Here is a 71,086-nt window from a genome sequence, read left to right as displayed (position 1 = left end):
AGCACCTTAGCAGCCTGCTCATACATCTGCTAATCTGTTTCCAAATGCTCTTTGCCAGGCTGTCCCTGCTAATGAGTTGCAGCTCCAGTGAGAAGAACAGCCCTGGAGATTTTTGTGGTTCTGTAGGAAACAGGTGTTTCTGTTTGAAAATGTCCTTTCTTTGTTGTTGTTGTTTGCATTTTATATCCCTGAACACAAAGCACAGCCTTCTGCAGAGCAGCTGACAGGGCCATGTGAGCCCAGGCACCTGGAATATCTGCTCCTGCTGGAATTTTCGCGCTGCTAGAGGGAGGTGTGTCTCTCCAGAAGAAATTCGGATTCCTGCATGCTGCTGCTTTGCTTCTTTTTAGCAAAGGTTGGGATTAAATTTGTGAGATGGTATTTTTTGTTGGGACTCAGATGTTTATTAGTTCCCATCTCTGTCACAGTCTCACAAACCCTGAGTTCTGCAGCACTTCACTCCAACAAACTAAAAATGGAGCCCCATCTCTCTCTCTCCAAGGCCTTTTAAGGATCAACTCTCCAATTAAGAAATGACACCTCAATTATTGTCACTTTTAACCCAATACCCAACCACCCGTGCTCTCAATGGGGACTTTTTTATCCAATTGCACAAAACCACCCAAACCCATGGAGAAGGAGGTGAAGAAGAAGGAGCAGTCTCCACCCTAAAACCTCCATCTTGCTTTATATCTATTGCTGCATCCTAAACCCTTAAACTCTGAGTTTCCCACCCTGTGATATCACACACTTCTAGTCAAGCTCCACACCTATAATCTCAGTTTTATTATTGAATTTTGGAAGCTTTCTCCAGGGCCTCAGCTCACTGCAGTGTTCTCCTGGGGGTCAGTGCCTGGCAGAACAGAAAGTCTCAAATTCTCAGCAGCCAGGGCCCAACACCTGCACACTTGTTGTGATTAGCTACAGCCCTGTCTGCCTGAAAAAGGCAGCAAGTCCAAGCTGTGTGAGCAAGCATTTCTTCTTCTCCTCTTGCTATTCTTCCCTCAGGATCTCATCCCTGCGATGGAGGAGCTCTTTTGGTTGGCATTTCTGTCTCCTCCCTGCGTGCCAAAAGCAAGCTGAGCTCATGGGTGGTGTAAGCACCACACAGTCTGCCCTGAGAGGAACTTCTGGGGAGACTGGGGTGGGAAGTGCAGATTATACCCAAAAAAGGATGAGGAAAGTGCCTCTCTGGCCATCAGGAACTGCTTGATGAGCAACTCTGACTCAGCTGGAGCCCCACAGGAGATCCTGAAGAAATCACCCATCCAACCCACATCTTGGACTGCTTGTGGCATAAACCCACATTTTCCATAGCAACACTGGGGGAAGCCCTCTCTGATCACCACATTAAACAGGATTTTTGGTGATGTCTGCAATGGGACTGTGCTGTCACAGCAAAAGGCTGCTGTTCACTGTGATGCCTCACATGAAACCCCCTCTCTACTCAATGAAGAGAGGCAGAATCTTCCAGAGTGATTCCCAGCCCATGGTAGGGGGATTGGAACTAGATTTTTTTCCAGGTCCTTCCAACCCAGCCCATTTTATTATTCTGAATTCCTAACAGCAAGGAAGCTATGGCATTAATTGTGCTGAAACCCAAAATGACTTACCCACGTGTAAGGCCTTGTGGGAGAGAAATAATTCTTTACTTTTGTGTGTCTGAGATGAACTTGATTTAATAGTGAGCAGATTATGGACAGGAGGAAACCAGCACATGATCTATTGTAATATCCAAATAAAAATACAAATACTGTGTTCTTCATTTATCAGGGGAGGTCAAAATAGCACATCTCTGGATGTATTTCTGTTCCAGGACCTCTTAAAGGAAGAAACAATTGATGGGAAACAAGACCTAAAACTTCACAGATGCAGAAATACTTTGGGAATTCCAGGGCATTTGGGGTCACAGTTGCTGCTGCAGCCGAGGTCTGCTGAGGCGGGGGTTGCCAGGAAGCCAATTAGGATGGATTTTTGTCTGGTTGCAGCAGCCTGGGGATTGCTTTAACCTGAGCTCAGCTGGCTCTGCTTCCCCAGGGAGAGCATTCCCGCTCTGGATAGTGCCAGCACACTGTACTGCCCATCCTCCTCCTCACCTGGCTGTTCACAGCTGGCTGCAGCGGCTTGAAGAGGCTCAGGGAGGGAGAGGGAATGGGCTTGCTAGAACAGGGAATTTTCTGGCTCTTTTTGTCACACAGAATCAGACTGATCTCTGATGTGTGTCCTGGTTTTACCAAATCCTCCAAAACTGTTGGGATAAACCCTCCAAAATCGTCTATTTAGTGTCAATGAGTCTGTCCTGACTTTATTCTTGGCCAGGGTTTGTGCCTGGCCTCCACAAAACTTTTAAATTTATCAATTTATAGCAAACAAGGAAATGAATGCTCCTGCTTCTAAAGAAATGTTATGGTTTTGCAGGGCCTGGTTTTTGATGGTGGGGGCCCCGCAGAGGAGGCTGCTGCGAGAAGCTGCTGGAAGCTTCTGCCATGGCCAGCAGAGCCAATCCCTGGTGGTTCTGAAGATGGACAAGGCGCTGGCCAAGGCTGGGCCATTGAGAGGGGTGGGGAACTCCTCTGTTCTAAGGTATTAAAGAAGAAAATCAAAACAAAGTGGGGCACACACAGTTTTTTCCTAGCCAGGGAAGAGGAGGAGGTGAGAACATGTGAGGGAAAGAACGAGGAGACACCAGGGTCAGTGGAGAAGGAGGGGCAGGAGGTGCTCCAGGTGCTGGAACTGAGATTCCTCTACAGGCCATGGTGACCACCATGGTGAAGCAGCTGAGCCCCCACAGCCCCTGGGGATCCACAGGGGATGCAGAGATCCACAGGGGATGCAGAGATCCACCCATAGCCCCTGGGGATCCACAGGGGATGCAGAGATCCACCCACAGCCCCTGGGGATCCACGGGGGATGCAGAGATCCACCCACAGCCCCTGGGGATCCACAGGGGATGCAGAGATCCACCCACAGCCCCTGGGGATCCATGGAGGATGCAGAAATCCACCCACAGCCCCTGGGGATCCACAGGGGATGCAGAGATCCACCCACAGCCCCTGGGGATCCATGGAGGATACAGGGACCCACCCACAGCCTGTGGGCATCACAGGGGATGCAGAGATCCAGAGGGGATGCAGAGATCCACCTGCAACCCACAAGGGATGCAAAGATCCACCCATAGCCCGTGTGGATCCACAGGGGATGCAACGATCCACAGGGGATGTTGAAATGCAGCTGCAGCCCACAGGGGCTGCTGAGATCCCTTCACAGCCCCTGGGGATCCATGGGGGATGCAGAGATCCACCCACAGCCCCTGGGGATCCACGGGGGATGCAGAGATCCACCCACAGCCCCTGGGGATCCATGGGGGATTGTGAGATCCACCCACAGCCCCTGGGGATTCACGGGGGATGCAGAGATCCACCCACAGCCCCTGGGGATCCATGGGGGATGCAGAGATCCACCCACAGCCCCTGGGCATTCATGGGGGATGCAGAGATCCACCCACAGCCCAAGGGGATGCACAGGCACTGGGGCTGAGCAGTCGCTGCTCCCAGGGCACTCCCTGGGACAGAAGTGGAAAATCCATCAATGGCTCGGAGAGAGGAGAAGAGAAATCTGGAGGCTCTGCTCTTGTGCATCACAAATTTGATTGGAAAATAGAAATTATTTGCTAATTTTTCTTATTTACTAGATTTTATTTTCATTTATGGAATTCTAAATAATTCTTCCTATTCTCACTATTCTGCTTCTTCTTTTCTTCTTCTACATATTTTCACATCCTACTTATTATTACTCTTCTCCTATGCTTTTTGAAATTCTTATTCCTCTCCTTCAATGAATTCTAATATTCTTATTCTTACTACTCTTCTTCTATTGCTTTTAAATTCTTATTCCTCTTCTTCTATGGATTATATAATTCCTATTCCTATTCCTCTTCTTCTCCTATGTATTGCTAAATTCTTATTCCTATCACTAATCTTATTCTGTGTGTCTTTAAATTATTCTTCTTCCTCTTGTCTTCATTGTCTTTGCCATCGTCTTCACCTTCTTCATCTCTGCCTTCTGCATTGTCTTTGTCGACTTCTTTGTCTTCATCGTCTTCATCTTTGTCATTGCCTTTGTCGTCTTCGTCTTCGTGTTTGTCATCATTGTGGCCCTCATCATCTCTGTGCCATCTCTGTCTTCTCCACGCTCCTGATCCCGTTCCTGTCGGTTCCCTGATGCCGTGGTTCAGAGTCGCGTGGGTGCCACAGCCCGCAGGGAGGGCGGCTCAGGAGCAGTGGCTGCTGTCGGTGCCGTGTCCGTGCTACTCCTCGGGCGGTGCCGCCAGGCAGGAACAGCAGAACAGCCGCCGCAGTGCCCACCTGAAGCGGGAGGGACGTTTCTTGGGGGCACACGGCTGCCCATGGAGGGCCTGGGAGGGAGAAGCTGTGTGTCCCACAGGGGCTTGGCCTTCCAGGGGGGCAGGCGAGGCGCAGAGCAGCCCTGGGCTGCGCAGCTCTGGTTCCTGCTCCTCAACCCAGGCCTCACGGGGGACAGGCACTGGGAGCCCACCTGCCGCAAAAACTCCCCATTTCTGCTGCTTGTCTTCTTCTGGGGGCAGCTCCAGGATGCTCACCTCATCCCCTGTGTCTTCCTCCAGGGCCAAGGGCTTCATCCAGATGCCAGAGTCAGACCTGACTTCCCAGGGGTCCTGCACCAGCTCTGGGTCGCTGTCGTCCTCCCAGCTGGAGTGTACGGAGTGTCCGTGGTTGTTCTCTTGGGACGCATCCTGGCCAAGGGACGATTCCTCTTGGGAAGAGCCTTGGCCATTGTGTTCTTCCCAGTTGGAGACTTCTTTCTGGCTCTTGACGTCTCCCTGGGACAGCTCCTGCTCCATGTTTTCCTCCCAGTCTGAGAGTTTCCAGAGCAGCTCTTTCTCCAGGTATTCCTCCCAGTCTGAGTGTTCCTGGGAGCTGTTGACTTCTCCATGGGACATCTCTTCCTCCGTGTGTTCTTCCCAGTCTGACACTTCCTGTGGCGGCTCCTGACCTGCACACTCTTCCCCCTGGGACCCTCCTTGGGAGTTGCTCCTTTCTCCCAGGGACAGCTCTGCCTCCTGCACACCCTCCTGCTGGGAAAGCTCCTCCTCCACGTGGGATTTCCTGGGCAGGGGGCTCTGCTCCCTTTGGGATGGAGCTGCTCCTGCTGCTCCTGCAGCCTCCTCCCGAGCATCCTGTTCCTCCCGCTGCTGCAGCTGGGCCTGGCTCAGAAGCTGCCCAGAGCTGCTCTGCTGCCTGCAGAGCAGGGCAGGGCTGCTGTCCTGGATGTTGTAGGGGACACTGAGTGGGCTTTGTGTCCCCAGGGATGACAGCTCCTCGCTGGGGACAGGAGACTCCGCTGCCTTTTCCTCCAGGGGTCCCTGCGGCTGCCGCCCAGATCCCTGGATGTCCCGCAGGGCCCGGCACACGATCTCACTGCTGATGTGCCAGGCTAAGTCCAGCAGAGCCGGGCTGCGGCCCTGGGGGCTCTGTGGGGCAGGGACCGGGCTCTGTGTCCCTGCTGATGGCAGCTCCTGGCTGGCCTCCACTGAAGCCTCCACTGCCTTTTCCTCCTCCCGGGCAGCGACGGGCTCGGGGCGCTCCTCCTGCCCAGCAGCTGCAGCCGGGGCAGCAGCTGCCGGCTCGGCCTCCGGGGGACTGCCAGGGGCAGGAGAGGCGCTGGGCAGGGCAGGGGCTGCCTCTGATGCCAGCGCTGTGCCCACGGGGCCGGGGGAGCCGGGTCGCTCCGGGGAACCAGGCTGGGGCTCCTCCTCACTCACTGGGCTCAAGGCTTTGTCCCCGGTGCTGGAGGCGACATCCTCCTCCCGCTGGGACAGCTCTTGGGCCCCGGCTTCTGCCCCTCCGGACAGCTCCTTGTCGCTGCTGCCCCTCGCTGGGGACAATTCCGGCTCTCTCTGCTGTTCCCATGGGGAGATGTAGGAGCGCACATCATCTTCCCTTGGCGACAGCTCCTGGTCCCTCTCAGCTTCCCGCTGGGACAGCTCTGAGGCATCTTCCGCCCGGGAATCTTCAGGAACGCTCCAGAGGGACGGCTCCTGGGATCTCTGATCTTCATCCCATCCAGACTCCTGCTGCCCTCCCACAGCTTCTTCCCCCTGGGACATCTCCTGCTCCATCGCAGCTTCCCACTGGGAATGCTCGTGGGCCGTGTCACCAAAGGTCCCTTTGTCCTCCTCGGTGTGTGACAGTGGCAGGCCTGACCTGACCCTGCTCCCGCCACTGCCCGCCGAGGGCCTGGGCGTGCAGCCAGCTGGGCACGGGGCCGGGCCACCGGGACTGGGGGATGGCTCTGGGGCTTTGTCCTCCTCCGTCACGCTGGGCCTGTGGCACAGACGGATCCCGGGAGTTGCTTCCGGATCCTCCCAGAGTGGCTCTCCTGGGTCTGGGCACCCCGGGCCCTGCGTTGCCCCTACAAACCCGCGGCCAGGATGGGGCTGTCTGATGTCACAAGGGTCTCTGGCCACCACCATGCCATAAAGGGCCCTACACAGAGTGCCCATGTCACCAAGGCCCACCCTGGCACCCCAACACCAGCACGAGGGGCTGGGAACGGGCCAGAACAGGCCTGGCCTGGGGGAATGTTTTGGTTTTGCAGGGCCTGGTTTTTGATGGTGGGGGCCCCGCAGAGGAGGCTGCTGCGAGAAGCTGCTGGAAGCTTCTGCCATGGCCAGCAGAGCCAATCCCTGGTGGCTCTGAAGATGGACAAGGCGCTGGCCAAGGCTGGACCATTGAGAGTGGTGGGGAACTCCTCTGTTCTAAGGTATTAAAGAAGAAAATCAAAACAAAGTGGGGCACACACAGTTTTTTCCTAGCCCGGGAAGAGGAGGAGGTGAGAACATGTGAGGGAAAGAACGTGGGGACACCAGGGTCAGTGGAGAAGGAGGGGCTGGAGGTGCTCCAGGTGCTGGAGCTGAGATTCCTCTACAGGCCGTGGTGACCACCATGGTGAAGCAGCTGAGCCCCCACAGCCCCTGGGGATCCATGGGGGATGCAGAGATCCACCCACAGCCCCTGGGGATCCGTGGGGGATGCAGAGATCCACCCACAACCCCTGGGGATTCATGGGGGATGCAGAGATCCACAGGGGATGCAGAGATCCACCCATAGCCCCTGGGGATACATGGGGGATGCAGAGATCCACCCATAGACCCTGGGGATCCATGGACGATGCAGGGATCCACCCAAAGCCCCTGGGGATGCATGGAGGATGCAGAAATCCAACCACAGCCCCTGGGGATCCACAGGGGATGCAGAGATCCACCCACAGCCCCTGGGGATCCATGGAGGATGCAGGGATCCACCCGCTGCCCCTGGGGATCCATGGAGGATGCAGAAATCCACCCACAAACCCTGGGGATCCATGGAGGATGCAGAGATCCACCCAAAGCCCCTGGGGATCCACAGGGGATGCAGAGATCCACCCACAGCCCCTGGAGATCCACAGGGGATGCAGAGATCCACCCACAGCCCCTGGGGATCCATGGAGGATGCAGGGATCCACCCAAAGCCCCTGGGGATCCATGGAGGATGCAGAAATCCACCCACAGCCCCTGGGGATCCATGGAGGATGCAGAAATCCACCCACAGCCCCTGGGGATCCACAGGGGATGCAGAGATCCACCCACAGCCCCTGGGGATCCATGGAGGATGCAGGGATCCACCCGCTGCCCCTGGGGATCCATGGAGGATGCAGAAATCCACCCACAGCCCCTGGGGATCCACAGGGGATGCAGAGATCCACCCACAGCCCCTGGGGATCCATGGAGGATGCAGAAATCCACCCACAGCCTGTGGGCATCACAGGGGATGCAGAGATCCACAGGGGAGGCAGAGTTCCACCTGCAACCCACAAGGGATGCAAAGATCCACCCATAGCCCGTGTGGATCCACAGCGGATGCAACGATCCACAGGGGATGTTGAAATGCAGCAGCAGCCCACAGGGGCTGCTGAGATCCCTTCACAGCCCCTGGGGATCCATGGGGGATGCAGAGATCCAACCACAGCCCCTGGGGATCTACAGAGGATGCAGAGATCCACCCACAGCCCCTGGGGATCTACAGGGGATGCAGAGATCCACCCACAGCCCCCGGGGATCCATGGGGGATGCAGAGATCCACCCACAGCCCCTGGGGATCCACGGGGGATGCAGCGATCCACCCACAACCCAAGGGGATGCACAGGTACTGGGGCTGAGCAGTCGCTGCTCCCAGGGCACTCCCTGGGACAGAAGTGGAAAATCCATCAATGGCTCGGAGAGAGGAGAAGAGAAATCTGGAGGCTCTGCTCTTGTGCATCACAAATTTGATTGGAAAATAGAAATGATTTGCTAATTTTTCTTATTTACTAGATTTTATTATCATTTATGGAATTCTAAATAATTCTTCTTATTCTCAATATTCTGCTTCTTCTTTTCTTCTTCTACATATTTTCACATCCTACTTATTATTATTCTTCTCCTATGCATTTTAAAATTCTTATTACTCTCCTTCAAGGAATTCTAATATTCTTATTCTTACTACTGTTCTTCTATTGCTTTTAAATTCTTATTCCTCTTCTTCTATGGATTATATAATTCCTGTTCCTATTCCTCTTCTTCTCCTATGTATTGCTAAATTCTTATTCCTATCACTAATCTTATTCTGTGTATCTTTAAATTATTCTTCTTCCTCTTGTCTTCATTGTCTTTGCCATCGTCTTCACCTTCTTCATCTCTGCCTTCTGCATTGTCTTTGTCGACTTCTTTGTCTTCATTGTCTTCATCTTTGTCATTGCCTTTGTCGTCTTCGTCTTTGTCATCATTGTGGCCCTCATCATCTCTGTGCCATCTCTGTCTTCTCCACGCTCCTGATCCCGTTCCTGTCGGTTCCCTGATGCCGTGGTTCAGAGTCGCGTGGGTGCCACAGCCCGCAGGGAGGGCGGCTCAGGAGCAGTGGCTGCTGTCGGTGCCGTGTCCGTGCTACTCCTCGGGCGGTGCCGCCAGGCAGGAACAGCAGAACAGCCGCCGCAGTGCCCACCTGAAGCGGGAGGGACGTTTCTTGGGGGCACACGGCTGCCCATGGAGGGCCTGGGAGGGAGAAGCTGTGTGTCCCACAGGGGCTTGGCCTTCCAGGGGGGCAGGCGAGGCACAGAGCAGCCCTGGGCTGCGCAGCTCTGGTTCCTGCTCCTCAACCCAGGCCTCACGGGGGACAGGCACTGGGAGCCCACCTGCCACAAAAACTCCCCATTTCTGCTGCTTGTCTTCTTCTGGGGGCAGCTCCAGGATGCTCACCTCATCCCCTGTGTCTTCCTCCAGGGCCAAGGGCTTCATCCAGATGCCAGAGTCGGACCTGACTTCCCAGGCGTGCTGCGCCAGCTCTGGGTCGCTGTCGTCCTCCCAGCTGGAGTGCACGGAGTGTCTGTGGTTGTTCTCTTGGGACGCATCCTGGCCAAGGGACGATTCCTCTTGGGAAAAGCCTTGGCCATTGTGTTCTTCCCAGATGGTAACTTCTTTCTGGCTCTTGATGTCTCCCTGGGACAGCTCCTGCTCCATGTTTTCCTCCCAGTCTGAGAGTTTCCAGAGCAGCTCTTTCTCCAGGTATTCCTCCCAGTCTGAGTGTTCCTAGGAGCTGTTGACTTCTCCATGGGACATCTCTTCCTCCGTGTGCTCTTCCCAGTCTGATACTTCCTGGGGCGGCTCCTGACCTGCACACTCTTCCCCCTGGGACCCTCCTTGGGAGTTGCTCCTTTCTTCCAGGGACAGCTCTGCCTCCTGCACACCCTCCTGCTGGGAAAGCTCCTCCTCCACGTGGGATTTCCTGGGCAGGGGGCTCTGCTCCCTTTGGGATGGAGCTGCTCCTGCTGCTCCTGCAGCCTCCTCCTGAGCATCCTGTTCCTCCAGCTGCTGCAGCTGGGCCTGGCTCAGAAGCTTCCCAGAGCTGCTCTGCTCCCTGCAGAGCAGGGCAGGGCTGCTGTCCTGGATGTTGTAGGGGACACCGAGTGGGCTTTGTGTCCCCAGGGATGACAGCTCCTCGCTGGGGACAGGAGACTCCGCTGCCTTTTCCTCCAGGGGTCCCTGCGGCTGCCGCCCGGATCCCTGGATGTCCCGCAGGGCCCGGCACACGATCTCACTGCTGATGTGCCAGGCTAAGTCCAGCAGAGCCGGGCTGCGGCCCTGGGGGCTCTGTGGGGCAGGGACCGGGCTCTGTGTCCCTGCTGATGGCAGCTCCTGGCTGGCCTCCACTGAAGCCTCCACTGCCTTTTCCTCCTCCCGGGCAGCGACGGGCTCGGGGCGCTCCTCCTGCCCAGCAGCTGCAGCCGGGGCAGCAGCTGCCGGCTCGGCCTCCGGGGGACTGCCAGGGGCAGGAGAGGCGCTGGGCAGGGCAGGGGCTGCCTCTGCTGCCAGCGCTGTGCCCACGGGGCCGGGGGAGCCGGGTCGCTCCGGGGAACCAGGCTGGGGCTCCTCCTCACTCACTGGGCTCAAGGCTTTGTCCCCGGTGCTGGAGGCGACATCCTCCTCCCGCTGGGACAGCTCTTGGGCCCCGGCTTCTGCCCCTCCGGACAGCTCCTTGTCGCCGCTGTCCCTCGCTGGGGACAATTCCGGCTCTCTCCGCTGTTCCCATGGGGAGATGAAGGAGTGCACATTGTCTTCCCTGGGCGAGAGCTCCTGGTCCCTCTCAGCTTCCCGCTGGGACAGCTCTGAGGCATCTTCCGCCCGGGAATCTTCAGGAACGCTCCAGAGGGACGGCTCCTGGGATCTCTGATCTTCATCCCATCCAGACTCCTGCTGCCCTCCCACAGCTTCTTCCCCCTGGGACATCTCCTGCTCCATCGCAGCTTCCCACTGGGAATGCTCGTGGGCCGTGTCACCAAAGGTCCCTTTGTCCTCCTCGGTGTGTGACAGCGGCAGGCCTGACCTGACCCTGCTCCCGCCACTGCCCGCCGAGGGCCTGGGCGTGCAGCCAGCTGGGCACGGGGCCGGGCCACCGGGACTGGGGGATGGCTCTGGGGCTTTGTCCTCGTCCGTCACGCTGGGCCTGTGGCACAGACGGATCCCGGGAGTTGCTTCCGGATCCTCCCAGAGTGGCTCTCCTGGGTCTGGGCACCCCGGGCCCTGCGTTGCCCCTACAAACCCTCGGCCAGGATGGGGCTCTCTGATGTCACAAGGGTCTCTGGCCACCACCATGCCATAAAGGGCCCTACACAGAGTGCCCATGTCACCAAGGCCCACCCTGGCACCCCAACACCAGCACGAGGGGCTGGGAACGGGCCAGAACAGGCCTGGCCTGGGGGAATGTTTTGGTTTTGCAGGGCCTGGTTTTTGATGGTGGGGGCCCCGCAGAGGAGGCTGCTGTGAGAAGCTGCTGGAAGCTTCTGCCATGGCCAGCAGAGCCAATCCCTGGTGGCTCTGAAGATGGACAAGGCGCTGGCCAAGGCTGGGCCATTGAGAGTGGTGGGGAACTCCTCTGTTCTAAGGTATTAAAGAAGAAAATCAAAACAAAGTGGGGCACACACAGTTTTTTCCTAGCCAGGGAAGAGGAGGAGGTGAGAACATGTGAGGGAAAGAACGTGGGGACACCAGGGTCAGTGGAGAAGGAGGGGCAGGAGGTGCTCCAGGTGCTGGAGCTGAGATTCCTCTACAGGCCATGGTGACCACCATGGTGAAGCAGCTGAGCCCCCACAGCCCCTGGGGATCCATGGAGGATGCAGAAATCCACCCAGAGCCCCTGGGGATCCATGGGGGATGCAGAGATCCACCCACAGCCCATGGGGATCCGTGGGGGATGCAGAGATCCACCCACAACCCCTGGGGATTCATGGGGGATGCAGAGATCCACCCATAGCCCCTGGGGATACATGGGGGATGCAGAGATCCACCCAAAGCCCCTGGGGATCCATGGACGATGCAGGGATCCACCCAAAGCCCCTGGGGATCCATGGAGGATGCAGAAATCCAACCACAGCCCCTGGGGATCCACAGGGGATGCAGAGATCCACCCACAGCCCCTGGGGATCCATGGAGGATGCAGGGATCCACCCAAAGCCCCTGGGGATCCATGGAGGATGCAGAAATCCACCCACAGCCCCTGGGGATCCACAGGGGATGCAGAGATCCACCCACAGCCCCTGGGGATCCATGGAGGATGCAGGGATCCACCCAAAGCCCCTGGGGATCCATGGAGGATGCAGAAATCCAACCACAGCCCCTGGGGATCCACAGGGGATGCAGAGATCCACCCACAGCCCCTGGGGATCCACAGGGGATGCAGAGATCCACCCACAGCCCCTGGGGATCCATGGAGGATGCAGGGATCCACCCGCTGCCCCTGGGGATCCATGGACGATGCAGAAATCCACCCACAGCCCCTGGGGATCCACAGGGGATGCAGAGATCCACCCACAGCCCCTGGGGATCCATGGAGGATGCAGAAATCCACCCACAGCCTGTGGGCATCACAGGGGATGCAGAGATCCACAGGGGATGCAGAGATCCACCTGCAACCCACAAGGGATGCAAAGATCCACCCATAGCCCGTGTGGATCCACAGCGGATGCAACGATCCACAGGGGATGTTGAAATGCAGCAGCAGCCCACAGGGGCTGCTGAGATCCCTTCACAGCCCCTGGGGATCCATGGGGGATGCAGAGATCCACCCACAGCCCCTGGGGATCCATGGAGGATGCAGAGATCCACCCACAGCCCCTGGGGATTCATGGAGGATGCAGAGATCCACCCACACCCCCTGGGGATCTACAGAGGATGCAGAGATCCACCCACAGCCCCTGGGGATCCATGGGGGATGCAGAGATCCACCCACAGCCCCCGGGGATCCATGGGGGATGCAGAGATCCACCCACAGCCCCTGGGGATCCATGGGGGATGCAGAGATCCACCCACAACCCAAGGGGATGCACAGGCACTGGGGCTGAGCAGTAGCTGCTCCCAGGGCACTCCCTGGGACAGAAGTGGAAAATCCATCAATGGCTCGGAGAGAGGAGAAGAGAAATCTGGAGGCTCTGCTCTTGTGCATCACAAATTTGATTGGAAAATAGAAATGATTTGCTAATTTTTCTTATTTACTAGATTTTATTATCATTTATGGAATTCTAAATAATTCTTCTTATTCTCAATATTCTGCTTCTTCTTTTCTTCTTCTACATATTTTCACATCCTACTTATTATTATTCTTCTCCTATGCATTTTAAAATTCTTATTACTCTCCTTCAAGGAATTCTAATATTCTTATTCTTACTACTGTTCTTCTATTGCTTTTAAATTCTTATTCCTCTTCTTCTATGGATTATATAATTCCTGTTCCTATTCCTCTTCTTCTCCTATGTATTGCTAAATTCTTATTCCTATCACTAATCTTATTCTGTGTATCTTTAAATTATTCTTCTTCCTCTTGTCTTCATTGTCTTTGCCATCGTCTTCACCTTCTTCATCTCTGCCTTCTGCATTGTCTTTGTCGACTTCTTTGTCTTCATCGTCTTCATCTTTGTCATTGCCTTTGTCGTATTCGTCTTCGTCTTTGTCATCATTGTGGCCCTCATCATCTCTGTGCCATCTCTGTCTTCTCCACGCTCCTGATTCCGTTCCTGTCGGTTCCCTGATGCCGTGGTTCAGAGTCGCGTGGGTGCCACAGCCCGCAGGGAGGGCGGCTCAGGAGCAGTGGCTGCTGTCGGTGCCGTGTCCGTGCTACTCCTCGGGCGGTGCCGCCAGGCAGGAACAGCAGAACAGCCGCCGCAGTGCCCACCTGAAGCGGGAGGGACGTTTCTTGGGGGCACACGGCTGCCCATGGAGGGCCTGGGAGGGAGAAGCTGTGTGTCCCACAGGGGCTTGGCCTTCCAGGGGGGCAGGCGAGGCACAGAGCAGCCCTGGGCTGCGCAGCTCTTGTTCCTGCTCCTCAACCCAGGCCTCACGGGGGACAGGCACTGGGAGCCCACCTGCCACAAAAACTCCCCATTTCTGCTGCTTGTCTTCTTCTGGGGGCAGCTCCAGGATGCTCACCTCATCCCCTGTGTCTTCCTCCAGGGCCAAGGGCTTCATCCAGATGCCAGAGTCGGACCTGACTTCCCAGGCGTGCTGCGCCAGCTCTGGGTCGCTGTCGTCCTCCCAGCTGGAGTGCACGGAGTGTCTGTGGTTGTTCTCTTGGGACGCATCCTGGCCAAGGGACGATTCCTCTTGGGAAAAGCCTTGGCCATTGTGTTCTTCCCAGATGGTAACTTCTTTCTGGCTCTTGATGTCTCCCTGGGACAGCTCCTGCTCCATGTTTTCCTCCCAGTCTGAGAGTTTCCAGAGCAGCTCTTTCTCCAGGTATTCCTCCCAGTCTGAGTGTTCCTGGGAGTTGTTGACTTCTCCATGGGACATCTCTTCCTCCGTGCGCTCTTCCCAGTCTGACACTTCCTGGGGCGGCTCCTGACCTGCACACTCTTCCCCCTGGGACCCTCCTTGGGAGTTGCTCCTTTCTCCCAGGGACAGCTCTGCCTCCTGCACACCCTCCTGCTGGGAAAGCTCCTCCTCCACGTGGGATTTCCTGGGCAGGGGGCTCTGCTCCCTTTGGGATGGAGCTGCTCCTGCTGCTCCTGCAGCCTCCTCCCGAGCATCCTGTTCCTCCCGCTGCTGCAGCTGGGCCTGGCTCAGAAGCTGCCCAGAGCTGCTCTGCTGCCTGCAGAGCAGGGCAGGGCTGCTGTCCTGGATGTTGTAGGGGACACTGAGTGGGCTTTGTGTCCCCAGGGATGACAGCTCCTCGCTGGGGACAGGAGACTCCGCTGCCTTTTCCTCCAGGGGTCCCTGCGGCTGCCGCCCGGATCCCTGGATGTCCCGCAGGGCCCGGCACACGATCTCACTGCTGATGTGCCAGGCTAAGTCCAGCAGAGCCGGGCTGCGGCCCTGGGGGCTCTGTGGGGCAGGGACCGGGCTCTGTGTCCCTGCTGATGGCAGCTCCTGGCTGGCCTCCACTGAAGCCTCCACTGCCTTTTCCTCCTCCCGGGCAGCGACGGGCTCGGGGCGCTCCTCCTGCCCAGCAGCTGCAGCCGGGGCAGCAGCTGCCGGCTCGGCCTCCGGGGGACTGCCAGGGGCAGGAGAGGCGCTGGGCAGGGCAGGGGCTGCCTCTGCTGCCAGCGCTGTGCCCACGGGGCCGGGGGAGCCGGGTCGCTCCGGGGAACCAGGCTGGGGCTCCTCCTCACTCACTGGGCTCAAGGCTTTGTCCCCGGTGCTGGAGGCGACATCCTCCTCCCGCTGGGACAGCTCTTGGGCCCCGGCTTCTGCCCCTCCGGACAGCTCCTTGTCGCTGCTGTCCCTCGCTGGGGACAATTCCGGCTCTCTCCGCTGTTCCCATGGGGAGATGAAGGAGTGCACATTGTCTTCCCTGGGCGAGAGCTCCTGGTCCCTCTCAGCTTCCCGCTGGGACAGCTCTGAGGCATCTTCCGCCCGGGAATCTTCAGGAACGCTCCAGAGGGACGGCTCCTGGGATCTCTGATCTTCATCCCATCCAGACTCCTGCTGCCCTCCCACAGCTTCTTCCCCCTGGGACATCTCCTGCTCCATCGCAGCTTCCCACTGGGAATGCTCGTGGGCCGTGTCACCAAAGGTCCCTTTGTCCTCCTCGGTGTGTGACAGCGGCAGGCCTGACCTGACCCTGCTCCCGCCACTGCCCGCCGAGGGCCTGGGCGTGCAGCCAGCTGGGCACGGGGCCGGGCCACCGGGACTGGGGGGTGGCTCTGGGGCTTTGTCCTCCTCCGTCACGCTGGGCCTGTGGCGCAGACGGATCCCGGGAGTTGCTTCCGGATCCTCCCAGAGTGGCTCTCCTGGGTCTGGGCACCCCGGGCCCTGCGTTGCCCCTACAAACCCGCGGCCAGGATGGGGCTCTCTGATGTCACAAGGGTCTCTGGCCACCACCATGCCATAAAGGGCCCTACACAGAGTGCCCATGTCACCAAGGCCCACCCTGGCACCCCAACACCAGCACGAGGGGCTGGGAACGGGCCAGAACAGGCCTGGCCTGGGGGAATGTTTTGGTTTTGCAGGGCCTGGTTTTTGATGGTGGGGGCCCCGCAGAGGAGGCTGCTGTGAGAAGCTGCTGGAAGCTTCTGCCATGGCCAGCAGAGCCAATCCCTGGTGGCTCTGAAGATGGACAAGGCGCTGGCCAAGGCTGGGCCATTGAGAGTGGTGGGGAACTCCTCTGTTCTAAGGTATTAAAGAAGAAAATCAAAACAAAGTGGGGCACACACAGTTTTTTCCTAGCCAGAGAAGAGGAGGAGGTGAGGACATGTGAGGGAAAGAATGTGGAGACACCAGGGTCAGTGGAGAAGGAGGGGCAGGAGGTGCTCCAGGTGCTGGAGCTGAGATTCCTCTACAGGCCATGGTGACCACCATGGTGAAGCAGCTGAGCCCCTGCAGCTTTGCATCTCATCCTCCTATGATCTGAAGACTCAAGGCATGGGGAACAACCTATCCTGCATGGACTGACAACAACACAAATAAACGCGACATCTTGGATTTTCCTCAACTACCATGAATTTAATACTGTGTCTGATAATCTCTTGGTTTATCACTGATCATTTTTTTATTACCATTTTTATTATATTTTTTTTTCATTTTTTTATTTATGTATGTGTTACATAAGCTGAAACAACAGCAGGTGCTTCTGCTCAATTTCAGTTATAGATACAATATCTGTTGAATAAACAGTACACTTTAGGAAAACACTGCATGTCAAAGCATCTCCCTGACCCCCTCTGGGATTGCTCCAGCAGCTCCACATCCTGATGTTGATCCAGGTGCTGGATGCAGCTCTGCAGGTGGGGGCTGATGAAATCATGGAATCATTTTGGCTGGAAAAGCCCTTGGAGATCCATCCCAACTGCTCCTGGCACTTTCAGGGCTGCCCCTGATCCAGGTCCCCCTAAATCCACATGGATTTGAAATCCCTCCAGGAATGGGGACTCCACCCTGCCCTGGGCTGGAAAACCCTTTCCTGGCATGGATTGTTCCCAGTTCCTTTGCCTGGCACACCTGGAGGCCTTTCCCTCTCATGCCATCCCTCGTTCCCTGGGAGCAGAGCCCAATCTCAGCTGGCTCCAACCGTCCTGGGTTCCAGCCAGGAACTCTCCCACAGGCGCTGGGGCTGAGCAGTCGCTGCTCCCAGAGCACTCCCTGGGACAGAAGTGGAAAATCCATCAATGGCTTGGAGAGAGGAGAATGGAAATCTGGAGAGTCTGCCCTTGTGCATCACAAATTTGATTGGAAAATAGAAATTGTTTGCTCATTTCACTTATTTACTAGATTTTATCTTCATTGATGGAATTCTAAATAATTCTTCTTATTCTCCTTATTCTCACTATTCTGCTTCTTCTTTTCTTCTTCTACATATTTTCACATTCTACTTGTCATTATTCCTCTTCTCCTATGGATTATAAAATTCTTATTCTTATTACTCTTCTTCCATGGATTCTAAAATTATTATTCTTATTACTATTCTTCTTCTACAGCTTTTTAAATTCTTATTCCTATCACTACTCTTATTCTTCTATGTATCTTTAAGTTAATCTTCTTCCTCTTCATTGTCTTTGTCGCCACCTTCACCTTCTTCATCTACATCTTCTTCATTGTTTTTCTTGACTTCTTTGTCTTCATCGTCTTTATCTTCGTCTTTCCCTTCATCCTCTTTGTTTTCTTCATCTTCATCATCCCTCTGTCAGGGGGGCAGGTGAGGCACAGAGCGTCTCTGTGCATGCATTAGAAAGGTCTGTGATTTCTGTGGCCTGATTTCAGTGGGTCAGATATGAAATGACATTTTGATTCAGTTTCTTGGGACTGGAAGCCTTGTGGTCGTGGCTGCTTTCAGCACATTGTGCTCACACAGAGGGGTGGTACCATCATCTCCTATTTCAGGGACCTGAAGGGAATTAGTCTTGTACCAGGCAGGGCAAGGTGAAGAGGCAGGACCAACTTCATGTATGAAATGATTTGGTTTCACCTGGGATTTGATTAGCCATGACTCCAGGTCATAAATATGTAAAGATGACTCGTTATGAAGTAGCAAAATACTCAGAATACAGCCCAAAGAAACTGGTGCTGAATTTGCACACCTGCCCCCTCAGCAAGTTGAATCTTTCAGGTCTCTCAGGGCTGGTGAAGGTGCAGAAACAGTGTTTTCTCATTCGTGTTCCAGTGGATTTTTCCATGTTCTAGAAGTGAACCAATGATTTGTTATCCCACCTGTCATGCTTAGGGCATCAAAGTATTCCAAATGATGGAAGCAAACGTGGACAGTCAGTTACAGCTCTTGTCAAACCATGGAGATGACACAGAGCTCTGCTGGTTTATACGAGAACCTGATGAAAATACAGTCTGTTGGTCAGGATTTCTCTCATTTTAGGAATCTAAGCTTAAAAATGACTGTGTTTCTGGATGGTAATGATGGTATTGCCAAAAATAATCCAGGTTTGTGACTGAATGCTGACTTGGCGTGGTGGCTGCCTTTTCCCACAGGGAACTCTGGATCCTGGGTTGGATTAGGTCTGAAAGAGCAATGAGTTTTGCAGTCTCATCTGCAGGTCTCTCAGCTGCAGGTGAGGATAGGAGCCTCCAGTCAGAGCTGAGGGGCTGGTGCAGGCAAAAAGGGATTTCAGGGATTTCAGGTGCCCAAAGGGAGAATGTGACGTGAGACCGGACCAGGACCTGCTGGGTCTGTGCTCACTGGGGACTGACTCTCCCTGGCTCATGGGTGGTGGGTTCACAAACATCACAGAGAGAGGGTGACCAGCCACTGGAAGAGGGATCTGTGGTAGGAATCTGCCAGGCTTGGACACTCCTGAGCTGGTTTTGGGTGCTGGCAGTAAAACAAAGGGTAAGTATTGCATTCACCGCCTGTCCAAGGAGAGAAACTTGTCACAGCCTTTTCTCTGACCTGCCACATCACAGACTGTTAAATGCCACCCAGCTGAGGGCTGGAGACTGTAAATATTTTCCCCAAATATGATGTTTTTTCTCTTCTTCTTTCTGCCCGCCTGACTGAACAACCTGCCGCAGTTCATCAGCACTGTTGAAAAGAAGGCGACATGTCACCGAGGTAAAGAAGATTTCTTTATTAAACATTTTATCACACAGCCCTGCTCTCCCGTGGGTGCTGACATGAGAAGAGGGCATGGCCAAAGAGCTGAAATCAAGCCAGAGCCATGGCAGGGGGTCAGGTGACTGCCCCATCGTTTCTTGCTGCATCAGAGGCATCGAAGCGCTGTCTCTTTGTGACTGAACTCTGGGAACATGCAATAGTAGGTACTCTATGCTAACTAAAAACCTCATGTGTTATTCCTGGCTTTTACACACCTGGTTACCCATGGATAAAGCTATAGGATATTTATTACAGCAGGGCAAGACTGCTTTGTAATCTGAATATGCTGTATTCACACCAGTGACTTGAACAAAGTGTTTCTTCATTTCTCCAGCCATTAAAGGTTTTCTCGTAAGAAACCATGAAGTCAGTTTTGTTGTGTTTGTCAGCTGGGTTTTTGACTGTGTGTATTTTGTTCCACAAAGGGGTTATTCAAAACCTCCCCTCCAGTTTTAATTAATTGCAGACCCGGTGGAAGGCGAGCCCAGTGGGGCTGGAGAGGTTCCCGTCTGGTTTCCATTTCGCCCGCGGGCTGTGTGGGAATCTCGGCTGGCTCCTGGCGCTGGGACCTGGGCTGCTCAGCCCTCAGAATGCTGGGATTGACAGGCACTGCTCATTTATTTATTTATTTGTTTGTTTATTTGCTCTGATCAGCCTCCAGCCTGCGCCCACGGTGCTCACTGGGGGCAGAAAGTAGCTTCGTACTGGCAAAAGAGGATGAAGATCCCAAACATCCCCTCTGCTTCCACACTATCTCCTCTGGATAAAGCCTTTGTGCCTCTTTTGGAGACAAACTCACTATTCATAGCACTTAAATCCTGTGCTTTTTAGCTGTGCCTGCTTTCAGCTCTTGGTCTGTTCCAGGATTTTGCCTCTGCCAAGGTCTCCTACCAGGGAACCACTCAAAGCGAGGGGATTCACGGCGGTGCTGCCGCTTTTAAAATGCCACCGTGTATTTTACTACAGCTGTGAAAGTCAGACGTGGAACAGTAACATTCCCTGTGAAAAAAAAACCCAAACCCCATCCTTAATAAATGTACGTAGTGTCTGAGTACCCTGGCTGCCTTCAACTCCTCAGAGCCCCTACCTACCCTTTTAATTTATGCATTTCATCTGCCTGCTGTAAATATACCCAAAGCCTGGAGAATGCTTCTGTTTCCCCAGGGGAATATTTTTCTATTGAGCTTGGCTGTGCCGAGCTCTCTTTGGCAGATGAGTTATGAAGAGCAGACCCATAAAAGCAGGAGGCTCTTCCAAGCATTGCACAAGGGTTGGGATGAAAGGTGGGCCCGCGGTCACGCTGCCCTCACGAAAAACACACCTCACTGCAAAGCAGGATTAAAAAAAATCCTGCTGAAATTCGTCCAAAGAAGAGTTCTATGGAAATGCCATCTCCCCTGCTGGGTTGTACTTCTGATGCCTTTTTGGGCTACCTAAAAACAGATTAAATTAAGGGAATAAAAAGTGGTTCTATTTATTGAAGGGCCTTCAGGTACATTAAGGGCAGATGAAGCCTCCACCCCAGGGGCTACACCCAAAAATGGATGATGGGTCACCGGTTTTCACACTTTTATTTGTTTTCCAATTCCAGCTTCAGGTAATGAAGTCATTGGCCCCAAGTTTGCTGCCCCCCAGCTCACTTTTGTTTACATCTCTGGGGGCCTGAGACTGTGAGGTGTCCTTGATTCTCAGGCCTGGAGAGGAATTGTTGTGTCTGAGCAAAATGGGAAAGAATCAGCTCACACTGTATGTGGAGTTTAGAGCTATACACTGAAGAACTGCAGGATTACAAATACATGAAAAATAGAAAAGCTGAAATCCTAAGGCATCGCTTGTGGGGAGAGCGAGGTATGGAGATCCACACTGCAAAACCAGGTGGGAAATCCAGCTCCCACCACACACAGCCTCTCGTGGATAAAAAGGCCTCGTGCTCTGCTGGGTTCCAGGCTAAGAAACAAGGGAAATCATGCTTTCTGCTTCGAGCAGCTTTCGGTGTAGTAAATTAAAAGTCAGACATAAAAAAATGCCTCAGGAAATGCCAGGGATGGTCCTGGCATGGCACAGCACAACAGTTTCTTATTTGGCATTTTGATGCCTCCTGCACAGACAGACAGGAGGATTTGTGAGCATTGCTGTAAGAAATGCTGCAGCATTTCTGATGCTTTTAAAAGGATGAAATGACAAAAAGGACTAGACATTATCCCAGCAGGTGAGGGGACAGCAGAGACACAGAACAGAGCTGTGCTGGATTTACCGAGTGCTAAATTCAATAATGATGTTGTGACAGGACACTCCAGGTTGAAACACTTATCCCAGCACCTTCTTCTCCCTAGAGGGGAGAAGGACATGGGAAAATTTACACAGGACATGGGAAAATTGCCCATGCTGGGTTGGTTTCACAGCCTCCTATCTCACCCAGTGGGCAGAGGGCTCTGGCACCAGTTACCCCAAGCCAGTGAAAACTGTAAAAAAGCTGTATCACACTGCAAAGGACCTAAAAGGATCGGCTCCTTCTGTGGGAAGGCAAGCAGGAGATTATTCCTGCCACGTGGCTGAGGGAAGCTGAGAGGCTTTTGGAGAGCTGTGCCTGCACGTTCCTGCTGAGCATGAATGGAACACAGCAAAAGGAGCTGAAGAAAGGATGTTGAGTAATGCACTGATGTGTCAGGTGGAGTTCAGCAAGCTGAGCATAAAAGTGATGCTGCAAAAAAAAACTGTGCTGATGCCATGTGTAAAAAAGCATTTCTGTGACCAGGACCTGCAAGACAGCTCAGTCTGCTTGGGCTTGGTCTAAGAGTATTTTTATGCACATCTCTCACTGGCATCCTGACTGCTCTGGGTGAAATTTCAGTGTTGTCACTCATGGAAAACCTCTTTGTGTCAATGCCTGGGCTCTAATAATAGTCCCTGTTTGCTGGTGTTGGCATGTGTGTTTCTGGAAGGAATGGTTCTCAGAGGGGATGGTTATTTCACCCTCTGTGTCGATTTCTTCTCTCTCAGGGTTCCTATAGGCCAGGGTGACCCCAAGAGAGATCCAAAAAGAGTCTTTGCTTTCCTAGCCCGAACGTCGCTGAAGAAGAGGTCTTGGAATGCTTCCAGTTGTTTTTTCAAGGTTGTTTATTATTTCTTATCTACAATATTTTCTCTCTGACCTGCCGAGGTCCTCTTGGCAAGGCAGCCGTGGCATTCTGCCCTGCCCTGTCGGGTGGCGTTTACCTTTAATATCAAAAGTTACGTATACAATGTTTGCAATTTATTACCAATACCTAACATTTATGTTGGACAGTGTGTCCCTACCTTAAACCAACAGAAAAGTGTCACTATCACAGCAAGACATGGAGGACAAGAAGAACAAGAAGAAGGTCAGCACACACCCAGATTCCTCCATCTTGTACCCCCTTGAACCCCATTCTAAAAATCCCAAAATTCTACTCTTCCACCCTGAGTTAGTTCAAATATCACACTGCTAAAATCCTTGTGACTTGTAATTCCTCATCCAGAGTTGACAGTTTTCCACGGGCTAAAATTGAAGCCACAGGTGTTTTTGACTTCATGCCAGGGTCTCTGAGACCCCTGCCAGGGTCTTGAGACAGCCAGGGCAGCCAGAGGGATTCCTGGACTCCGACACCTCTGTAGCTCCTTCTTCTCCTCCTTTTGCTCCATTAGCATTCAAGATAAGGAAATGACAATTGCCTACTTCAACAGTTCAGAGCTCTCTGGTTGCTGTGTCTCAGTGATATTTTCTCTTGTACCCCAGGTGTGCTGCTGAAGGAATTTGGGTGCCATCATGCTGATGCTGCACAAAAAGCTGCTCCCTGATTTGGCTTTTTAGGTGAAAGGGGTTTCCAAGAAAAATGGGCTTTCCATATATTATCTGCTTAAATTACTAAGCAGCTCTAATTAACTATTAAGCAAGGAACTGCACAAACACCTAGTATCATAACCTGGTGAAAAATAAAAAAAAATTCAACTAAAATTAATCTAAAAAGATAAGGGATAAAGTCCTGCAGTACAAAAGGAAAGTGAGGTCCTAGGAAACCATGGCACAAACAAGAAGTACCAAAAATTGAAAAAAACAAGAAGGAAAATTGTCTTCAGCAGAGGAGTGCAGTTTGCCATCTGTAGGTGTTGCAGAAAAATATTGAATATCCAAAGGCAACTACTAAGTCCAGAGGGGAAGAGAAGCCTCCAATCTGCTCCTGTTTTCCATGAGTTCAGGGTTCAAGCATGTGAGATCTGCTGACTCCACCAAATGATTTTGGGATCTGAGGGGTTTGGGGATCACTTAGATGTAAAAATTGTGCCTTGTTCAGCCCTGTGGGTGTGCAGACATGGTGACCAGTACAGGATGCACAAAAGTAAATCCTCTGTGTGCTTGAACAGTTGGTTCTATATTAAGGCTTTTGCTGTCATAAAAATGTTGTAACAACAACAGCAACAAAATCCCATCAGCTATAGCTGACCACAATTATTAGGCAAAAGATTTATGTGGCCATCTAGTTTTAAAAAAAACTTCATGTCTCACAGCCTCAGCATCAATTTTTGGGATGTGCTTGTGAAAGAGTTGTGGCAGTTGGGTTGCAAGTCAGAGCAGCTCTAGGGTTTGATGTGAGAGACTTGAAAAGGGAGAAAAAAGGATGGAATGATGCTTTTTAGTGAAATAAAAGATACCTTTACCATTCCAAGTCTTTAGAAACCTTTCCTCCTATTTTTAGGAGTCTATTTTTGGAGCCCTGGCTGCTGAGAATTCCAGACTTTCTGTTCTGCCAGGCACTGACCCCCAGGAGAACACTGCACTGACCTGAAGCCATGGAGAAGCTTCCAAAATGGAATGACAAAACTGGGATTGTGGGGTGGAGTTTGAACAGAAGTGTGTGATATCACAGGGTGGGAAACTCAGAGTTTAAGGGTTTAGGATGCAGCAATAGATATAAAACAGGATGGAGGTTTTAGGGTGGAGGCTGCTCCTTCTCCTTCACCTCCTTCTCCATGTGTTTGGGTGGTTTTGTGGAATTGGATAAAAAAGTCCCCATTGTGGGCACGGGTGGTTGGGTATTGGGTTAAAAGTGACAATAATTGAGGTGTCATTTCTTAATTGGAGAGTTGATCCTTAAAAGGCCTTGGAGAGAGAAAGATACAGCTCCTGCTTTTAGTTTATTAGAGTGAAGTGCTGTGGAACTCACAGGTTGTGGGACTGTAATATAGATAAAAACTAATAAACAACTAAGTCCAAACAGAAAATAGCATCTTGTGCATTTAATCCCAACCCTAACAAAAATAAGTTAAAACTCCACAGCTTGTTCCATTTGTTATTGGGTATATCTTGTACTGAATCAGAAAGACACAGGCATGGGGGGCCTTTCTCCACCTCTCACTCAGCTGGGCTGGAGTTGTTGGGGCATAATTAACACTGAAACCACACTTCTCATCAGTACCCCCCCTTATTGGTAACAGCTTTGAACAGTTATTGCCACACTTCCACAGAAAAAGAAATACTTTGAGAGGCATTTAATCGGGCTTGGGGCACTGCTCTCATCAGAGCTGTTTAGTCTCTGTTTGCAGAGAAAAAGAGAAGAGTTTAGTCTCTGCAGCTTATAAATTCTTCTAAAGACCAGGTGAAGTTTCTCCCAAGGCCGGCAAAGAAGTGGCTCCAGCCTCAAAGAGATTGTCTGAAGAGAAGAAAATAACTCCAGAATACACCTGAAAACACTTTAAAGTAGATGCTGAAGTGAAAATATTTCAAAATGGATAAAAAGCCTATGTCATGTTAACTTCCAATAGCTATGGGCTAAGCTTTTACTGCAAACCACAACACCCAGCACACAGCTACAAGGAATTCTTACAAAACAGACAGAAAGTGGTCAATTTCAGTTCCACAGAAGAAAAAAGCCCAGCTAGAAAACAGATAAAGCAGAATAGTCCCATGTAAATAGGACACCCCAGGGTATCAAAAACATCCCAAACTTCTGTGATTATGACTGGTGGACATTTGCTCAAGGTGGTAAAAGAGGGAACAGAATCATGCCTTCAGGTGTGTGTTTTAGACCACAGAGCCACTGAGTGTCCAGCTGGAGGAAGAAAAAAAAAAATGATGGAGCTGAGATGCAGAGGAAAAATTCCAGCCTCATCCATCTACTCCTGTGATCAGTGCAGGATTTGGCCTCCTCTAATGCCTGGGAGGTGTCAGCACAAGCTGAACCTGAAGCCTGAGTGATGTTTTCCTTGACAAGCTGTGTTAACATCTCCTCCTTTCAGACAGATTTAGTCATGTTCCCAGGAACTGAGCACTGAAAGCCTGCAGGAGGTTTCTGTACCAGCCCTACCCTTGAACTGGAGCTGCTTTGTGGAAAGGCACCAGGACTTTCTCAGAAGCTGATGGGACATGGAGAACACTCAGCTGCTCACCCAGAGATTTTCATAAAGACAGAGCAGGCACAGAGTTCCCTTTGTGGCTGTCCTGGTCATTGCTGATTTTTTTTTTGCAGGAGTATTTGTGTGTAAACTCTCAGTTTGTCATGCCAGACCTGTCCCCCTACCAGCAGCTTTTGCAGTAGTGTCACCTGCTAAATTGTGCAGCATACCTGGTAGAATCCAGCAGAGGGATAAATCTGGTTAAGAAAATAGGGAAATTTTGTTTGCAAACAAGTCCCTTGGAAAGAAGAAATGATGGATGGGAAAAAAGCCTCAAGCCATCAGCAGGACTTTAGGAAAATACATATTTCAAAGTTTGCCAGAGTGTGGCAGTGTCCTTTAGCAAAGGGAAACACAGTTAAGTTTCAGGCTTCACTGAGGAGTTCAGCTTGGAGGAGGACCCAGACAGCACCTCACAGGGCACACTCAGGATTCAAAACAATCTTTGAGACAGCAATTAAATAAAAACACCTTAAAACCCAAAAAAAGCGCTGCACGATCTACAGTAGCTTGACCCGAGGTGTGACAGAAATGAATTGCTAATAAAACTTTCCAAGGAGGAGCAGTTTAAAGGATGCCTTTGACACTTTTCACAATAAAACAGTTTTCCTAAACACCTCATATATCTCCCAGGCTGCTTTGGATGTGCTGCTGCTGAGTGATTCCGCAGTCATTAATGGTTTGCAAACCCTCCCTGCCCACTGCAGCCACTGTGAAATAATTAACAACTCAGTACCTTCCCAGGACAATCCTCTCCTTTGAAAGATGCCTTGGAATGCACCAAGGTTGGGTAATGGAAGCCCCCGAGGGCTGGGTACCTCACTGCCTTTGGGAGCTGGGGGAATTCCCGTGGAAAATCTGCCTTGTTTTCACCTCCAGCTCAGCTGCAGAGGCACTGCTTTGGCAGGAGCTCTAAAACTGAGAGACAAACACGAGAACAAGATCCATGCAAGGGCTCAGTTTGAAGCTGCAGCCTTGGAAATGTCTGTTCAGCCTCTGGCTCAGCCTGGAGGCTCCTGGTGTGCTCCACTCACGTGGGTATGGGACAGTGGGACAGTGGGACAGTGGGGACAGTGGGACAGTGGGACAGGAGCCACTGCTGCCGCTGCTTGCACCTGGCCTAGGGATCTCTGTGCTGACCCAAGTGGTTCCTCTGGATTTCATCCAGAGGTTGTTGCATGTAAAATGGAGAGATGCTGAGCTCTGGGTGTAGAGGTTCCTTCCTCTGTGTGATTCTCCTAACCCTTGGGACATGGAGAAGGGACAAGAAGTAGTGAGATCAAGGTGTTTGCAAAAATGGCTGGAAATCAAGATAAAGAGGAAAAAGTGGAGCCAAAAGCTGTTCCTGGAGCAGGAGAGTGATGGCTGAGTGGTCCAGTTGCTGCTCCTCCAGGAGGAGCCTGTGTTGAATACCAGCTGTGAAAAGACTCCTCTGTAACAGTGAGCACACAGTTTGGGTTATCCCATTTCTGCTTTTTGTCTCTGCTCTCAAAAACAAACTCATGGGTTGGTAGGGAGGAGGATGTCCTTCCTTGGTCGTACAAAGAGCACCATGTGAGCTCCCAGGAGGTGCTGTCACTGCTCAGGGAGGGTGTGGGGCAAAGGGGAAGAGTGCTGAAGGCCCAGGGTCACAGGCAGAGAGAAAGAATCACTGAGTTCAGAGCCAGGTCCACACCCAGCCTGTTCACCTGAAGGTAAAGTGGTTGTTAGTTCCATTAATGGGATTTACAAGCACTTCTGGCTGTGTGCAGAGCCCTGAGACAAGGGGTTACTCTGCTGAGTGTGTTTGCAAGTGGTTACCTTGGCACTGGATGTGCCTGGGAGAGACTCTGTCCACATTTTAAATGAGGCATTTACAGGTGGCATGACCTGAACCATCTCTTTTTTCAGGGTGAAAACCCGGTGGAGAGCTTTCCTAAGAAGGAAATATGTGAAATGCCTCTGCTGGAACCCCTTGCCTCCCCAGAGGGGAAGGACAGCATGTACCAGTCGGCACCTGAGCCCCACTGGTGAGATCTGGGAGAGAACTGGAAAAGCAAAAGTAAGAACCTTGTGAGTTGAGATGAAGACAGTTTAATAGGTAAAGCAAAAGACATATTAGCAAGCAAAGCAAATCTTGGAATCCATTCCTCTCCTTCCCCAGGGCAGGCAGGTGTTCAACCATCCCCAAGCTGGGATCCATCACATTTAACAGTGACTTGGGCAGACAAATGCCATCACCCCAAACACCCCAACTTCCTTCTTCTTCTCCCATCTCCAGACTCTGATGCCATATGGTGTGGGATGTCCCTTGGATCATTTGGGGTCAGCTGTCCTGGCTGTGTCCCCTCCCAAATCCGTGTCCCAAATCCCCAGCTCACTCATCAGTGGGGTGAGAGGTAGAAAAAGTATAATTTCTTCTCAGCAATAACCAGAACATCCCTGAATTATCAACACTGATTCCAGCACAAATCCAAACCACAGCCCCACAACAGCTACTGCAAAGAAAATCAATTGTTTTCTTCATTATTTTTGGCCAAAAGCAGCACAGGCAATGATTCCTTTATCACACCCTTTTATTGCAGTGATCTGAGTTCAGCTGTGAGGAAGACAGTAAGGAGGAAGTCTGGACTTCCAAAATAGAGACACCTGGCCCTGCAGTGCCTGCCATTTTAGGAAAGAGAACACGAAACCACAGCACTTTAAAAAGCGAGTGGTGAGAAGGGCAGTGGTGTGAGAAAAAAATGCTCCTTGGTTTTGAGGAATGAGAGGCTGATTCTCCTGCCAGCTACAGTTGTTTATTCTGAGCTTTGCCTCCATGGATCAAGGTGTACTTCTTCCCTCTTGCAGGTGGTCAGACACGAGGCCTCATGGATTTTCCCTGATGTTGGTCGAGGCATTGGAATGGCAATCAAAGCATTAATGTGACTTGCAAGCTTGCCAAGCCAAACGTGAGCACAGCTCAAGTGCAAGGAAAGCTGCACCTCAGGGGCTGTGTCCAGTTCTGGTCCTTCAGGAGAGACCTGGAGGGGCTGGAGCGTGTCCAGGGCAGGGAACGGAGCTGGGAAGGGGCTGGAGAATTCCTGAGGGAGCTGGGAAGGGGCTGAGCCTGGAGCAAAGGAGGCTCGGGGGACCTTGTGGCTCTGCACAGCTCCTGCCAGGAGGGGACAGCCGGGGGGGTCGGGTTCTGCTCCAGGGAACAGGGACAGGAGGAGAGGGAACGGCCTCAGGCTGGGCCAGGGCAGGCTCAGCTTGGCCAGCAGCAGGAATTTCCCTATGGAAAATGTTGTTAAGCATTGTCAGGGGCTGCCCAGGGAGCTTTGGAGTGCCCATCCCTGGAGGTGTCACCTGGAGGTGGCACTCAGAGCTCTGGGCTGGGGACAAGGTGGGGATAAAAGTTTGGATGTGATGATCTTGGGAATCTTTTCCAGCATAAATAATTCTGGGATTGTTTGAGTCCGTGAAGGTGCCCCACAAGGGTGTCACCCCCCCCCCCATGCTTCATGGCTGTGCTCAGAGCAGGGACAGCTCTGCTGAGAGCTGAGCTGTGATGGGAAACATCTGCCTGTGCCACCTCGGGGCTGAGCCAGCCCGCTGTGAACACGAGCCTGCCTGAGCATAGATGGCGCAACAGTTTCACTGATCACTGCTAATTCCAGCGCTGGGCAGCCCAAACTCTCCAAGCTGCTCTCCTTGGACTCCGTGTCTGCACAGGCACTGTTGGAGTGCTGGCTGCTGAGAATTCCAGACTTTCTGTGCTGCCAGGCCCTGACCCCCAGGAGAACACTGCAGTGACCTGAGGCCCTGGAGAAGCTTCCAAAATGGAATGACAGAACTGGGATTGTGGGGGTGGAGTTTGAACAGAAGTGTGTGATATCACAGGGTGGAAAACCCTATTGTCTCAAGTGCCTTCAAACCCGACCTTGACAGAGGTAGAAAAAAGAAGCTGAAAACCAGCAAGGCACAAGTCGCCCGGCTTGTGGAGAGGCGAGGTCACCTCTAAACCCATGGCAGGTCCAGCCAGAGCAGCGTGTCTGACCACGCTCTCACCACCAGCCTGCCCATCCATCCCGCTCCTGCAGACATAGGAGTGAGATAAGTGTCCAAATCCAGCGAGAGGTTGTCAGAGCCCTCAAACCTTTCTCATTCCTGATGGCAGTTACGGGATTGTCCCTTCACACTCACCCTGTGACAGGGAAAGCATGCGTTCTCCTTTTCCCCACTGTAAACACGTCCACGGGGTTAAGTGACTGCCACAAGGTCATGCAGGAAGCTGTGGTTGGACTGGGAATTTTGGTGTGGGTCTGGCAGCCCCGGCCTGCCTCCCTGCTCATGGGCAGACTGCCTGCCCCAACAAATAAGCAAATTTGCATCTTCTAAGTGCCTATTGCGTTACTGAGCTCGGGGATTTGCATTGCTGTCTCAAGTTCCTGATTTCTATTGTTAGGTCTATTATATATCTCTGTGTGTTGAATTTGCCATAATAAGAGATAATAAAATATGTAAAGACATCTTTTATTATATCCCCAGACATTATTTTAATGTGATTGTGCAGTAAGGGTATGAAAGCTGTGCTTAAACCAGACTATTATTTTAATATACCTTATTTCAGCAAGCTCTAAAATCCAGAAAGGAGCTATAACTAGACTACATATCTGCACTGAGTCTCACTGCAAATGAATTGGGAGAAAATTGGGTAGGAGCACGGCTGAATGAGCAGGGAGATAACAGTGTTGGGTAATTCCATTCTGATTTCCTTCCACTTGGTGGATGTGTGTTTCTTCAGCTGGTGTGTGTCAACATCGGGTATTTCACAACGCGGCTCTTCGCTGGTGTGTGTGCAGGCCTTTCTCCTTTGATATCACAACACCAGGGCTTTGTTTGCCTGCTCAGGTTGTTTGGAGAGTGTCTCATTGGAAGGAGGAAGAGGATGCCACAAGCTCTCACTTGTTGAGCAGGCAGAAAATGTAACTCTGCCGAGGTGGGGCATGGCAGGAAGGAACGGGCACGCTGATCATCCCAAGGTGTTTATCTGAAGGGCATTCATTCTGAAAGTCACTCCTCTTCCCCTAAGAAAAAGAGATACTTCCTCTATAGAGATGTTTAACTCTTAAGATTCCCCTCCACAGTTTTTTTATAGGGAACATCCAGGAAAACTTGCCCATTTTACCAGGTTAATCAGGATGGTTTCATTCCACACCAGACATCCCTTCTGATACAAAAGCAGAATGGACGGTGAAACACGTTTGCTTTCCTCCTTTTAACAACAGTTTTCTTCCTTTGCAACCTCTGATTTCATTAATGTGGATGCTGTCCCTGTTTTAGAGGGAATTTTCAGCTGAGTCTTTCCCAAATGGTTAAAAAGTTTTGCTAAAAAAAGGTGCGCAAAACAAATCCCGAGGGAAAAGCCAGACCCATCCTAAATAAACTTTGCCGAACAGGAGATTAGATTTCAAGTAGTAACAGAGTTTATAATAGAGTATTTGCTCCAAGGGTTGCCAAGGATAAATCGTGTCAGGAAGGAGAAAAGCTCACTAGGTAGCAGAATGAATAGAGGAGATCTTGAGAATATGGGAAGGAAACCACCATTAAATGAAGCTGAACAAAGAAAGGGAACACAAATATAGGAATACAGGCTAACAGTTGTGATAGAGAATTGAGTAAAGAGTATTAAACCGAAAATCCACTCATATTTGTGCAAATAATTAAGGAAATTTGCTGATCTGTTCTTGCCTTCTATTTGCATGTGCCACTCATGAGTTTGGCCAGCTGAGCTGTAATGGCACCAAAACTGCAGGTGCCAGTGTCTGCAAAAACAAATGGAAAAATCAGTGTTAATATTAGCACTGGGTCTACTTGCCTTTTCCTCCAGCCAGGAAATGGAAACAATGGCACACAACTTTATGTGACCAACAAAACTTTGTTGCCAACAGCAAATAGTCCCAGGGAACATCTTGAGAACAATTGATGGATGCTAACTGGGAGATTGCATCACTTTGAGTCATGAAAGCGTCGATGGAAATAGACCTGTTGTTGGTTACTCCAAGGATAGAAAGTCATGGTGTCACTGTTTAAGCTGACATAAACAGGCAAACACCTTCAGCTGAGGGGAAGTGGGGTTAATGGTGATGTGGAGGGAAGAAAAAATCAGAATTTTAAGGAAACTGTGAAGGCAGAATGATTGGTGGGGGGACAAAACAAGGGAATTTGGAAGTCTGGTAAGAAAACTGGCATCACACTTCTGGCTGTGCTGTTTGTAAGTGTAGGAGTGCTCAGGGATTGGACAGCCTGCTGTTTCACCAGAGTGAGGATAGCTGGCCTGCCCCTTCCTCCCTCATGGATGAACTTTTTATGGTGTTTACTCCTCTCCAGCACTGCTGCCTCACGGCATCATTTTCTCTGCCTCCTCAGATGATGGGTGACTAAAGATAGGAACTCTTTCCTACGCAGTTCCTTGGCAGCTGGCAGTGAATGACCCCTGTCCCTGCAGATATATTTTGGTTCAGTTATTCCATCATTTGTGTTTCATTAATCCTATTATCTCCCAGCCTCTGGCTCCCTCCACCTGTGCAGTGACTGTGACTGCCCAGGGTTTCCCTCATTCCACCAGTTTGCCATGCCCTGAATTCTTAGAGGGATCTTGTGCTTTTTTTCCTCTCTCCTCACTCCACTACTTTAATTTCTGAGTATTTCCATTGGATTTCTAAGGCTTTTGAGAAACCCTTCTTTGTGATCTGCCCTGCAGCACTCCTTGCCAGCCTGGGGGACAGAAATGCTGCTCCTGAGGTGTTTTTTGGACTGATTCTCAATGAAAGCTTCAAGAACACCTGGCAAGTGTAGCCAAAATAGTGCAGTTTATTGGTGGGGCAGTGCATGCCAGCCAAACACGTGTGATACCTCCTGCTGGTGGCTGAAAAAAGGAAAACCACCTTGATGAACTCTTAAAAGGTTGGTTTACTTTTACAGATTCCACAAAAAAGAACCTTGCTGCAGCCAGAATCTAAAATACCACTCTGTCCACAATGGCAGGATTGACTCTGTTTGACTTCAGGTGTGTAACAGAGGCACCCTGGATCACACCACCCTCCTTCTTGGTCTCTCTCTTGACTATATAGGGAATTTGGTCAGCTAATTCTGGCCTTGAATCACACCCACAGCAAATGACTAATGCTGCCCTAAACAGAGATTTCCACTATAAACCCTCACTGAATGGGCCTAGTGCCTTTCTCGTGACAGATGAGGTGCTGGCACTGCCCAGAGTTGTAATTCAGAGGAAATGGCCAGGCAAGGAAAGCTCTCCTGGCCTGGGACAGCACAGCTGCAATCCCAAGCACTCCTCTTCGTGGATGATTTGCTGCTCCCCTCCCTGCTCAGTGGCTTCCCAGGTGGATGGTGCTAGTGGGGGCTGGCTACAGCAGGCTCCTGTGGTTTTTTGGGAAACCGAGTGGTGCAGAGCAGGAGCTCCATCCAGCTGGAGAGACTGGAAAGAGGGAGGAGAAGGGCTTCAGTGCCACCTTAGCTGGGTTTTACCTCAGGTTTCTTCAACATCCTCCTCCTACTTTTTTTTTTTTTTTTTGCATCCAGATCTTTTACTTTTTTGCTCAGTTTTCCATAAATAGCTTTATGCTTGTCAAGTCCCAGCCTTGGAGGGGAAAGGGTGGACAGAGCCCTGCCTGAGCACTCACCACAACAATTCCCAGAGAGGAACCAGGTGGGAAAAGGGATGATGGATGGGCAGCACAGCCGAGGTGCCCACTTGGTGCTGAGGCTGTCCAGGGAGAGGTATTTTAGGTGCCCAATCAGCAAAGATTCCTGAACAGCCAAGGGTGTCTCTCAGTCACTTCTGGCCCATTTGCCCAGTTAATCTCTTTTCCAGCAGTGTTGTCACACCTTCCCATTCCCCTTTCTCCCAGCCACCTGAATTTTCCAGCTCTTTGTGGTGAGGATGTAATTATTTAAATTGCTCTCCGTAGTTACAGGCAGGCTGTGAAACCAATAACTTGAACCAGTGCCCCAGCCTAGATAATGTGCCCTAGAATCTGAAACCCTGAACTCCAGCACAGGTACATTTGATACCTGTGGCATAGATATGCAATCAAATTTCTGCTGATCCACCAGAATTCCTGAAAAACTTTCTAGAGCACTTGGGTGTATTATCCCCTCTTTGGTTTTTATAGGCAGGGCTGCAGCCATGTGTCCAAAACCTGTGTCTGACACCTGGGTGGGAGCTACATGAGAGTGACGTGAGGAAAAGTGGGATTGTTGCTCATTTAAAAAAATAAAAAGTCCCTTGACCATACATTCAAACCAAGCTTTTGAATTGAAAAAGAGTGAAGACAAAAAAAATACCTAGAAAGCCATGGAAGTGTGGTCTGTTCAGAATTTCCAGCTGTAAAGTGCTCGGAATTCTGAGCCTGGCAGGGAAGCCTGGGTGCTGCTGGAGGGCACACCTTGTGCCAGCTGGGCTCTGCTCACCTATGCCAGCCCAGCTGCCAGGGGATTTGGCAGGAATGGGAGCTTAGGTCTTTTTCCAGCTTGTATAAACGCTGTTCCCGACAGAAAAACAATGAAGTTGTTCTGTTTCCCCGCCTGGGAGCCATTAGGGAAAGTCAGAGCAGTCCTTTTACAGTCGGGCTTCCCTTTGATGGCCACCTTCCTTATCAGCACAGCTCTGCCAAGCTGGAGATACTCAGGGTTTGGTGTTTGAGATCACAGAGCTCAGAAATGACTGGAAGTGTGTAAGAAGAGCTGGGACAGCACCTGCAGCTTTCTTCTTTCCTTGAGTCAGCTGGTACTTTATCCTTAGGCAACGTCAATTAGAAATTCAAACGGGCAGTCAACTCAACAAAACCCAATTTATTCTGTGAAAAAGCAAGCAAAGACCTGGCTTTTGGGGCTAGATCCACTTGAAGCAGGGCTGGAGGAGCACAGGTCTGGAGATGGGGAGGTTGTAAATCCCCCCTCCTGCCCCTCATGGCAGCCAAACCCCCCAGGAGCTCTGCGGAGTGCTCTCCCCTTTTTCACACTCGCTGTTTCTAGAGCTGAGCTCCGGCACTTCCAGCCCAGCCAGCGGAGGAGGTCGAGGCTGCTCTCAAAAGCTGGGTGTTTCCACACCATGGCTTGTGAAAAAGGAGCCCTAAACCAAGTCCCAGGCAGGAAACATTTCTTACTCATGCTCTACTCAAAAGTTACTCTACCCTGGCAGCCAAGCTCACGGAGAGCACACACCTCTGCCAGCAGCAGGGATGGGCTCCAGGTGTGAGAGGGTCCCTGGGTTATGAGCAAACACAGCGCTCTCATGAAGCGAAAGGAGGCTCAGGAGCTACCAGGCTCAGTCCTGTGGTCCCAGACAAGCTGCTTTCACTTTGTTTCAGTCTTCCCACCCAAGAAAAGATAATAATATTTGCTCGCCTCCCTCGCCGGGCTGTTGGGAGATGGCAATGAATGTCTGCACAGTGCTGCAAACATAGAAGGTGCTAGAAAAATGTGCAGCCCTTAGGTTCCCAGCAGCATATTTGAACGTTGCAGGAAAGGGAAATAGGGTGCTCAGACACTTGTGGGGCGAGCACGACAGGTTTATTGCAGACAGGAATGTTTAAACTCACAAATACAGGGGGGTGCCAAAATGGGTTTATGAGCAGGTGATGGACTGTAGGCACTCCATAAAGCACAGCCCTGCTGACCAGTGGCACTGGGGGAGAGCTGGATGGCTGACCTGAGCAGGCTGTCACATCTGTCACCCTGCCAGGGGGCTGGGCAAGGGTGAGGGAGTGTGGAAAGGAGGCTGATGTGTCCTAGGAGTCACCTCTGAGCAGAGCCAGAGCAGAAAAGTGGGTGCCACAAGCCCTTGCCTGCAGACACTCATTATCAGGGACCTGGGAGAGGCGTTTGTGTTCCTGCAGGGCTGGTGAGGACTGCCAGTGCCACCACTTCAGCACCCTGCAGAGCTGCCACTGCTCCTGGGGACATGCAGACTGCTGTGCTGAGCCCCCAGCCTGCCCTGAGTGTGAGGAGGGGGACAGGAGCCATTCCTGCTCTGCTTTCCCTGGCTCTGCAGGGTCGCTGTCCCAGCACACTCAGCCTGAGGCTGCGGAATTTGGTCCAGGCTGTTTCCCAAGGTAGGTACCCAGTTGGACATGGCCATGTGCACATTCTTCCACGAGTTCTGGGGTGGTGACAGGGATTTCACGGGGTGGGTGGCACTCTTGGCAAGGGGCAGCCCAACAGCCTCGTCCCCAGGCACCGCAGCTCTCCTGAAAGGGCAGAAAATGCTTTGAGGGAAGGGGAGATGCGCTGATGCCTCTCTGCACCGCGAGGCACCGGGTCAGGCCCTCAGAGGGACAGGGAGAAAGCCAGGCTTGGGGCTGTCACAGAGCCACTTCCCTGGGCTCAGGGACCAGCAGGACGCTGCTCCCCAGCAGGGCCTGGCAGCCAGAGGCTCCCCATAGCAACTGAGACAAACAAACCCCGGGGCTGCAGCGCAGCGATGACTGAAAGGAAAGGGTAAGGGAACAGCCAAACTATTTTTATATTTCCGAACTACGCAGCAGCAGCAGCAGCTATTTTTTCCTTTTCCGTGCTGAGTGGTCATGGTGGTGTGATGGGTGATATCCCCCCTCCTTCCCCTGCTTGCTCTGAGCTGAAGTCTCAGCTCTTTGTCTGAGAAGTTTCACGTTTGTGGGTCTCTGGCTCATGCACAGTATTTGTTTCCCGACATTAATTCATAGTGTGAGTGTGCACACCCAAACGCCTCCCTGGCAGAGCTGGGACATGCGTGCAGTGAGTGTGGACACTCTCTCTGGGTTGCTACATCCCTCCAAGGGCTGGGGACAGCCTGCCAGCCCCCAGGCTGCAGGGGATCCTGGTGGCTCCATGCCACCAGGTGCAACCTCGGACGTTTCTGCTCCTTGGAGGCTTCTCCCAGTCAGTGGCCAAGCGTGGGCATAGGCAGTGGGGGTGGCAGAGGGGCAAGAGCTAGGTAGGAAATCTGTTCACACAACTCCTGGAGGTGTGGGAATGTTCCCTTTGGGAAGTGGAGACCCTCTGCAGCTCTTCATGAAGCGTGAGAAGGGATGAAAACATTCTCCTTTCACAGCCAGTGTGGGGGCAGGGGTTGGAACCAGGCTCTGGTGGCTGAGGGCTCCCAGGTGGGGGTGGATTTGACTCAGCTACCTGGGCTGTCTCCATCACCCAAGGCTCCTTTTACTGGCAGTAGGAGAAATGGGTGTGTTTTGGGCATGAGTCAACTGGCCTAATTTTGCTTTCTGTCTTAGGGTAAGGTGAATTCCTCTGGATTTTCCTTCTCCTTTCTGTTGGCTGCTAAGGGACATTAGCTCAGATAAATTGACGCCTCCAGTGGGCTGATGAATGGCCATCCCAAGTTAGTTACTGAGTGTTAGCTGCCCATGTGCCCTCCCCTAGCCTGGGCAAACGTAACCTCAGTTGGCTTTGCTCATGCTGCAAGAAAGCCTGTAGAGATCCCTGAGTTGTGACAACTTAGTTTTTATTTTAGTGTGAAGAGAGGACAAATCCGTGGCTCAGAAACCAAAGGCCAGCTGTGAGGAAGCCAGTGCTTCCACGCTCCCTCCTATTAATCTGATTTTTCTGTTAAAAGGTGCTTTGAGCGTTTTGGTGGAAAGAGTTTCACAGCAATAACACAGAAGGAAGTGAATGAATTACTTCAGAGGTAGCTGTCTTTTTTTTCTGCCTTCATTTGCTTTTACTTTCCCACCAGACTTACCCACCAGGCTGGAAACCATGGGCAGAGTGCAGAAGTGAGGGTGTCCAGGATTCCTGGAGCTGCAGCTGCAGTTTATTGTCGGGTGGGTTTGGGTTAGGCCACCACTGTGTCAGGCAGCACGCAGACAGTTCCTGTCCCAGTTCATCACAAAAGCAGCAGCAGTTGCTGGTGGTGATCACACGTCTGATGTTTTCCTCCTGGAAACTCCTGGAGGATGGAGCAGCTTCAGTGAGCAGCCACTGGGGCCAGAGGTGAAGCCCTGACCTGGAAAGGAGCCTTTGTGGGGTGGTGATTTATGGCCAAGCTGTACAGCCGACACTGGGGGACATCAGAGCAGCTCCTGCCACAGTCATCTGGCAGAAATCTCTAGTCTTACTGGAAATTTGTTGTTTAAGGAGAAGTTGATCAAACCAGCACTCCTGCCTGGGCTTTGAACACCCTTGGAGGTCAAGTTTCAGCATGCAGCAAGGTACATGCTAACAGGTAACTGAATGAATGAATCAAAGGCAAAATTAATGAGGTTTCAAACGTGGAGACAAGTCAGAGCCACGTCTTTACACCTAAATGCAAATTTGGCTTAAACCCCCCCACCCCTGCATATTTGCCAAGGGGTTACAGCTCTGGCTCAGTGCTTGTTAAGCAATCGGGGTAAAGCACTTGGCGTTCCTGCCTGGTGGCACAGACACATCAGCTGAGACATCCACGGCCTGGTGTTGTTAGGAGGAAGGGCTCGGTCCTGTTTGGGTGGGGATGTGTAGGAAATAAAGGAACAATAAGCCCGTTCTTCAGGCGCCCCGTAAATCGGCCCTTTGTTCGCTCCTCCTTGATGTGCTGGAGGAAAGTCACTGCAAGTGCCATTGTTTTCCCAGAGTGCTTTTGAAGGGCTTCAGTGTGTTTCGTTCCTCAGCTCAATTCAACAGATTTACTTGTTTTCAGAATATTTCAGATGAAATATTCGAGGAGAAAGCCAAGATGTTAATTCTGTTTCTCTGCTTGCATGAGGAACCACCTCTGGAAGATTTCGAGGCTCCTTTGTTTGCATTGTAAGAGGTGTCTGAGAATGATTTGTTAATGACTTCAACCTAGAGAGTCTACAAAGAGGCTGAGGTGGTTGGATGGGGAAAACCATCCCTTTATGCCCATTACTCTTTGCTTTGTAGGCCAGGCTGGGGCAGTGCCTGCACTCCCCTGGCACTGTCCAGATGACCCGCACCCTTCCAGCAGGCTGGAATTCAGCAGTTCCTCATTTCAGCAGACTAGCAGAGAAATGGAAAGGGTGGTCCTGCTGAAAAGCTCACAGCCACGCTGATATTCTCAGAGGGAATTTTTTTTTTTTTTGGCTGTAGGTGTGCTGTACATCCGTTACACATCCTAAAGCAATTATAGGAGAAAGAAGCCATAAAAAGGGCTCTGTGCCCAAAACCTCACCTGTGTTTTCCAGCTGTGTTAAGGAACCTAAGAAAAGCTATTTCCTCTTTCCACAAACCATCTTTCTTTGAAGGCAGCTATGTGTGGAATAAAAAGTGTTGTTTTTCTTTTTTTTTTTTTTTCAGTGCTGCTGCAGAGCATTTAAGGAAAGTATTAATAAGACAGGTCTCCTTCAAAGGCCAGCTGAAGAACCCTTGAAGAAAAGCCTTCCCTCCACCCCCTTCGCACCACTTCAGGGACATGAGAAGTGTTGTTTTGCTGCCTCAAAAGCTGTCTGTGCGGAGGATCACAAAGGATGAGACAACTTTACCCCTCTGGCCATGTTCCTGTTGGCACTGTCACTGCACTCCTGTTCTCCTGGCTGCTCTCACCTGGGGCTAAATCCTCTTCACTTCAGTGACAGGGAGACAGAGACATGTTTCAGAGGGAGAAAAACAGCAAGGCTTTAGTTACAGCACTGTGGAGCACTGAACGAGTAGAAAAAAGTGGTTTAGTATCTGGAAAGTGATGGATCTCTCTGTCTGCCTACCCACACCAGCCCTGGCTCTCAGCATTAACATAAAACATTTTTTCCCCCCATAAAATCAACACCATCAACAAAGTGATGGTTGCATGTGATGTTGATGAGGCACAGCAACAACAACAACAACAAAAATGGTTCTGAATTCAAACCTTTTGGGAAAGCTTGGCTTTGAGCTTGGAATTGGAGTCAGGAACGTGTGTGTGCGGGCTTGCTGGGAGGTGATGCAAGGCTCGGTGTGAAAATACACCTGAGGTGTTCCCTGGGGACTTTGTTGACTGCTGCTTGTTCTGGGCTCTGATCTCCAGCAGCAAGATCCACGGGGATAAGGCAGAGCTTGCTTCCAGGGGAGCGTGAGGAGCATGAATGGTAATGTGCTTCAAGGAGTCACTGGCTCATCCATCCAAAAGCTGCAGTGCCTGGAGTGCTGAAGGGTTGGCAAGGTGTGAGGAGAGCGAGCCTGGAGGCTGCTGGAGGGGTGTAGGAAAGTCTTCCAAGATGACTCAGCCCAAGATGAAAGAGAGGGAATTTTGAGAGAGGGAAGAAAAACTGAAACTGGCTTCTTTTCAATTTTCGCAAGACTCCAGAGGGGCTGGGTGGGGCTGGGTGTGAGGAAAGCAGGGCTGGATGCTGAAAATACAATAAAAAAAAAGAGGAGCCCTGAGCTGGACTGTGCTCAGGTGGAGATGCTCTGACTGCTTCTCATTCCTGATTTACCAGGAAAGTGGGAAAATAGGAGCAGGAGGCATTAATCATGCCATTCCATGTAGTCCTCAAATACATTGGATTACTGGAGAATTCACTAATAGAGAGGTGGGTGATGACTTACAAACAAAGAGCTTTTAGGGCAGGAAGTCCCAGTTGTTGAGTGATAATAATTGAGTGTAATTATTTTAAATAGAACATTTCCAAAGAATGAAAAACGCTGCAATTCCCTCTTGTTGGACAGTGCTGTAGGCATCAAAAAAATGAATGCTGCACAAGGAAAAATACCTTACCTGCCAAACCTGCCAGGCCAAGACACTCAAGCCTTTGTGAGTCCATGGGGGGAAATTTCTAAAACTGGTTTATATAGCTGTTATCACCACCATACACCTGTAGGGCTCTGTGGAACCGGAGCAATGCAGGCAGACAGATGGGAAACAACTTCTGAGCCTCTTGCAGGTGACTCAGTGGTGAACGGGAAAAATCTGTTGTGCTCAAAATTTGTTGTGGTAAAAGACCAAGGACAGCATGCAACATAAAAGTATTTGAAGTCTACTACTCCCAGTTCTTTCAACAGGGTTTTTTAGACCTTGCTGTAGTCATTTTTTGGGGTTTTTTTTTGGTTTTGTTTTTGTGGTTTTTTTTTTTGTTTGTTTGTTTTTTTTTTTTTTTTTTTTTTTTGTTTTTTCAGTATAAGTGGTTTGGACCTGCCTTTTAAATCTCACTTGCATACTCTGTGTGTTAATTTATACTCAGAAACCTGAGTCCACACTCTGCAATCCTCTGCAGGCAGGGTAAGGCTTGCAACTGCCTTCAATTATCTTTTGAAAGCAGAGAAAAAGTTGGAGCTTCAAAGCTCCAAGTTTTATCACTTGTGTTATTGATGGATAGCACTGAGGAAGAGTCAGCTAGGACAGAGGAAGGGATTACAAGAGAATTGTTGCATCACATGCTTTGGGTATATCCTTCCCTTTTCTATCTCATCAAAGAGTAGATGGATTATTTGACTCGTGATCCCATAGGAAACCTTTTCCTAGATCTGGTTATCCCAGTGATTTAAACATTCCATCTAATTTACAGCCTAAATAAATGGATGGCCAGTGTGCATTCATATGTTCTTATGAGGAAATTATCCTGGCAGCTCTTCCCAAGTGTTTCTGCCCGGCACACTTATAGGGAACACCTAACTTACAGAATTATGGGATTACAGAATATCCTGAGCTGGAAGGGACCTGCAGGGATCCCATCCAGTCCCACCCCTGCCCTGCCCAGACCCCCAACAACCCCAGCCTGGGCATCCCTGGCAGCGCTGTCCAAAGGCTCCTGGAGCTCTGGCAGCCTCGGGCCGTGCCCATTCCCTGGGGAGCCTGGGCAGTGCCAGCACCCTCTGGGGGAAGGACCTTTCCCTGAGCTCCACCCTAAACCCTTTTGAGTTTTTATTCTGCTCTTTCCCCAAGGCAAAGCTTTTAGCCAAAGTATCCTGGTGATGCAGCCTTTTCTCTTCTGGTTATCCTGATAACCCTTCTCCACCCCTATTTTATGCCCCTTGGGAGCTCATGCTGGGAATTGGAAGCAAGAATTGTACCTGCAGTTGCAAAGGAAATCTGACCAAAAGCTTGTACAGTGGCATTACTTCAACCCTCCCTAGGGCATCCCTAACAGAGGCACCTCTTTGGAAGCATTTTAAGGCTGAAGTTCCCTCTTCACATCTGCATCCTGTTATCATTCCTAACTGCCCTTTCCTCAGGGGAGAAAGCTCTGTTGCTGCCAGGTGATGAATTCCTTGCTTGGAGAAAAAAAATCAGTAATTCCCAAAGGCACGACCTTGCACTACTGAATTTCCTCCCTTTTCTGATAGTTTGGATCATGAGGTCTTACTGTAACATGCTCTAACATTCTGAATTGAAGCTGCTTCCCAGTTTTGTGACATCAGCAAATTTTATTAGCCCATGCTGACGTTCAGAGCCAAGGCTATGAGGAAAATTATTGAGTCAGATCAGCCTTGGAAACAGTCCTGGAGAAGGAGCCTCTGTTGCTGACTCTTCTCCCCACTGCCTGAGGCCCCATCCCTTTAGTTTTGCCCATCTCAGCCTCCTCCTTCTCCATGTAAACCCATACCTTGCCCTGCAGCGTTTTTGGAACTGAGAGAGGAAAAGTTTATCGCAGATCTGATCTCTAGAAAATCAGATACCAGGTTTGACAAGAATAATCTGTCCCGTGGTGAACCTGTCTTGCATCTTGCCACATCCACCTCCGTGCCTTCAGCTGCATGTTTTATTTCCTCCTTTAAAACATATTGCTTGCAAGGAGGTGAGTCCAGCAGGCTCACAGCTGGACACACGTGTATTTTTACCTGGGGAACATCCCAGGTGGGAGCTTGGCTCTGCTCTGGGCTGTGGTCACACAGAGATCCTGCCCTGCATCTGCACAAATCCCTTTTCCCTGTCCTCCAGAGAGGACTTCAGCTGTTTAATGATCCATCTCCATCCCTGGCTAGATGGGCATGCAGGGAATTCCAGTGGGAGCAGAACCACGGTTTAAGCAGTGCCTGTATCAACTGTGCTTTGCTGGTGCCTGAAACAGCACAAGCTGCACTGGTTCCCCCCTCACTGATGAGTCTTTGAGGAAAACTTCAGATCAGAGATGATATTTATCCTTTTAAAAATAAGCATGAGATGAGTGACTGCCAGTTTAGGCCCTGAACACACATAAAACAGAGAGCCACCGCTTCTTCAGGTTTTATTTCTGTATCAACTGCCAAACAATCCATCAAGTGAGGAATCTGAAGACATTTACTTCCAGAATTCGTTTGATTTAAATTTAAAAACAAACAAACAAACAAAACCCAACCTCCAGATTTTACTGTAGCATGATAGGTGCATTGCAGGATGTGACACGAGATTTTACATGGCGGCATCTTGTTAGAACTTTGACTGTTGAGAATTTTAGACTTTTTGTGTTGACAGGCACTGATTCTCAAGAGTTCATTGCACTTGACCTGAAGCCGTAGAAAAGGCTTCCAAAACTCAATGATGAAATTAAGATTATAAGTGTGTAGTTTGAATAAGTTTGAATAATTATAAGTGTGTAGTTTGAAGTGTGTAATATCACATAACAGAAAACTTGGGGTTTAAAGCTTTAGAATATAGTAATATATAAAAAACGAGATAAAAGTTTTAAAACAGAATCTAGTCCTTCTTCACTTTCTTCTTCATGGGTTTAGGTAGTATTGTGTAATTACATAAAAAAGTTCACATTACAAACCACGGGTAGTTGATTATTAAGTTAAAAATAATTTAAGTGTCATTTCTTAATTGGACAGTTTATCCTTTAAAAGCCTTTTGTAGAGAGAGACACGGCTCCATTTTTAGTTTGTTGAAGTGCTGTACAACTCAGGGTTTGTGAGAGTGTAATATGAATAAGAACTAATAAACATCTGAGTCCAAACAAGAAATACCATCTCGTACATCTAATCCTGACCCTAGGAAAAAAAAAAAAAGTTAAAACTCCACAGCATCTTTTAGCACAGCAGGGGCACCGGTCTCCTTCCAGCACCACACCCAGCTCGTTGTTCCCTCCCGTTTCTTTTGTGCTGCTGCAAAGGCAGATTTAACCTTTCCCGGATGCATTTTCCAGCCTGCAGACACACACGAATGGTTGGTCATTTCCTAAATTACCGCATGTCCCCGTTGCTCGGTGACAGTCCCAGGTTGTTTGTGTGCAGGAGCAGATGCAGAACAGAGCCCAGGGCTCGGGCTGTGAGTGTCCCCATGGCCAGCCCGGCTGCTCCAGCAAATTCCCTGGCACACAAAGGCTGGCAGGACCAAAGGAGGTTTGGAGTTGTTGGGTCGTAGCAAGAGGACACAGCCTCAAGCTACGTCAGGAAAGGTATAGATTGGATATTAGGGAAAAAAAATCACCAAAAGAATAATAAAGTACTGGGATTGTCTTCCCAGGGAGGTGGTGGAATCACCATCTCTGGATGTATTTTAAAAAAGACTGGACGTGGCACTTAGTGCTGTAGTCTGGTTGAGGTGTTAGGGCATAGGTTGGACTTGATGATCTTAGAGGTCTCTTCCAACCTCATCATTCTGTGACTCTGTGGGTCCTGCATTTTCCATCCCATCTCCACAGCACTACCCTGACACACGGCATGGTTGCAGCCCTCCTTCTGAGCAAGGATTTCATCTGGATCTTCAGAGGGATGGAGCAGCTCTGCTGGGAGAGCTGGGATTGTTCACCTGGGTGGCAGCAGCTCTCTGGGCACACAGGGCAGGCACAGACTCTCCCAGGTATTTTCCTGGGGAAGGCTGTGAGGAGGTCAGAGAAAAGAATGAGCAACAATTCTTATCTCCACTTGCTGCACCTGCTGTTGAGCACATGTGGAACGTGTCATGGAGATCTGTTTACCAAAGGGTGATTTCTTAATTGGACAGTGGATGGTGTTTGGATTGATTGACCAATTCGGTCAAAGCTGTATCAGACTAACTGTAAAGGTTACTGAATTTCTTAATAAAGATAGTATAATGTAGTATAAGGTGATATGATGAAGCAATTGATCAGCCTTCTGCAATCATGGAGTAAATGCTAATTTAGATATTTAGATATTTATTTAGATATTTAGATATTCCCCAGCTGAGGGCCTGTGACAACACACCTGGAGAGGAGAAGCTTTGAGGTGAGCTCAATGTGGCCTTGCAGGGCCTGAAGGAGCCCCAGGAAACCTGGAGAGAGACAATTTCCAGGGAATGCAGGGACAGGACACAGGGAATGACCTTAAGCTGAAAGAGGAAAGGGTTAGATGGGATATTGGGGGAAAATTCTTCCCTGTGAGGGTGGTGGCTGGAGAGGCTGTGGCTGCCCCTGGATCCCTGGCAGTGCCCAGGGCCAGGTTGGACACTGGGGCTGGGAGCAGCCTGCGACAGTGGAAGGTGTCCCTGCCATGGCAGGGGTGGAACTGGGTGTTCCAGTGCTGTTTGATTTAGTTAGGAAGAAGGACAGAGAAGTACACGTGATCAAATCATCAGGTCTAACTGGCTACATCACACAAGTCCAAAATAATTTCCAAATACTCAAACCAGTCAGGAACAACGACAAGCAGGAAAAGCTGTTTATGTCAGTGGATCGGGAGTAACAACAGTTACATTTTTGGAGTAGCAGAAAATAAACACTCTGCTCTTATTACTTCTGATTTTTAATAAACCTGTCATACACAAAAAGTTTAGTACATATACAGTCCTTTTTATGGCCACTTTTGGGTCACATAATGTAGGATTTACCTCACGGTAAGGATGTAGCACCCTTTCCAAAAGAATACACCCATGTCTAAGTCAGCATCTCCCTTTCCTTGTGTCTATATTGCCAGATTATTTATGTGTTACATTATCTAATGTGTTACACTATGTGTTCTGGTGGCTGAAACGAGTGAAAATGGCTTTATTTAGTAGTTGGTAATTAAAAGTGAGTCCTTAAGGAGAAGGAGGCTCATGTGGGGCAGAATTGCTTATTTTTGAAGATGCTACTGGGGAAGGGTCAGTGAGATGAGGCAGCAGCTCTTGCTCACACCAGCCTGAACATTTTTAGGGCATCCTGAAAGTTGGATGCAGCCTTTATCCCTGCTCCCTAAAGCCAGAAAAACTGCCAGCTGTCTGCTGTAGCTATCAGGCATTAACTTACTATTGCCAAACCTCTGAAATGAAATCCAGTGAGAGGGATCAGGAGTACAGGCTTTCCATGAACTTCTTCTACCTGGAAACCTCATCCTCTGCCACTCCAAGCTTTTGTGATACCTCAGGTTTTAGCTTTTATGTTTTTCACACTGCTTTGGAGTGTGGGTCTAGGCTTCATATTAAGGGATGGTGAGCTCTCTTCACAGGGCAGGGAAACAAAACAATTCCTTCTCCAGCTGGGCACCAAGGACAAATGATCCAAATCTCAGCCCAAGAGCACAAACAACGTGGACTGGAGAGAGAAAAACAAGCAGGATGGGACTGCATGGGCTAAAGCTGGAATGGGACAATGAACTCCAATGTGCCAATGGAGCAGAGCTGATCCCAGTGAGAGCCCCCGGGAGCGCTCGTGCATTTTGGGACCATTTGGGTTCATCTTGGGTGCAGCCCTGGCTGGGCTCTGGTGCTGCCCAAGGTGGATCCATGGAGGAGATCCTTTTGATAAATCCCTGCTTTATTCTTTACCTCTGTCCAGCCTCTGCTCTAGGGCAGCCTTCCCAAGGCATCAGTTTTGATGGTGAGGATGTGGTGAGAATGACATGGGAATTACTTATCCCATTCAGCCTTTGGGATTGTTAACCAAGTCAGCATCAAAGGAAGCTCACAGCTATTCCTTTGTGACATTGGCAAGGTGAGGGACTTGAATTGAAAGATATACAGAATATTCACAGCAACTCTTTAGAGTGGCTCACTTCTTGTTCCTGGTAACATCCCAAATGCAGGGAAAGGGGCAACTTCCTGCACAGTAAATCATGGGATGGACAGCAGTGTGTAGAGGAATTCTTTGTCTACAGAGGTTCTGGAGAGCAGATTTCAATCAAAGAGTAAAGTGCAAATGTGCTCCTAAAAATGTACTTTTCACGGTACAGGAGGACACGGAGACTGAATTTGGATAGCACGTGCACAGGTAGCCTGTAATCCAAAAATGCTGAAGTCAAGCTGTGAGAAAACACTGGGAAAGGTGTCATGGAGCAGCACCAGGAGCAGGCTCAGCAGTCACGAGAGGCAGCCAAAGGAGTGGGGGTGCACTCAGCCTTCCAGCTCTGTGGCTTATTGATTTTACCCACACCTAGCACAAATTTAGTGTCTGCTGCTCACTCACCTGCTCCTGCTGGTGGTGGAGGATCCTCCTCCACGCTCTGTTTTCCAGGAGCTCAGCACAGCAGCCCTGAGTTAAATCCCTGCCTAAATTAACCCATTATTATTGCACTGCAGCTATTACCATTCCAGACCCAAAGGAAAGGAGTTTTAAGAGCTGGTCTTTGCGTGAGGTGACATTAGAACTGGTGATTCTGAAATTTGGGGGTCCAGTGGTGGAGTGCTGTGGGCAATAGTCCATCAAATGAGATACTCAAGCACTTATTCACTCAAGGGGCATTGAGGATGGATATTTTTGGTTTTGGTTCTGACCTGTTAGAAGGTATTTTTGGGGTATAGTTGCTTTTTTAGAGTCTGAGCATAGGCATTTTCACAGGGCCCACTGAACATGAGCCTACTGAATAATTAATTGTGCTGCTGAGAAACAAGTAATTTACATTGCTGTTTCATTCTGCAGATGGGTTCCAGTATTTACCCTGTGTTGCTGCTGAAGCAGAATATTCATGTGACAATCTCAAATGGAAAGAGGGTAGATTTAGATAAGAAATTAGGATGAAATGCTTTGCCATGGGGGTGGTGAGGCCTTGGAACAAGTTGTCCAGGGAAATTGTGGATGCCCCATCCATGAAAGTGTTCAAGGTCAGGCTGGATGGAGCTTGGAGCAACCTGGGATAGTGGAAGGAGTGAAATGAGATGATTTTTAAGGTCCCTTCCAGCCCAAGCCATTCTGTGATATGTTTCTATGAATTTCTTCTTTGGAAAAGCTTAATGCATTTATGTGATTGACTACTGGAAGTAATAAATCAAGTATATATTTGAGTTTTCAGAGCTTGAATATTGCAAAGTATTGAATGTAGTAGGTTTCATTATCTGGCTGAGAACTCCTAAAAAAATTTTTAAAACCCAACAACTGCAGAAAACAAGTCTGACTTGAACATCTGGAGGACGAGGAGCAGGAAAACAAATGAAAGGGCCTGCTGTATTCTGTGCCAGGAGGATTTGCAATCCAGAAAGAGATGCAAATGACTAAGGCTGAGTGATCTACTTTCTGTAAGCAATCAGCGTGACAGACTTAACCCCTTTTCTTGTTTGCAAATTATCCTGGAGTAAAGTGCTGCTGCCGCTGCTTACAGATGTGTTTGCCATTTGCATAGACTTTGTGAATAAACTCCTGCTTGGGGGGGGTTAGTCATGAGCCACTCAGCGTGACTATTGCCTGAGTGGGGCTGTTTGCAGGCTGTGATTCATCGGACCTGCAAGGGAGCTGGAAGGGAAGGCTGCGTGAGCACGGCTGGAAATATGTGTACGGATGCATATTCACAAATTGTCAGCGTGTTTGCCATGCTTTTCATCTCTCTGCAAACAATCTGCTCTCCAAAGAAAACTCTGTACCAAAGAGCGCTTCGTGCTTCACTTCTTTCACACTTCCCTCTAATTTTCTGAGGGGTTCTTGAGACCAGTTGTATCTGTCAGTGTACCTCTGGTAATCTCTTACATCAGGCGAAGTGGCAGGTGGCCACCAAGTGTGTGTGACACTGGGTGCCACGAATGATGCTTCAGGATTTTGGCTTTTCTGTTTTTCATGTATTTGTAAACCTGCAGTTCTTCAGTGTATAGCTCTAAACTCCATACAGTGTGAGCTGCTGCTTTCCCAGTTTGGCCAGACAACACAATTCCTCTCCAGGCCTGGGAATCCAGGACACCTCAATGTCTCAGGCCCTGAGAAATGTAAACAAAAGTGAGTTTGGGGGGAGCAAACCTGGGGTAAATAACTTCATTACCTGAAGCTGTAATTGGAAGGTTAACCCCCAATATGCAAATGGACCAAACTTATAAAAGTGTGAAAACCCATATCCACTTTGGGTGTAGCCCCTGGGGGAGCTTTGTCTGCCCTAAATGCACCTGAAGGCCCTTCAATAAATAGAACTGCTTTTTACTCCCTTAATTTTGCCTGGCCTCTGTTTTTAGGTAGCCCAAAAAGGCATCACAAGCTCTCGAGCCTCAGCCACAGAATGCTTCCCTGGGGGATCCATTAATTTTTCTTGTTGCAGAGTGTCCTGAGGGATCTCTGCCCTCGGTTTGCTCCTGGTGAGGTGAGTGGGGCAGAGGCTGTAGCACTGCTGGGGTTGTGGCCCTGCAGGGCTGGGAGAGCAGGGCAAATGGGGAGAATTCTGTTTTATGGTCTGGTCACAGGGACATAAATGCCTCAGTGTGAGTGCACTGATATGGCAGCTCCAGGTCAAGTTATCATTTGGTTTGCACTGGGAAAAGGCCCAGTGTCCACACACTGTGTCCTCAGAAAAGACCCCTCCACCTTCTAAAAAAGCCCAACCACCAGGTGAAAGCAGAGGCACTTGACTGTCCCAGCCTGGCAGAACGGCCCAGAGCAAGTTACTGCTGAGTGCAGAGCTGCAGCTTTGCTATTTGAGTGCAGAATAGAGACAAAAGATGAGTTTTCCTGTCACATGAGGGTCATGCAATAAATTCCACGAAACTTACTTTCAGAGCTAATTTTGGTGTCTTTCTAACAGCTTTGCTCGCTGGGGAATGAGCTGATATCATCACCCTGATTTTATTTTGTGATGAATCCAAGGGATGTCTCCTTTCTCCTGGCCTGGTGAGGCAGAGCTTGGGGGATTTGTGGGGTGCAGGTGCCCCATGTGTCAGCTGTCCCCTTGTGGGAAAGGAGGAATTGTGTGCAGGGCTGATTTCCTCAAAGGTCCCCACTGCACCTCACCAGTGCAAGGGCAGCTCCCAATCCCTGGGATTTTTCAGCCTGGTTGGGGATTTGATTTAACCAGGGCTCTGGAATCGTTACCAACTTAATTAAAAAACAGACTTAATATCAAATGCAAACTGTGCTTCAGGTACCTTCCTTCCCTTAGCCTAATTTTCATTAAGAAAGCAATCACTTCTGCTCGAGGCTGCCTTTTTTTAGGATAAGGAAAAGGGGAACAAGAAGCTGAAGAGGAGCCTTTCTTTCTCCAGTTTTAAACCCTGAGAAGGCATGAAAACAAAACACATGGTAGGGGATTTGTCCCAGCCCCAGCAGCCCCCTTATCTTCCTTTTTCCTTTTTTTTTCTTTTTTTTTTTTTTTTCCTGCTGACTTCCTGCTCTGGACTCCTTGGCAGCTCCTGGGACAACATCTAAACTTTGCAAACGTGAAGGAATTCAAAGGGAGCCCTGGACGTCATCGCGTTTTCCAAGCGGGCCATAAATCAGGGTTTGTTATGGTCCTCCTCTCGTGAGGCAGAACATGTGCAGGCAGATAAGAGCCTGGAGGAAGGAGAGGCAGAGACAAAAGAAACACCGGTAGGAAGGACCCCATCAGAAATGTTTTGACAGCCTCAGTTGAGCTGAGCAGCCCTGGAAGGGCTGGAGTGAGCTCCCATTGTTGCGGGCCCTACCCGATTTGAAGTGAATTTGCTCAGGAGCTGGAAGAAAACTCTTTTCCCTCGCTGTTGAGATTTCGTGTCACTGGCAGCGGGATTTTCCCGGTGAGGCAGTATTTTCCAGCCACAGCCAGGGGCTGATTCATCAGCCAGATCCTCCAGGGATATAAATAGACACAACCTCCACCAGCTCCAGTGGTCTTGCACCAACTTGCATCAGCACAAGAAAGTCATGGGGTGGAAAGTTCCCAGTATTTGCTCTGTCCCAACCACTGCCAGCTGGGCTCTTGCTGTATATCAGTCCTGGCTGGACTTAGGAGCAGTCAGAGAATTATCCCAAAGAAACTGCAAAACTCCCTTTTTCTTAGTCAACAGAAGGTATAGGTTGGTTTCCTTCCAGGAAGCTTTCTCTTTTTTTTTTTTTTTTTAACCTTGCTTTGCTCTTGCTTTGACCCCCTTTTTCATAGAAAGCCAGAATGGTTTGGGTTAGAAAGGACCTTAAGGGATGTCCTGTTTTACCCTCTGCTATGGGCAGGGACACCTTCCACTATCCCAGGTTGCTCAGAGCCCCTTCCAACCTGGCCTTGGGCACTTCCAGGGATGGGGAAGCCACAACATCTCTGGGCAGCCAGGGCCCCACCACCCTCAAAGTAAAAAACTTTTCCTAATATCCACTCTCACCCTGCTCTCTGTCAGTTTGAAGCCATTCCCCTTTGTCCTACATGTTCTTGTAAATTTGATTGTTCGGATGTTTGGGCTTTGGGATGTTTTGCTGGTCCTCCACAACAAAACTGGGCATGGTAGGGATCCACTGGGGACTTGCTAAACCCTGGATTTAGCAGTGGATTTAAGGTTTTTAAATATTAATCATTTTAACTGAGGCTGGTGGGAGGTTAACCCGGGCAGCAGCTCCAGACAAGGAGGTAATTATGTTTATTCCTTGGCTGCATTGTGTGGAACGCAGATGAGGGTTTAAGTGGCTGTAATTACCTGTGCAAGGTGTCATTCCTATTTTACTACAACAGCAAGGTCAGCTGAGCCCGGATCTGCTGCCTTGGCTGTGCTTGGGTTTCCAAGCATCTTCCACCCTGCCTCTTTTCCCTGCTTGTCCAGCATATTTCCCGGGAATAAGACCCTGTAAAATGCTGGTTTAACTTCCCTGGTGCTCCATTATTTGCTCTCTTATGATGCCACATCATGGCCAAAGGTGAATGTCTGGTTAGAAATGTTTGTTATTTGCAGACATATTCACTGAGGCATTTTTTGCATCTCTGTTACACTCGGGCCTCTCAGGAGAGGAGGGACCTCTTTAATTTTGCTGAGGTTGCTCCTTCCTTGTGAAGGATGGCTTCAATAATCTCTCCAGCTTCCAGAAATAAAATACAGTGAGACCTGTTCTCTTTGTGTTGGGTTTGGGAAAGAGAAAAAAAAAAAAAAAAAAAAAGAGAGAAAAGAAAAATCGGGAGATTCCTGACATGCCTGCAGGAATTTGGTTTTGGGGAGAGTGGGCAAACCTCCCTTCCAACTACTGCCAGCCTGTGATTAGCACCAAAAATCCATATCAAGAGTGCAGTGGTTACATCAGATGAGGCCTCACAAAGCAGCTCGTGTCCCTTCCATAATCTTGTTTCTGCCTGCCAAATCCCTCCTGTGGAAATGGGATCAGCAGGGATGCAACTTTCAAGGGCTCCCATTGCTCTGCTGTGCCTGCTTCCTTGGCCTGTGTCCTGGATCTCTGAGGTGCCCTGCTCTGTGGAAAAATCTGATCCAAAATGGGCATCCTGGGGTGGGAGCAGCTCCCAGGCAAGCAGCAGTGACTCCTGCAGTGATGGAAGCCTGGAAGTGAGCAGGAAAATTGGGGAGCTGCTGCCGGAACTGTAACAGAAATGAGGGGGCAGGATAGTTGCTGTGCGTCCCCCTGCAGTGGGGCAGGGTTGGGAGGCTTGGGGGGCTGCAGGGAGGAGGAGGAGGAGGAAAAGGATGAGGAAGAACAGCTCACCAGGTGGCATTCTGCCCTCTGATTGTGGGTGGGAAATTGGGAAGTGGGGTTGGAAAGTGGGAGTGAAGAAGAAGAATCCCACAAGAATCTTATTCCCACAAATAAGAATCTTATTCCCACCAAGGACCCAGCACTCCTGGTCATCCTGGGAGCCACGGTTTGTGTGTTGGGACCTCAGGCAGGTGACTGACTGCCCAGGAGCCCCTGGTCCCAACAAAGCCTGGTTCTAGATCTCATATTTTTGGGGCAAAGCTCAAACTAGTGACCAGAATATGCCTGCAGAGTTAATAAACCAAATTAACTGGTCAGGATTAAGGTTTGGAACCTCAAAGTTTCAACTGTGGGTCATCGTCTTTTCATTATTATTGCTTATTTTTGGGGCTGGCAGATATGCCAGCATCAATCCTGGACTCGGTCTCACCGTTTTTTTTTTTGTTGCTTCCAAATTTCTGGTTGCCTAAATCCCTGGTATTTCAGTTGGACAGCCTTCCCCTCTGGTTCTGCACTGCTGTGTGCTGTTTAAAGGCTGTCAGGCCTGATTCTCATTTACTCTCTGGCAGCACAAAGCTTCACACCCACTTGAGGGTCCTTTTCTTCTTCCTGAGTGTTGGAAGGAGGATTTGGATGCAGGAGGGAGCCATCCCCGTCAGTGCATGGGGCTGCGAGTTACGCAATTCCTCTGGTTTGAGTCAGCTTGCAGCATCCCCTGTGATCCTGCTGCATGGAAAACCAGGAGCAAAATGTCAGCTGGGATTTATTTCTGCAGTCCGTGGAGCCTTGGGCCTGCTGAGCCTCCCACTGATCCAAGAGGTGCTGGGGATGAGGGAAGCAGCTCCTGCATTGGAGCAGGAACAGTCAGTTTGCAGTTCCTGCGTTGGAGCTGCAATACTTAAACTTCCCTGTGTTTCATGTTCCATGTGCTGCCAGCTGAGAGGAATAGTGGATTTGTCTTTACAAACAAGCTGTGGGTCTGCTGGTGGATAAAACTAGCACTGAGGGATAAAAGAAACAATGGGAAGGAGTCCACTGATTGATGAATGGAAAAATATATATGCTTTTACAAACAAGCTTTAGGTTTGCTGATAAATTAAATTGGACATTGAAAGATGAAAGAAACAATGGGGAAAAACCCTAAATTCCATAAGAATTAAACATTAAAAGGGAGGGTTACACATTAGAGGGAAATCTCTGGTATCAGGCGTATTGGGAAGTCTGTACCTCTCAAGTACCTCAGGCAATGGGGAAAGAGAGAGGGAAATGTGGCTGGGAAATTAGGATAAAAAGGAGGCTGCATCCTCCAAAAATTTCAGAGACCCCAGGGAAATGCCCCATGGGCTCTCCCTTTATTCAAATAAAGTAAAAGGACTCCTCTGGCTCCTTTGTGGACATAAACCTCTGATGTTTGTGGATGAATTTTCCTAACACAGCTCTGTCTCCAGCGGTGAGGAACAGCCTGATGGCATGCTAAGGGCCTGTCCCCGAGCTCCAAGGATATTGTAAATGTAGGTGAACCTGGTGGGAAGAAATGCTGATGTCTGACTCCAGTTCAGAAGGTGAATGATTTCTTTATTATAACTATACTATAAAGCATTAATATACTATATAAAGGAGATACTGAAACTACATACCTACTTTTCTAACTATCATATCTAACTAACCCACAACTCGTGACCCTCTCTGAGAGTGCAGCCACAGGTGGGTTGGATTGGCCATCAGCTCAAACAATCCTCACCAGAATCCAACCAAGCAATCACCCCAGGTGAACAATTCTCCAAACCCATTCCACATGGGGAAAACAAGGAGCAGAAATAGAAATTGTTTTCCCTTTCTTCTCTCTGTGCTCCTCTATGAAAAAATCCTGAGAGAGAGAAGAATGTGCCTGCCACACAAGGAGACTCCAAGGGAAGGCAGGATGGGTGAATCCAGCTGTGCTCTGTGCAGCACCAGTGCTCCCAGCGCCTGTCACGTGCCCGCGCTTCGTGATGGAGCCGTCGTGCATCCAACGTCAAATTAGTGGGTGTGTCTTATAAACAAAAAGTAATAATCCCATGAGTCAGAGCTGAAAATTTTCCCTTCTGTGCGAAGTGTTCATTATTCTGGAATTTTAAGTGAGGGGAAGGGCTGACTGGAGAGGGTTTGTGCTCGCTGGCTGCTTCCTCCAGCAGCTGGGGACATGGCCAGCGATGGCTCTTCTGGTGTCCCGTCCTCTGCACACATTTTTAGGGCTGCTGCTGATGTCCTAAGGTGACAACTTCCCTTCCTGAGTGTAAGGCTAAGGTGAAAATAGTTTTATTGTGTTTTTTTTTTTTTTAATTTGATTTTGCCCATCTTGGTTTTTTAAGTGAATTCACAAAACCACCACAATTTCATAGTAGACATATTTTCCCAGAGATGTTGGCATCACATTTAGGCATGAGCCATAAGAGGGGCTTCAAATACCTCAGTGTTTTTGGGAATGCTCTGCGCCAGAGCCCAGGTTGGCACAGGTATGTTTGATCCTCAGTTCTGTGATTCCCTGAGGGGAAGCGCTGGATCTACTGAGATATTTAGAGAGGGGGTCATACAAGGAGGGGCTGAGGGAGCTGGGAAGGGGCTGAGCCTGGAGCAAAGGAGGCTCAGGGGGGACCTTGTGGCTCTGCACAGCTCCTGCCAGGAGGGGACAGCCGGGGGGTCGGGCTCTGCTCCAGGGAACAGGGACAGGAGGAGAGGGAACGGCCTCAGGCTGGGCCAGGGCAGGCTCAGCTTGGCCAGCAGCAGGAATTTCCCCATGGAAAGGCTGCTCAGGCCTGGGCAGGGGCTGCCCAGGGAGCTTTGGAGTGCCCATCCCTGCAGGTGTCCCCTGGAGATGGCACTCAGAGCTCTGGGCTGGGGACAAGGTGGGCATGGACAGAGCTGGGACTGCATGGGCTGGGAGGGCTTTTCCCACCTTGGGGATTCCAGGATCCTCTGATTCTCTGATCTTTATTATGGAAGGTAAATAGCTACAGCATGTCAGCATCTAAGGGGAGAATCACTTTTCTAACCCTGACAAAGTGCTGCAGAAAAGGAGCTGGTGGAAAACACAGGAATAACTTCCCTGCCAGTGTGGCCAGAAGACCCTCAGAGCAGTTTGGTGGAATTCCTGATGTGTAAGACCTGAAATGCTGGAAGCACCACCCTGTGCTTTCAGGCTTTTTTGTCAGCTGGAAGCCTCTGCCAGAGCTGCAGTGTGGTGAGGAGTCTGCTCCTCATCTCCTCACATCTGGACCCTGTGACATTAATGGCAAAAGCAACTCTTTTGTAAGTCCATCCAAAAACTGCAGGCATCAGCCCTTCACAGCTAATGAGAACTGAGCTGGGGGAGAGTTTCTCCTGCAGTGCCCCGTGACAAGTCAGCTGCATGCCTCTTGATCCATGTAATTTTATTCCTTGTGGAGACCTCATATAGGCACAAATAGAGATTTGAAAATAGGGTGACTCCTTCTTATTTATCTTGCAATGAATTCAATGTCTTAAATCACTGCCCCGCTAAAAGCCTGTCTTTCTCCAAGATCACATCCTATGAGGTCAACTCAAGCAAATAAAATGGCTACTAAATCTTTGGCTGTCATTGCAACACTTTTTGAAAAAAAAAATTTAAAAAAAACAACAGAACACTCCAGTATTCATTCCAGTGCCATAAACATGTTAAGTAATTGAGTATTTATCTGAAGAGAATGAAAAATGTGGAATTTATTTCTAGGACTTGAGCTTTAAATAAACAAGACACTTTTAAACATAACTCCATTTTGGATAATGAGATGTTTTCATGGACATAATGGCTATTTGCAGCATGTTTTCCCTTTACTTTTTTTTTTTTTTTTTTTTTAATGTGACATTTAAATCAGACTAGCACAGAATCTTTGTGCGTTAATAGAGGTCAGCTCTTCTCAGGAGTAAATATTTGTGTATCTGTGGGTGTATATCTGTGTGTGTGATATGTCTCATGCAAGAACTGTGTGTAACAGTGGCAGTTAATTTGGTTTAATAATCAAGATGTAAAAATCTAACAGATTGATCAAACTCATAAACTGGTTTCCTGGTACAAAAGGCATTACATAAGTAGGTTTTCCTACTTCTATTAAATATTCTTTATGTAAATATATGGATACACCTAAATAAACATTATGGATCTATCACCAAAGTGCTGTGATCCCTGACTCTTAGGTGTGGAAAGCTTCATGCTGCCCCATGGAAGTAAAACACCACACAGACATCCGTATTGTCATGTCATGTGGCACTTTTTATTTAATCCAGACTGCAGGACTGACCCCCTGCACTGCTGGGAGGAGCAGCTGGTTACAGCAGAACCACCTTGTGAGGACAAAAAGGGGAGATTTCTGTCAACTGGCCAGCAAGGGGTCCACAAAACTTGTGTTTTCCATAGGCATGGAGCAATTCTAGCCATGCAGGTTCCTCTGCTGAATCATCCCTGCCCCACCTACACAGAGCTGAGATTTGCCTGGAATAAGCAGCGGTGCCTGAAATAGATCTGAGCAGACATGAGCAGCAGCGTTTGTCAAGGGAGAGAAAAGCACTTTGCGTTTCATTCTATGTTCAGTGTCAGCTGCAGCCAGCTCGTGTTGGAAGAGAAGTTTCAGTCCTTGTTTTCCAAGAACTGGTGGGGATTTTTTCCCCTTCTGCTGGTGTGAGTGACCTGCAGAGAGGTCGTGGTGGTGCTTCCCCATCCTGTATGTTCTGATGAACTTGAGTGAGAAGGAATAAAAAGGGTTGTGGGAAGGTGTCTTGGGGTGGAGAAGCACAATTAGGAATGGGATGGAAGTAGATGAGGTGACTTTATTCACACCTGGCATAAATAAAAGTTGAGCCCTGGTATTTGGACTGCAAAAAAGATGGACTTGGGGTGCTGGTGGGTGAGAGCTGGACATGCCCTCTCTGTGTGTGCTGGGATCAGAAACCAACCCTGCCCTGGACCAGCAGGAAAGGGATTGGTACTGTGTCCCTGTGCCCCCAGAGGTGAGAGCCCACCTGCAGAGCTGCCCCAGCCCTGTCCCAGCCCAGGGAGGAGCTGGAGCTGCTGCAGAGAGCCCAGAGGAGGCTCCAGGATGAGCAGAGGGATGGAGCAGCTCTGCTGGCAGGAAAGGCTGGCACAGCTGGCATTGTTCACCTGCCCAGGAGAAGCTTTGGGCTGAGCTCAGTGTGGCCTTGCAGGGCCTGGAGGAGCCCCAGGAAACCTGGAGAGAGACAATTTCCACGGCATGGAGGGACAGGACACAGGGAATGGCTCCCACTGCCAGAGGTTAGAGTTACACTGGATATTAGGAAGGAAATGTTCCCTGTGAGGATGGTGAGGCCCTGGCACAGGTTGCCCAGAGCAGCTGGGGCTGCCCCATCCCTGGAAATGTCCAAGGCCAGGTTGGATGGGACTTGGAACAACCTGTTCAAGTGGAAGATGTCCCTGCCTACAGCTTGGAACTTGACGATCTTTAAGGTCCCTTCCAACCCAAACCATTCTTTGATTTCATGTTCCTGCTTGGGGGACAGCCTGCTCCTTAGTACAATGCCCAGTCCTGAACAGGACACCCCTCACTGCAGGATCCCCACCAGCACCGTGCCAGGGCAGCAGATCCTCACTGGAGATGAGTGACCTGATCCACTTCCCCATATTAGATAACATCTGTCACGCTGGGCTTTGCCTCTGTCACACTGTGAGTGGCCTTGCCCAGTCACAACTGCTGGGTAAGTGAATTTTTGTTTTTGCAAGCGCCTGTCTCCTCCCCGCCCTCTTGCTAACCCACTTTTGGGCAAAGCTTCCCACTTGGAAATCCGCCCGTCCCATTAACCTCTGCAAGCAGGGTGATGATTCCAGCTGCTGGAGTGTTTGGGAGCTGCTCCCAGGGGAAAGCAATGCCTGCTGCTCCAGGAGACATCACTCCTGGGCAGCTCAAAGCAGGCAGGGAGGGGGAGAAGCAGCCTGGGCACAGAGGATCCAGTGCCACCTGCTCTGCCCTCCTGAGTAACCAGTAGAAAACAGGTTTTACTCCCGCCAGGAATCCCCATCTCCAGCAACGCTGCTACACATGTTCAGCTCCAAGATATCCACATCTCTTATTTTCCAGTTTAGTGGTGCATTTATACAGATAATTCCCTTGCAAACCTTCCCAGTTGGGAACTCACCCCTCAAAGCCTTGATGCCAGCCGGTCACTGAGGTCACTCGGTAAATCTGTGCTAAAAAACATCCCAGTCCCACACTGCTCAGGAAAATCCCCACTGGAACTGGAGCAGGGCAAGCTGGTGGCGATGGGATAGTGTGAGCACAGTGGAGGTGGAACAGTGTTTTTTTTGCCTTTCTCTTTCCTTGGAGATGAAAGAGAAAAATCAGAAGAGGATTGGATCCATTACCTTACTCGTAGGTGTGTGTGTACCTGTACTTATTTACATTGGCGTCTGTGTACAACTGGGCAGATAAAATGAAAGAATTTAGGACATATCTGGCACAGCCACACACACTTTTAGAACACAAGATAAACAATAGATGATTGCATGTTTAAAGCATTTTCCTTGATAAAAGATTGAATAATTTACCAGTAATGACAGGGGAGCGATGAAGCGGTCAGCGAACCACATTGCACGACAATTGCACCACACCAACTCCAGCCATGCTGTTGGGGCTATTTTGTTTGTTTGTCTTGGATATAATTATTTTTGGCAACCATCTGTTGGAGTTTACAACAGAGCAGATCCAGTGGGAAACGCCCCATGGGAAGCGTGGAATGGAGTGTGCATGTAAAAGCGGCGTGGGGGAAAACTGGAATTTATTTTTTATTCTTTTTTTTTTGTGCTGGCTTGGAGGAGATGCACTGAACTGGAGAATGAGAATGGGCACATCTGGCAGAGACAGACCTGGGAACAGGATTGTCCTACCTGGTCCTAGCAGCACCTTTGTTGACCAGGAAGCACAGACTCATGGAATGGTTAGAATTGGAAAAGACTCCAAAATGATCTTGTGCAAGCCTTCATGGATCACCAACTTTTCAACCAAATTAGAATTCTGATCCAGTTGTTTCTTGAACACCTCCTTGGATAGCTCCTTCTAATGCTTGACAACCCTTTCACTGAAGAAATTCCTCCTGTTTTTCAACCTGGACCTTCCCTGGTGGAACTTGAGGAACTTGGAACTTCCATTTCCTTTTGCAAAAAGAGGCTGACCCCCACCCTGCCCACAGGACAGTGCTGCTGTGCTATTTCTCCAGCTTTCTTTGCCATGGCTGAAGCACAGGGCACCAGGAGCTCATTCATTTGGTGCCGCAAGCACAGCTAGATGACGCCAAGCCGTGTGAGCTCATGGGTTCAGCCCCTTCAGCTTGCTGGAGCTGATAGAAAATCACCAGCTTTGAACAAATTACAGCTTGGCCCTCATTAGGTGTCAGGGAGGCAGGTCACTGTGTGGGTGCTGCTGTGACCTGGGTCAATGGCTGCCTGCACCCTGCAGAGCTCGGGGACGTGCGTTTGGGCTCCTTCCTTGTGCCCAGGCTCCAGGCTTGAGCCCCAGTGACCCAGATTGAGAGGGGTTTTATCTTGATGGACACTGTGTGAGCAAGCCTGGCCTCCAGATCCAACTGGGGAAAGGTCTTAGCAGATGGTTCAGACTTGCAAAGCACTCATGTTTCCCTGAAGAACAGGATTTATGGTGTATCAGACGTGTAGGACTATTTTTGTTCATCTCCTGATTAGTTTCGCTTAACTCTTCATTTGCTTCTTTCTGCTTTGTCTTTGTCAGCATCCTGACCCAGCTCCAAGTCGTCTCAGCAGGGGAACCAGGATTTTCCAGATCTCTTTGGCTGTTCCAGCTGGGATTTCCAGATACTTTTCCCCCCCATCCCTTACTGAAAGACAGAGCAGCAACCCCTGAGCAGGGCAGAAAGGCCAGTGGGCAGAGCCAGGTCTTGCCCAGGCCCCGTCTCCACCATCCTGAGGAGCAGTTCCATGCACGGGGCAGCCACAGCACCCTCTACCCACCCCGTGGCCACGCAGGAGCTCTCCCACAGCCCTCCCCATTCCCCTTTGGCCTGGGTTGTCACCCATCACTGCTTGTGCTCACCCTGTGTCCCAGTGCCCTGCCCAGACAGGCTCTGTCCCCCCTGCCACACAGCAAACACAGGCTGGATTTCATGGGAATCCTGTGGAAAATCACTGATAATGCCTCTGCAGCAAACAGGGGATTTTACTGTACACAGCATCCAGCATCACACAAAATTTTACCATCTGTTTGCAGTCAGGTTGTGTGGGAGGGAGAATTTAAACAATGGGGAGTTTTAAGGGGGTGGGGAGGGGAAATTCCTGTGACTTTTAAAGCTGAGATTGCAGATCTCAGGGAGAACTCAAAAAAAAAAAAAAAAAAAGGGATAGGAACCACAATGCTGCAGAAGATGAGCAAGTGCACTGAGAAACATGAGTGTTAGAGCAGGTCTGAAATATTTTCATTTTATTCTGATTTCTCTTTGAAGGGAGTGAGATGACTGGAGTCACACAGCCTGTCCCACATGGGATTTCAGGTTTAAAATGTGAAGGGCTCCATCCAGCCCTGCTGCAGGAGGCTGAAAAGTTGGTGGCTCCTTCCCCAAAAGCTACTATTCCCGTAGCAGAAAAGCAGGCTGGTTTATGACTCACCCATTCAAGATTATTTATTAAATAATAAGCTGGACTTTGAGCTGTGGCAGCTGAGAGGCAGCACGTGTTTGCCAGCTCTGTTACAGGGATGAACCTGGCCATTTACACAGTGACTTGTGGACTAAGAAAAACCTCCTCACCTTCAGCAGGAGCTGGGGAAAGTAGCTTGGGTTTCCATGGTTTGGCATGGAAAAATCACTGTGTTAGCTTTAAAAAAGAGCAGCCAGAAACTGGGGGATTTGAAGGTGTCTGACTGTTTGTGCTGACCTGGGATTCATCTTGTGAGTGAAAGAGGAAACCTTGCTGAAACTGGATGGACAAAATAGCAGTCCAGGGCAAGTGAGGAGAGGATCACTGTCCTGGTCTAGGTTTAATTAATGAATATTCCTGAAGAGGAAAGCTGCTTCTTGATGTTTATCCTAGAATCATGGAATGGTTTGGGTTGGAATAGGCCTTAAAGATCATCCAATTCCACCCCCTGACATAGGCAGGGACACCTTCCACTATCCCAGGTTGCTCAGAGCCCCATCCAGCCTGGCTTTGGACACTTCCAGGGTTGGGGCATCCACAGCTTCTCTGGGAAATATGTTTAAACCTTTTATGGCTCCTGCTGGTGGAGTCATGGCCATGAAGAAATGTTTCTGGCCTCTACATCTTCCCCTACAGCAGATTCGGCTGTTTCACTGTGGATTACAAAGCGTGGGCTTTGCAAACTTGCATTTCTAATTTTTCTATTTTCAGACCTTTTGTTGCGGCTTGGGTGTTTCTCATGGGCCTGCTGCCTGCAGCAAGCAGAACAACAACCTGCAGTGCTGTGGGCCTGCTGAAGCTTTAGGATAAATTTGTCCTGGGAAGCAGTTGCAAGATCAACCAGGGAATGAATTTAGTTTCATGCCAGGCTAACACTGTGTCTATGCTGCAGACAGATTCCATTCAAAGTTAAAATGGCAATGAAGACAAAGGAGCCTGAAATGTAACAGTTAAAGAAAAAGAGACTGAACTTGAGTTTGTTAATCAGTAGTTTTTAGATCTTCTTTTCTACTCCAATCCAAATAAGCTCTGGCTACCCATCTGTGCTGTGACCATGCCTGTTCTCTCTGCAAACACACACCCAGCCTCATGAAGCACCACTTTTCCATGCAGAAGTGGGGTTTGCTGTTGTGATCTTGAAACTAGACCTGCAAGAAGTTCATGTCACAGTGTTCCTGTTTGCCTATCTCTGTTTGTTCATAGCAAAAAAAAAACCAAAAAACCAAAAACCTGTGCTACATTTGCTGAGGCTGATGAGGTTTGACTTTGACACCTCGATGCCACCTGATCCATTTTGAGCAAGAATTTGCTGCTGCCTGGCAGCTGTGGCTTAATTTTCCAGGATGGTGCTTCCTTCCCTAGCTGTGCCTGAGGCAGATTCTGGTTAGGGATGGTTCCCTGTGCACAACATCTGCTCTGCTGTGTGCTGGTCACGAGATCTGCTGGGCTTGTGTAAGCCTGTGGTGAGCTCTTCTGGCACCGGGTTTTTCTGCGCACGGATCACTGCCAAGGGTTTCGGGCTCCAGGCTCTGCCAGCTCCCCACTGCTCACACAGATGGTTCCAAAACCCTCTGTGCAGATCATTTCCCTCCTCTGACAGGGTGAGGTGTCATCACGCCACGGTGCAGTTACGTTTTCACTGGAAGGTGGTTTCAAAAGTAAATGTTCTTCACCCGCCAGTCATTCTTGAAAACCAACTGAAGTTTCTTTCTGAGTTTTATTTAGCTAGAATTTGCTCCCTACTGCAGCAGGCATTACCATAAAATCCTGTTTATTAGTAAACTCAGTGACCTGCCCTGGTGAAAATCCCTTTCCAAAGTCCCACCCTGTTCCTCGGCAGTAGGTGCAACCACCGAGTGACGTTAGTTTTGTAGTTTGAGGCTTAAAAAAAATACCCCAAACCAAACCAACATGTAATAATTTGCAGATGTTGGCAGACAGCGATGATGCATGAGTTGAAGCTCTCTTTGGGTGCCAAACCACAAATATATATATATATCATTTTTTATAGTCTCCCATTCCTGGAACTGAAAGAGGCTTCAAAACAATCAATATGTAAACACAAATACAGAGCACTGCCTTCTGAGCAGCTCCAGTGCTGCTACTGCTGCTACACACAGAGGGCTTTTTCTTAGTGGCCGTGTCCTTCTTCAGAGCTGCTTTTTGTCCTCTATTTACAGGCACAGGTCTGCAGGGCCAGGCAGCTCCTGCAAAACGAGGGGAGGTGCTCACACTTTCTGACCTTTTTAAGTTGCTGACCAGTGTAGGCTGCTTCAGGCTGAAACCAGGAAAGGGTGATGTTTTATTTACTGCTGGATTTCCGTATGGGCTTTCTACTTAGCAGCACCATGTTCAAGGGCTTTGAAAACTCAGGTTTTCTGTTTATTCCTTGAAATCTTTATGGCTAGAAATCTTGAAATCTTCCTTGAAATAAGGAAGATTTCTTCCTTGAAATCTTCTTGAAATGTTCCTTGAAATCTTTATGGCTCCTTTCCCTCCACTGCCCTCCATGAGTATTTTACTTCTAAACCAAAGGAGCCACCTTAGAAGATGAGTTTTCTTTCCACATGTGGAAAATGCCATCAAGCTTATTTTGAAGCTAATTTTGTTGTCTTTTTAACACCTCTTCTTGCTGGGAAATGAGCTGATATCACCACCCTGACAACCCAGAGAGGGCCAGGTTGTGGTCAACTGCAAACCACCTGCAGCCACTCTCTATCAAATTCAACTTTCCAGTATGGTCTGCCATGGCTTTGGGGTATTTGTTGTTAGATTTTGTCTAGGGCACCAGTCAGAAACTGGGACACCATTGGACTGGGTCTACTACAGCCAGATATTGGAGCGAGAAGACCCTTCCCAAAAAAAATTTAGGAATAGAAGTGCAGGGCAGCAGCTGGCAGGTGAAGGAGTGACATGAGGAGACAATAATCAGGAGGGATTTTGGTGTTCTCAGCATTCACTGTTGTATTCCTTCCTGCATTTATTTATTGCAGCTCTCCCGGCAAGGACAAAAGCTTTAAGAAGACTTTAAAGAGGGTAATGAAATCCCTGAGAGCTCTTTCCACAAATCTGCCCTGGAACATAGGAGGAACTTGGGAGAAAACCCAGAGGTGCTTGTGAAGTGGCAAACTGAAGATGGAAGGGGCACTGCTGGCCAAACACGGTGCAGGCTGGAAGCCCAGCATCCAAGGGGAATGATGTGTGAAGGGATGATGAGATGCTGATGGTTTGGTGTGGTTTTGAGGGTGAGGGAAATTCCCCATGGACAGGGTGTACCAAGGAGAGAGCACTGGTAAGGGAATCTATCTCTCTGCAGTATTTGAGATGTGTGGAAGCAGACGGGCTTTTATTTATTAAGGCTAAGGAAAAAATGTGCTGTCTGAGCACAGATGTAAGGGATTGAAAGGCCACAGAGGGGGTTTTTAGCTGCCTGGGTGGGTGGGAGACCACATAATTTAGACAGATGACAGAGGGAGTTTGTGTAAGCTGGACAAAACAACCACAGGGGACCTTTGATCTTACTGGTTAAATCCCAAATGATGCAAAGGTATCGGAGAAACCAGGTGAAAAATGGGATTTTGTTCAACAAGGTCTTATGTAAAGTACTGGGCTTAGCTGAGAAGAAAACAGCCATGTAGCTCTGCCTGCTCTCTGGAATTTCTTCAGGAAAAGACAATTCTTCAGCTCTGGGCTGTGTGGAGCAAAAGAGAGTCTGCAGGACATTTGAACTCATCTGTTTGCTGTAGTGAGCACTAATAAAGATGTGAATGAACTGTGCTCCAGGAAAGATCCACAGCTGGAATGGAGAGTAAGGAGAACAGATGGGCATGGTTGTGTAGGAACTGGGGTGGTTTGGTCTAGAAAAGTGAGGGATGGGACACAATATTGTAATATAAAAGGGTTATAAAAGATGAATCCATTCTGCTTCTCTGTGGTGATTAAGGCAAGAAGTCCGAGGCTTAAATTGTGGCAGGAATAAGTCAGACATCAGGAAAAAACAAACTTTCTACCAATCTAAATAGCAAAATCAGGTTTAAAGTGGCTGGAGAAGCTCTGCAGTCTCTGTCATTGGAGGCTGTCTCAACCTAGGTAGCCAAAAGTGGTTCATTAAGGATGGCTGGGCCTGCCCTGCTCCCAGGGACGGGCCTGACATCCCCATGAAGTCTCTCCCAGCCCTGGAGATTCTCCCTGAAGATGAGGTTGCCCACAAGAATTAAGATGAAGGATTAAAGGCAAGGCTACACATGGGATGAGTTCTCCTTTCATGTGCTAAAAGAAATTTAAAATCTAGGGACAGAATCAGCTGGCAACTGCAGCTCAGGGTAAAGGGTGGTATAAGCAAAAACACTGGCTGGGTGAAGACTTGGAAAAGCTCATTTGATGAGCTCCTTTAATGAGGCTGAGTGTGTTTCCAGCGTGTCTCCATGGCAGGAAATTGTTAGAAGAGGGCCTAGAATGAGAAAGGAAGTAAGGAACCACTCAAAATGGTGAATGGACTTGGAGACAGAAGGAAAAAATAAAAAAAAAAAGAGACCAGTCTACAGCTGGAGAGGGTTAAAAAAAATTAGTAGTATCAGAAAGAATGAAGAGCACTTATAATGTGAAAAGAAAAATGTTGAAAGAGGCATGGCTGTTCCTTCCAAGGGAAATCAGCAGACAATTTAAGAGAGGGATCACGTGCAGATAAACCACCAACAAATCTCCTCTCCTTTGTGCTCAGTCCCATGGTGCAGTCACAGAATAAGAGGGACCAAAAGTGACAGAAGGGTCTGTGGGCTCCTTGTTCATCTTCTGCCATGTGGAGCTGGGAAACCTCTCTGGAGAAGTGGAGACAGATGGAAAAGTGTGGTGGTGATGAGTCAGAGGTGATGAGAAGAAAGCTGGGCTTTCTGGTCTAGGATCCAGAGTAGATTCCTGGGTAGGAATCCCTCAGGAGAGCTGGGAAGTGGGACAGGATAATGCTGGAGGGAAGTCAGTGGAGTCATGGAGCAAAAGGCATCAGTAGTGTAAGGAAGGGACAGAGAAAAGAGGTGTCAGATGTGACAAGGGCTGCCAGTGGCCAGGGCAGACCTTGTGTTGGGAAGCAGGAGCCAGCAGGAGGGATTTGGAGGCATGTGAGAAGGAATCAGAGCTGTGCCACTGACTTAGAGGGAGGAAGGAGCTCGGAGTGGGTCCCAGCAAAACAAAAGTTGTCAGTGGTGACAGGTTGGAAAGTGTAAAAACACTTATGTACAGTGACTGGGTGTGAAGACAAGGATTGAGAGATGATGCACAGAGAAAGTGGGAAGCAGATGGGAAGTTGTGATCTGGGAAAGGGCAAAGTGGAATGACCAGCCTTGGGGAAAATGGGAGAGTACAGCCAGCAGCAGGGTGAGGGTGATGGGAGATGAAGGAGCCAGAGTGCAGGATGGAGATGGAGGGCCAGGACTGGAGCAAGGGTGAGGGATGAGGGAGTGGGGATGTAACCTCTGGTATGAGAGTGGAAACAAGAGGACCACTGTGCAGAGCTGCATTTCTGGAGAGAGCTGAAGGGAGCCATGAGGGGCCTGGCAATGAGTGCATTCTGGGCACTTCACTTGCAGTCCTGAAATCTCTCATCGCAATGAATGTCCCTTAGCTCCTCTGTCTTCCTCCCCAGTACCTAATCAGCCTCTGAAGTTCTGAATTCCCAACTGGAAGCCTCTCCAGTGAGGACAGCCAGCCCCCTCCCCACCTGGCAGCAGTGCCAGATGCTGCTGCCGGAGAATAAAAGGCACTTTGCCTTTTGTATTCAAAGCCCAGACACTTGTCCCCAGGGTGAATCAGAGGACTTCTGTGTTTTAGAAAGAAAAATCCAAGCCAGCAACTTTAAATTATGCACAAGCCTCAAGGGACCTGTATCTCTCTGTGCATTATCCTGAGCTCAAATAGCACAAGTGTTTGAGCAAAAAGGCCATAAAGGCTTTCTGGGTAAATTCTACATATTTTAAAATAAGTTTCAATGGCTGCTGTGTTTCTCTCCAGCTGGTGGGTGAAGGCAGCCCTCTGTACAGACTCTGTTCATTGCCTGGAATCTGCTGGCACCTGGAGCAACCTTTATTTGGCTGTGCCCAGGAGCTGAGCTGCAGCCCCCGAGGTGGAGAGAGCTGGCTGGGACACCCGGGAGGTGACACTTCCTTGGCAGGTCTTCCTGCACAGCCTGTGCCAGTGGTTCTGTGGGAAGCCTGAGGAAGCTGCAGCTCCTCTCCTGCTGCCTCCAGGAAAGCTGCAGCACGTCACTGTCACTGTCACCGTCACCGTCACTGTCACGGAGAGCATCGGTGCCGCCGCCTCTCTCCTGTCCCCCAGTTCATTCGGAGGAGTAGCAGCTCACTCCAACAAAAAGTGCCCGTTTAAAGGATAAACCAAAGAATCCCTCTGAAAAATGGGTAGGACTTGGCTGGAGTTCACAGCATATGAGAGCACCAAGGTGTAAGCCAAGGCCAGGGGATTGGTATCCAACAGACAGATGAAGGAATGGAAGTGGTTCAAACCTGAATCCCTTTCTCATGGCCCACCTCTGGGAAACACTACAGGATCTCACATTCCACCAGCAGTGGAGATCTTTGTCAGAATCAGGTTAATTTACTCTTTGTTTTTACATGAACCAGTGCTGCCAGGACTTTGCTTCTTTCTCAGTCACACCAGGTCAGTGGTGTCTGAGGCAGTGATGATGCAAAATCTGGCACAACGACCTCTTGTTCTGGGACTAAAAGCATTTGTTTACATATTATAAGATGGCCTTTCAGCCATACAGTGTTGGTTCAGTTTAATGACACTTCTGAGTTTCCCTCGTTGCAGGAGAGCAGCCCAGAGCAAAGTTTCCCATGTGTGCTGTGACTCAGTGCGCTCCTGGTGTCTTAGAAATAGAAATTAGGGATCAAGACATCACATCCTAGCACAGTGTAAGTCGGGGTGCTGTGCTTTGTGGTTTTTTTAAATTTAAATTCTCTTCTCTCATAGAGCCAACAGCCTGCTAATTCTTTTGCAGAACGAGGGTGCTCCGTGTTTCCAGGGAGCAGCACCAGGAGACTTATCAGGCAGGATTCCTCTGAACCAGTCACCCTTAAACCCTTTTACAGCAGAGAAACAAATGCAAATAAGATGCAATTCCCCTCTTTTGGAGTGTCTGCAAGGTGCTCTGCCATTAAACACAATTATAGAGTGGAGCTCAATCCCAGCTTCCACTCCCAGCTTTGGAAACCAGGACAGGGGCTCAAAGTTCAGCCCAGGTGTCTGTTTGCTCTTCAGCTGAAGTGTAAGGAGTGCTGAGTTTTCTCTCTGAATGCTTCAGCTGCTGTGGGATATCACCTGGAAATTTCCTCCCCGTGCTTCTCCTCTGGGCATGGAGGGATGTTGGGACAACTCTCCTGAGCTTCAGTTTCTTCTACCAGAACCGAGAGCACCATCCAGCCTGCCCTGAGCACTTCCAGGTCGCCTCTTAATAGTTAATATTATTGTTTAATGCCTAAATAACAGTGCAGAATGTGCCTGGAGTGCATTTAATGAGTTGCCATTAGTCATAAGGATTCCACACCTTGGCGAGTCTGTATTTGCAGAGCCCGGTGTCACGAGGGCATCACATGGAGGAAGCACTTGCAAAAAAAGTTTAAGAGCTAAACAGACAAAAGAAACATTATTATCACCATTTTAGCAGAGTGAAGCAAGCCTCTGAGGCAGTGGTTTCTCAAAAAGTCTGTGTTAGCCAGGAACAGAAAGAAAAATCCCTTTCCAGTTCTACTGTAATTCAGATTTTATTAACCAAAATTATGTCTTAAACACTTGTAAAGCTGAAATCTGACTTACTCAAAAAGTCAGTCAGTTGCTTCTCAAAGCCGTGATTAACGTTTGGGTCCCTAAATTTAAGTCTTCGCTTGGACTGGTACAAACTTGTGAAGTCTGGAGCTGCCTCTGATTGTCACAGTTTCTTCTCAACTCCATCCACTACAGGCAGGTGTTTGGTCCCTGCATGTCTGCACAAGGAGCCTTGTCCAGTCATTTAATATTTTCTCTTTTTTTCCTGGATAAAATTTGATATATTTCACCAAATAAGTTCCATCATGAAGACCTACAGCTCTTTGAACTAAACGATAATCTAAACAGCTAAGGTAATTCTGTAGCAGCCTTCTCAGCAGGTTGGCATTGACACTTGAAAATGCATTTCCTTTCTGATTGTTTTTCCTCATTCTTTCTTTAAAGGGGTGTTTCTCTACAAGCTTAAAAAAATATATATATATATACATGTAGAGTATGTATTTGTGGGATTTTTTCTCCAGAGTACAACATCTAGACCTCTATTACAATTTAGCTGCTTTTTTCCAAGTTCATGTCTTGGCTTTACAAAGCAGCTGCACTCCCTGGAGATCCTTTATTGTAACTGTGTAAAACATTATAAAGTGTGGGAAAATCTTGATCTCTTGTTGATTTTGTATTTCTTAATGGAGGGGGGCTTTTTTTCTTTCCCCCCCTTCCCCAAGACAATTGATTTATGAGAGAGGTCTCAGCCAGCCCTTCTCGTTACCTCAGGGTTTTTTTATGGTTTGATATGAAATACAGCCAGCATTTTAAAATATTTCCTGGACTCCTCACCCAGTGGTTCCCCCATGCTGGGGGATGTTTCCTCTTCCTTCCTCTTCTTTATTTGGGATATTTTCTTCCAGGTTTGCTGCTGGATTGGGAACTTCTCTCCATGGCTCTGGGTGAAGCTTCCTTGGTTTCACTCACCCTTCACACACTGATGTTGCTGTTCCCTTCCTCTCTTGCTTCCTGCACTTGGTTGGTTGTTTTCTTATTTCATTTTCCTTCTTCCTTTTATGATTCTGGAAACATATTCCTGACTATTAGAGAAAGAGGCAATACACCAGGCTAGCATTTTTCTCACACACCTTTTTTTCTGCCAGAGGTCACAACTTTTTGACTCAAATAAAAAAAAATAAAAAAAAAAAAAGGAAAAAATGGGATATGAGGGAAGTTAATAGGTTGGGCTGGTGTTAGGGAGTTGCATTTCCTCTCTTGATGGGTTCTCTGGTATGAATGCAGCTGCACATGTAATGGGTTAGGTACTGCTGAATGTCCAAAGACTATAAAACTCTGTTTAAATACATGAATGTGGAGGGGAAAATTAACAAGGGATGTCTCACCAATTTTTCTGATTGCAAGGCTGGCTGGAAGACCTTGATCCCCCTCTGGGCAGGGATGGTGAGCAGAGGATGAGCTTTCTTACCCCCAGGGTGACCCATCCTTGCAAGGCTGGGTAATTCCTTCTCCTTCTCCTTCTTTCTCCTTCTCCCTTCTCCTCCTTTCCTTTCATTTCCTTTTCCTTTCCCTTTCCCTTTCCCTTTCCTTTCCTTTCCTTTCCTTTCCTTTCCTTTCCTTTCCTTTCCTTTCCCTTTCCTTTCCTTTCCTTTCCTTTCCTTTCCTTTCCTTTCCTTTCCTTTCCTTTCCTTTCCTTTCCTTTCCTTTCCTTTCCTTTCCTTTCCTTTCCTTTCCTTTCCTTTCCTTTCCTTTCCTTTCCTTTTCCTTTTCCTTTCTCCCATCGCCTCTCGTCTCCTCTCTTCTCCTTCCCTCCCCTTCCCCTTTCTTTCTACTTTCCTCTTGTTCTTTCATTTTTCCACAGAGTTTTGTCCACATGGAATAAATGCCACAATTATCTGTGCTGAGCTCCAAAGTCCCTTGCAGACACTTGGACAGGTGAAAGGATGAATCCACACAAGTTCAAGATATTTATGTGCTGCTTTAAAAATACACATTAAAAGTCTAAAAGGCCTATGAAGCTTGACTTTTAATTCTTATGAAATCTGTGTATGATATTTAAGAAGGTGGAGTGATTCAGAGAGAAATTCAAACCTAAAACTAAATTTTCAAGTGTAATCACACCCAAGCTCAGCACAGAAGGCCTGTTTTTTTTGGTTTGGTTTGTTTTTTTTTTTTCCCTGAACTACTGGTGAAAATGCCAAGCCAGCATGGCCTCTGTTCCATGGGAAACATTGCGAAAGTTTTTATTTAATTAAATTTCATTCCTATTTCCCAGAAACGGGAAATTTACTTTCTGAAAGCACTGAAAACATGCTGTTTACTAATGAAATAAATAATAGCAGCTGGGAGGCCGAGGACAGCGAGGATTTCATAAGTGGCTGCCAGGATGATGGTGAGCTGTGGCGGGGAGCAAACCTACTGCCAGCACTGTTCTCAGAGCAAATGGTGAATCCAGCTCAGCACAATGCTCAGGGAGCCTGGGAGCTCTTGGTGCC

At 49.3% G+C, this 71,086-nt stretch overlaps 1 long non-coding RNA gene across 1 annotated transcript; it reads left to right on the top strand.

Annotated features, from left to right (window-relative positions):
- The first annotated feature begins 37,208 nt into the window (after positions 1-37,208).
- Positions 37,209-64,097, top strand: LOC137468153 (uncharacterized). The gene is made up of 4 exons (XR_010995780.1): positions 37,209-37,348; positions 48,715-48,839; positions 49,879-50,059; positions 63,812-64,097. It is a non-coding gene; the product is annotated as an uncharacterized lncRNA (long non-coding RNA).
- Positions 64,098-71,086: the final 6,989 nt, after the last annotated feature.

This window comes from Anomalospiza imberbis, chromosome 2 (genome assembly GCF_031753505.1).
Source record: "Anomalospiza imberbis isolate Cuckoo-Finch-1a 21T00152 chromosome 2, ASM3175350v1, whole genome shotgun sequence".
Taxonomy (NCBI): Eukaryota; Metazoa; Chordata; class Aves; order Passeriformes; family Viduidae; genus Anomalospiza; species Anomalospiza imberbis.
This window is presented reverse-complemented; position numbering and strand designations above follow the sequence as displayed.